The sequence below is a fragment of the Phocoena phocoena genome, chromosome 18 (genome assembly GCF_963924675.1).
Source record: "Phocoena phocoena chromosome 18, mPhoPho1.1, whole genome shotgun sequence".
NCBI classification, from domain to species: Eukaryota; Metazoa; Chordata; class Mammalia; order Artiodactyla; family Phocoenidae; genus Phocoena; species Phocoena phocoena.
In genome coordinates, this window is record NC_089236.1 from 19,279,560 (window position 1) to 19,351,648 (window position 72,089).

At 38.4% G+C, this 72,089-nt stretch overlaps 1 protein-coding gene across 1 annotated transcript; it reads left to right on the forward strand.

Moving 5' to 3' along the window:
* The first annotated feature begins 11,856 nt into the window (after positions 1–11,856).
* On the forward strand, positions 11,857–60,090 carry SUCLA2 (succinate-CoA ligase ADP-forming subunit beta). Its single transcript, XM_065895859.1, has 11 exons — positions 11,857–11,976; positions 18,752–18,932; positions 28,282–28,381; positions 28,575–28,737; positions 39,180–39,308; positions 42,221–42,359; positions 48,707–48,868; positions 48,963–49,105; positions 53,770–53,890; positions 54,605–54,693; positions 59,302–60,090. The coding sequence occupies exons 1-11, from the start codon at positions 11,887–11,889 to the stop codon at positions 59,374–59,376; spliced, it is 1,392 nt and encodes a 463-aa protein (XP_065751931.1). The 5' UTR covers positions 11,857–11,886; the 3' UTR covers positions 59,377–60,090.
* The last annotated feature ends 11,999 nt before the right edge of the window (positions 60,091–72,089 follow it).

Sequence of the window (72,089 nt, forward strand, 5' to 3'; positions counted from 1 at the left end):
AGCAGTGTTATTAATGGAAGGATTGAGAAGTGGTTGGGTTCTAGATATATTTCAAAGGTGGAGGCAACAGAATTTGCTGATGGTTTGGATATGCAAGAAAGTATGGGATGTGAGCAACTGGAAAAGTATACTTGATATTAAGTTTCAAGAGGAGCAGGCTTGGGAAGGAAACTCAGGAGTTAAGTTTTGGACACGGTAAGTGTGAAATGTCTGTTGTACACAGAAGTGGAGATGCTGAATGGGTGCTGAATAGGTGCTGAATATATGAGTTTAGACTCTGGGGCAAGAAAGAGCTGGCTTGGAGAGGGAGATGTGGGCATCATGATCATATTGATTATATTTAAAACTAAGAGGCGGAATGAGATCACCAAGGGCATGAAGGCAAAGGGAATGGTACAAAACCTGAGTTTTGGTCAGAGAGATATGGAGAAACCAACAAAGGAAACTAAGGAGATGCCAGAGAAATGGGAGGGAAACCAGTGGAACATAGTATTCCAGAGACCTAGGGTACAGTGTTTCAAAGAGATTGATCAAATACTGCTGATAACCTGGTAAAGAGACTGAGAAGTGACCCTTTGATTTAGCGATGTGGAGGTCAGAGGTGATCGTGATAAATGCAGTTTCAATGAAATGTAGAGGTGTGGGGAGGATCACCTTTGTGGGTACTAAAATCATGAAGAATTATCATTGGATGAGAGTGGGGAGGGGAACAGTGAACCAGGAACTAAAATCTTGAAGAAATAAGAGTGCATTAATCAGGGTAAAACACGGCTGTTATAACGGTGAAGGGGCTCAAACAATAAAAAAGTTTGTTATTCTCATTTAATAGTCCCGATGTGAAACATCTAGGCTGGTGGGGTACCTCTGATGTCTGGGGGGTCATCTAGGGATACAGGTTGCTTACAAGCAGTTGCTCTGTCAGGTTCTAGAGCATCGTCATGGTCAAAGAGAAGAGCATTGAGTGGTCTGCTGAGATGTCTTCTGTTTACCATTTACCATCTTCATGGAGGCAATTTCTGTGATGTATCAATATTTTATTCCCTTTGGAGAAAATCTCCCAAACTTCAAGCCCACTCACGGGCCAGTTTCTGCAGTTCCTGATCCTGTCTAATTTGTGAAGATTCCTGTTAAATTCAGTACGAGGCGTGGATTGGGGATGTGGATCAACAGAGGACAGGCTACAGACATAGTAAGGAGGAAAAAGAGAAGCAGATCTTTGTTCCAGGGTAGAGCAGAGAGGAAATGTGGTATTGTGGGAAAAACTCTGCACTTGGAGTCAGAAAGTCTAGATCTGAATGCTAACTCCATCACTTACTAGCTAAGATGACAAGTTGTCATTTCTGTTAACTCAAAGGATGCTTCCCTATGTGTGTGAAAAACAATACCAGCTTCACCTAACACCTCAAGAGGGCCTTGTGAAGGTCAAATGAGGTAAGGCATGAGAAATTATGTTGTAAGCTCCTACATAAACACAAATTCTTATTTTGTCATTATCATTTATGGCTTGACTAGTTTATTTCCTTCTGCAGCCGTTAAGTCTAACAGATCCATGAGGCCAAAACTATTTTCATAATAATACAAAGATTTGTTTGGTTTGTTTTTACCTTGTGCTGATATCTGCAGTGTTGACCAAAAGCTATGGTGGTTAAAACTTTTAGAACTTAGTAAGAATCAAGGTTTTGGCACAAAACCATAACGATAGTCATTAGTCTTTTAATTCTTCACCATGACACACATGTTATTATTAAAAAAAGAAAGCACAAGCCTTGAGAACATCCTTGATGAAGCAGTAAAAACTATTAATTTCATTAAAACTCAACCCACGAGTACATGTCTTTTTAATATTCTGTGTGATGAAATGGGATGTGTTCATGAAGTGCTTTTTGCTGCAGCGGGAGAATGATTGTTGTTTTGAGGAAAAGCAATTGTGGGAATGGGGCTGTGAGCTGAACTAGCAGCTTCTTTTTGTGGCTCATCAGTTTTACTTCAAGGAAGGAGTGATAGACAAACAGCGATTTTCAGATTTGGGTATTTAGTACATATTGTCTCAAAAATGAATGAAGTGAACCTGTCACTTCAAGGTAAACAACTGATACTCTTTTGTTGTTAAAATCCTACAATTCAAGCTTTCAAATTAGAATTTTGGAAAACTTCTTATCTGCCACCCTGAGCTGGACAGCTTCCCAATATTTAAAAGCTTTTCTGATGAAATAAGTGGTGATATTAACAAATGTCATTGTAAAAATATTTCATAATGAATACGTCAATATTTGCAAATGCTATATAGCTCAGTGAACAAATACTTTTTCAAATGATCAATACATACTGGTACAAAGTCATGCATGGGTAAAGATTCATTCAACATTTACAATAGATCAGTGGATTTCAAAATGACAGGCTGAAAAGTTTGTTGATATAGTTTCAGATTGTACATTGCAGCACATCTTTGAGAAACTACCACTTGTTGAGTTTCAGTACAGTGTCAAAGACAAGTATCCATAATTATCTGAAAAAGCTAGTAAAATACTCCCCTCTTACCCAACTACATATCTGTACATATTTTCTTCATACACTTCAACCAAAACACATATTGCAGCGGACGGAATGCAGAAACAGATATGAGAATCTTGCTGTTTCATGTCTTCTATTAAGCCAGCCATTAAAGAGATTTGCAAAAAATGTAAATGCCACTCTTCTCACTAATGTTTTTTGTTTTGGAAATAGTTATTTTTCACAAAAAAGTACACTATTTATGTTAACATGCAATAGGTCATTATAGTTATTTTTAAAGTAAATCTAAATTTTCTCAGTTAAATTAAAATTAAGATGGTAAACATTGATAGATATAACCACATCAACAAAGACTCTTTGGGATCCTCAACAACTTTAAGGGTGTAAAAGCATTCTGAGACCAAAAAGTTTGAGAATTGCTGGTTTAGTCTGCTTTGCATAGCTAGCCTGGATTCTTATAATGATTGTAAACTTACCTCCTTTGGAATTCTTGATCCTTATCAGGACCGGAGCCAAGGAGTTATGACTCACACCAGCTGGCACTGTTACTATTCATAGAAGATGGAGTGGACATTGGAGGCTTTCCCTTCACTTCTGTATCCTTCACTTAGGGTGCAATGGGCCGAAGAGTACAACAGCCCTTGACCATGGCCAGTAGCCAAGGGGAAGCCATTCTTCATGTTAATGAGATGGATTTCACATTTTAAAACCAGCTGGAACTGTCTTATGGAGCGATTTTAGATAAGCTTTCCTAAACAAAGAAATAATTTCAAGGCTCATTTAGAATAGGATTCAGGTACAATTTTGATACCCCACACTCCAGTGAGAATTATTTCAAGGCTCATTTAGAATAGGATTCAGGTACAATTTTGATACCCCCACACTCCAGTGAGGATTAAGTAAGCCTCTTCTGTCCGTTTTTCAATGGGGTTGTTTGTCTTCTTTTTCCTTTTAGTGCACTAATTATACAAATGTGTTAGAGTTCTACAGGTCAATCTACAATAATTAAAATTAAATTTAAGGTCTGAATGAATTTATTTTCAAATGCCTGCTCACATCAACTGATGAGTATTATTTCATTTATCAGAGTTAGATACAACCTCAGAAAGGTAACACAGAAGATGCAACAATTAATTCAGGTATATACTAGCTTCTATAGATTTGTCATAGAAATGATACTTCTGTTTCATTTGATGCATAAATTCTATGAACAATTCCTGACCAATAGATAGGATGGCTGCAAACCATTTCTTAACAATTTTTCCCAGTGCTTGGATCACACTTTGAAACACTTTGGTTATAATGCACTTACCCAAGGCCTTGCAATGCCATGATGAAATGTTCTACTATTTATCAGAGTAAGCTTTATAAAATTCTTGCTCAGATAATAAAAAGACAAGAAATTAAAATGACAAGTTTCCTTTACCAGTTAATTTCAAGATAAAATTCTTAAACTCAAAATTGATATTTACATTCAAATCAACAATCTGAAAATTATCCATGTGCCTGGCTAACCTGCTGTCTAATTTTAGATTAATTTCATTAATTAGGTCATTGACTTATTCAGTGAACATTTATTGAGTGTCCAAAATATGTAATTTACTCATAAACATCCTATGGTAATGAAAAAGACAAAACCCTCCTGCTTATGTTCTATATTCTAAGCGTAATCATGTAATTCCTAAGTGGTTTATTTATTTGGAAACTTAGGACCTACAAATAAGAGTAATGATAACAGGGATTTCCCTGGTGGTCCAGTGGTTAAGACTCCGAGCTCCCACTGCAGGGGGCATGGGTTCGATCCCTGGTGAGGGAATTAAGATCCTGCATACTGCACGGTGTGGCCAAAAATAATAATAATGACAACAATAATAAGTAATATATTTTGAGAGCTGTGTGCCAAGCACTGTTATAAATGCTAAATATTTATGAATTTATTTGGCCCTCATGACAATCCTCTGAAGTAGGTACTCAGCAGTCATCCTCAGCTTGTCAATGAGGACATTGAGGCACAGAGAAGTTAATGTCCAGCATCACATGGATTTTTTTTTTAACATCTTAATTGGCATCACATGGATTTTAATGGTAGAGCTGAAATTGTAGCCCAGACTACTACAATTGTAGTCTGGCTTTGTAGTCCATGCTCTTCACTATGACATTGCTCTGCTTGGATGGGCACTAAATGAATGAATAAATGAATGAATGAGTATCTAGTTTAGCCCTGGTACATAGCCAAGAATTGCATACCTAAACCTGGCCGGCAATCTTGCAAATGCATACCTCAACTAATAAGGACCTCAGGCCTGTCATAGCGACTAGCATCACGGCCAGAGGATGGACAGTATGCTCTACTTTCAGTTGACACTGTCATGTTTGCAACAGGAAAGAGAGCTCATTTTCTATATTCAATACCTATCTCCACCTAGGTGTGCCATTCTCCTTGGACAATGTCAGGAGTGGGGCATTGTTTTCTCTGCCACATCACAGGGCAGGCTGGTCAGGAAAAAGAATGATCATTTGTAACATGTAATACTTTGGTGTAGCTTTTCCGAATTTGTTAAAGAAACAAAGGAGAGCTAGCAGGGGTTTGGAAAGCCTTGGATTTGAGGAAACAACTTTAGTTTGTCCTGTGTTGGTTGTTGGGGGAATAAGGGATAATTTATGGTGGTTTACAGAATGGGAGCACTAGTACCGGAAGGGAACCCAGAGGATACCTAGTCCATTCTCTCATGTTACACATAAGAATCTGAAGCGTGAGGTGGTTACTTGACTGCCTCAAGGTTACATTGCTAGGTAATGGGAAAATTCTGTTACCATTGCCAGATCCTCCCCTCCCCTGCATCTTAAAAAATTACTTTTTGCTCTTTGGAGTCCTAGGACAACTTAACAGAAGACAAAGATCACTATGGCAGATACTCCCTTGGAAGATTTTATTTTCCTACACTCAAAGAACCACAGGAGAAACAGCCATTCTAGTGAGCTAAGCTGGTTTCAAACGTGTACTTTTTTTTTTTTTTTTTTTTTTTGGTACGCGGGCCTCTCACTGTTGTGGCCTCTCCCGTTGCGGAGCACAGGTTCCGGACGCACAGGCTCAGCGGCCACGGCTCACGGGCCCAGCTGCTCCGCGGCATGTGGGATCTTCCCGGACCGGGGCACGAACCCGTGTCCCCTGCATCGGCAGGCGGACTCTCAACCACTGCGCCACCAGGGAAGCCCTCAAAAGTGTACATTTTTGACAGACATTCAGCTCACAAGGAAATTCTTCTCCCAAAACATCACTGCACACTGTTCTAGTTTCAGCCTCTTCGTAACATCACACCCTCATTGTATCAGGGTGGGGGATGGAGGAAAGACAAATACTCTTCTTGCTGTGACTTCTGCCATTTACCCTGTATGTATATGTGTGTGTGGGGGGGGCAGGGGCTGGAGAGGAGGGAAACTGGATTCCCTTTTTATCTTCTTGGGCATTTTCATATTGTATGCTCTTTCCTACTAACTCACATTTCTGGTTTTACTAGTCATCTTGCTCCTTGGGTTTCTCTATTAGGTGAAACCTCAAGTTAACTTGCTCTTAATACTGCCTAGGGGAAGGGCAAAGAGCACTGAAGACAATGGGAGTAGAGTTATTTATAACAGGCGGCTCTACTTAATAACTAAACACAGAGAAACATAGCATTGTTTAATCTTGTAGTACCCTGGTACCACTCTTCTCCTATTTGGGGGGAGAAAATAAAATATAATCCATTTATCAATAGAGACCATCCTACCAGAAATAGATCTGGATTCCAGAACTATTAACTTTGTATTTTTTTCATGTTCCTTCACAATTTGGGCTAACATTTGTTGAGCACTTACTCCAGCCACTATTTCAAGTACTTTTACCCAGTTTAACTCATTTCATTTACATGATGACTTTAGGGCTGGTATTGATGTACATTTATTTTTTTTCACTATTGTGTGTGTGTGTGTGTGTGTGTGTGTGTGTGTGTGTGTGTATTTTTGGACACAAGGCATGTGGGATCTTAGTTCCCAGACCAGGGATTGAAACTGCGCCCCCTGCATTGGAAATGTGGAGTCTTAACCACTGGACCGCCGGAGTAGTCCCTGTACATCTATTTTAAAGGTAGAGAAACTGAGGCATGAAAATTTGAAGAAACTTTCCCAAAGTCATAAAGTGGTAAAGCCAGGATTTGTGTCCAGGCAGTCTAGCTCTATATTCCACACTATTATCCACATGCTAGATGCATGCATAATTGTGTCCTTTTCATTGTATCACATGTGTGTGATTAGTGCACTCACAAAAGGTGCATGTTCTGATGACAAATTGAAATTATCATGGAGTAATCACAGTTCAGGTAGACAAAAATGGAGTCGGGCGGCCATTGAGAATCTGGTCTCAGATACATCTCTGCATCACGGAAAACCTGAACTTTCTTTGAACTGTACCAGACCTAAGGACACCACCAGCTGTATTCAGAATAACACCTGCCAGCTGCAAACTTATGGTCTCGAGGTCTTCCCTTGTAACTATGCCACTATTTTGGACCCCAACCAATTGTTACTTAACAAGCACCCTTACTTCTTGCCATCTCCAATTATAACTGTTGATACACAATTCATGTAACTATCATTTATAGATTAAACTAGGATTTTGAGATGAGGAGATCATTCTGGATTATGGTTGGCCCTAAATGTACATGTATCCTGATAAGAGAAAAGCAGAAGGAGATTTGACACAGATAGAAGAGAAGGAGGCAGAGGTTGAAGTAACGTGGCTACAGGCTAAGAAGTGCCAGTATCCACCAGAAGCTGGAAAAGTCAAGGAACAGATTTTCCCCTAAATCTTCCAGACGGAGCATGTCCCTGCTGACACCTTCAATTTGGCCCAATGATAAGGATTTTGGACTTCTGGTTTCAGAACTGAGGATAAATGTCTGTTGTTTTAAAGCCACCAAGTTTGTGGCAATTTGTTACAGCAGCTATTGGAAATGAATACACCCACATTTACAAATGTAGAACCTGAAACTCAGAGAGAGTAAAAATCTTGTTTAAGACCATACTGCTAGCAGGTGGCCAATTCAAATCCAGGTCTCTTGACTTTAAATCCAATGCTCATCCACGGCTGCCTCCTCCCTTACTGAGCTTCTTCCCTCGGTGAGACAGAGAGGATCATAGAAAGAGCAAGACAGAAGTGGTTGTCACCTTTGGGTGCTTATCAGAAACATTAGGGGAACTTTTACAAAATACCACTCTAGGACCCACCCTGGACAACTGAATTAGACTCTTTGGTGGTGGGGCCCAAGTAAAGGTATTTTTAAAAGCTCTCCACGTGACGCTAGGGGCAGCCAAGGTTGAGAACCAGCGGTGCAGTGATTCCAAGTTCATTCCATATATTCATGTTTATGAAAATATTTGTATATTTTTCTACATTTGAATTTGAATTCTATTATTAACTGTTATTGCATCAAGTGCCAGAAACTTACCCTTTGTTAAATTAGGATCTCTCTCTCTCCCTCCTCTTCAGATCCAGGAGATACATGCAGGACAGATCAGCAGGGAACATCTAGTCCTTGGCATGTACTTAACTAAGCTGGCATACACTGATACACCCTCTTCTTGTATGCTCTGGGTCATTTCTCCTTACAGGTCTATCCTTTCTTGTTCTGGCCTGCTGGCTCTCCATGCTTGTCGACATAACTCTCAAGGGTTCAGAAAGCCCTTGTAGACTTTCGCAAATCCTAAGAATATTATTCAGCTCCATCTGCAGGGGTGCACCAGCCTGCCAGAGGTTTCCACCCCTGTGCCATCCCTGTACTCAAGGGATTTTGAATCTCCCTCCAGTGCTCCTTGTTTTAGATTCCTGAATCTCTTTGGGGGTAGAATTGCCTTTTGTCCTGGAGACAATGGCATTGGCAAGTACACAGCAAGGGGACCTTCCTCAAGGAACCACCAGACAGTGTCTTGCTTCCCTTCTACTCTCCTGCCCATTGTCTCGAGGGGCAAGGTAATTCCAATTCTATTTCTGAGGCATAAACCTTCCTTGAGTCCTACTGGACTTTGACTTAAAGTTCAGTCTCTTGCAATTCAAGGCTCTTGAACTTGCAATTCAAAACCTGTCCTCTGCTGGTCTGCACTATCATTTTTTTCTTTAGGTGATGAATACTTTTATCTAAATGGTGTGAAAGGTAAAGGATTAAAGAAGAAGATTTGAATCTCAGTTGTTATCTCAAATTCTCATTCTGCCACCCAGAATTGGGTTCAAATATTGTGCTGCGACAGCCAAGTAAAAGCTGTGACACTGTTTCGGAGCCTCAGTTTTCCTTTATGTAAAATGCAGGATTTGTTGTGAGGATTAATATGCAAATGTATGTTTCTCTCTCTGTTGCCACTGCCATTCAAGGGTGGGCTAGATGAGGTTTCTCCTACCATTTCTGAGGCTTCAAGAGAACTAAGAGAAATCTTGTGTAAACATCCAGCTGTCCCATGTTGTGTTACTGATCTTCCTTCACCCCCAAACTTTAGTTCAGGTATATATCTGGTTAGTTTCTTTCTCTTGCAGAGGTTGGATGTGTTAAATGGAGTAAGATGAAAACCAGAGAATTCTGAAAATGTCTCACGGCAAAATAAAGGATAGGGGAAAAAAAGAAAAAAGAAAGAAAATGGATGTAAGAATCTGGCACTAAAAACTAAGTGTTCAGTAGATGGCTATTATTCATCTTAGCCCTCAGAAGTTTGGGGTAAGCAGATATGTTGCAAGTTGTTTCTACAGCACTTTGTAATTGTATTAATTCTATAGTTAACAATAGGACAGTTTAGCTAAGGCTTTGCTCTGGGCATTGAAATGTAGAGGGTGTAAACCTTTAATGTTTTTAAAAAACTGTGAAAATTTTAATTTAAAAATTAAAATTAAATTTCCCTCAGGAAATTTCTTTTGCCTTTCTTCCTGCATACCATCCTACCATTAATCACCTAGTAAAAGGAAGAGACAGACAAAGTGGGAGACTGAAGGTTAAGGATAGGAATGCCATTGTACCCGAAGAACAAATCTTCCTTTCCCCTCTTCCTCAAGGATTCTCCCTCCTACCTCTCCCAACTTAAAAAAAAAAAAGCAAACCAAGACCTCAGCGTCTATTTTCCTTAATCACACTCTGCTATCCTTTACTGCTCATTACTGTTTTCTAAGATCCTTGTAGATAAGGACTGCACAAGTTTTTGCTGTGCAAAAAGTAGTTTCTTGATAAAGTGATTTCATTTTTTAAGGCTCGTTGTGTAGTGGTGAAGCACTTAGCAGGTATGACGCCCGTCATCATTTTACCTACCTATCTAGAGGTACAGAGCTCTGAGCACAGCCAAGAAGTTCTGTGGGATGAGTTTGTTCCCACCTCCTTGCCTACGCTTCCAAAGGAGCTGGGGCCCATGGGACCTGCATGTGCTCTCTCTCACTCCTGCTCCTATTCCCTACTTCTGCTGTTGCTGTTCTCGTTTTTGAGCTAGTATTGCAGAGGGCACGGCAGTGGAGATGTTTTCTTTAATGAATCACCTGTGACTGACTTGAAGCTTGTGAAGCCACGTTAACCCAGTCAGGATCCTAGCCGGGCTATAGCATTACATCTTATTTTAGTATGCTGACTTATTCTGGGTTTACCCACGTGCCCTTTAAATAGCTGGCCTTGGACTCGGATGGTTGGTGGTACTTGGTAGCTCAACTACTGTGTCTACTGTCAATTAAAAAGAGCTGGCTTGAAAATAAGTATAAGCTCTATTCGTATCTGATGGGATAGCTGTTCCTAACAGACACTGGTAGGTCTCAATGCTGGGTTTTGGGACATTATCCAGATTTTATTTGATTGGTTAGATTGGGCAGTAGAAAGGTGGGGCAAGAGACATATGAACTGCTAATGTCTGTTTCCCCTCTTCCTGTTTCAAACTGCACAAAATATCAATTAGCGATGAAAGGAGCCTTGAGGTCAGTCCCTGCATGAGTGTCAATGAAACAATAAAGTTTTTAAGAAAGTCCTACCTTTAAGAACTTAAGAGATTTGGGTGGGGGGGGGGATGCAAAAAGCTCCTTTCCATTCCCTAATTCAATAGGCTGCTTGTTTTAGATTCACTTTTTCTTTGCACAGTGCTGTTCTGTGGATCGGGTGACTGTGCATCAGAGGTAGGTGCCAGAGCCTGGCTAATGCCTGTCAGCAACGCCCACTTACTCTTAGGTTAAGATCTTGCCCACAGAAATCGCTTTGACACATTTTAAAGCTCACTGTTGAGAGCAGAATAGGCACCCAGTCATTTGTCCAGTGGTCAACTCTTTGGTGGGGCACATGTCATCTCAGGGTTTTCCACGCACGATGTGTGTATGTGATTCACCTGCGGAACTCTAAGAACTACAGATGCCCTGACTCCACGCCTTAGATGGGTTCTGGTGAAAGTACTTTTTAAAAAAGCTTCCCAGGTGATTCTGATACATCCTCTGGGTTGGTAGTGTGGATAGCGAATGTTGCCCCCCATTCCACTTAAGGATCAAGCCATCCTCGGCCACCGGAGCCCCAGACACACACACCTCCTCTCCTGGGTGTGCCCCGAGGGGAATTCAGGATGGAGAAAAACAGGAAGACTTCTGTGCTCTGGATACTGGTCCTGGTTAGTTAAGATGCATTTCTGAGGAATAATTTCAACGAACCCAGATCCTTGCATCTTCCCATACCTAGAAAGGCACTAAAATCATTAACTTGAGATGTCTGCTCTTTGTGATTAGCAGTGATCCTTTTATGTTCGACTACATGTTTTTTTTTTTCCCCACCAAAAAACTCCTGTACAACCTGGCTCCTCCCTTACATTTTTGGAGCAGTTCCTCAGAGCTGAGAGGTGTCTCCCGGCAACAGTTCTCAGTAACCAGTGGCTGAGCATCTTCTCTTAGAGGGCAGAACCGCTCTGTTTTACTCACTGCTGTATCCCAAAGCTCAACTGCAGTGTTTGGCACAAAACCGACATGCAGTTCTTATTTTCTGAATCTTAAAGAGATGAGGCACCTGAGGCTCAGAGAACTTAAGATCACACAGGTGGTGGCGCTGGTCGTCTCCCTATTACATTTCGCTAGGAAAACTTCAGGTTGCTGAGCAATGGCCGAAGGTCGTTTATTGAGGCTGCGGTGAACAGTTACAAAGGTCAAAGTTTGCTCTACGCCCGCCAAGCCCAGCTCCTCAGGAGCAATACCTGCTTTGCCTGACTGGGGCGAGCCGCCGCAGCAGTCAACCCTAGACTCCGCCCCATGGGCGGGGCCAGGGGCGGTCCGCGTGTCGGGAGCCGCCGCGTCGACAGCCGCCTAGAGCTTCTGCGCCTGCGCGCGGCGCCCAGGAGCCTGGGTCGGACTCAGAAATGGCGGCCTCCATGTTCTACAGGCGGCTCTTGGCTGCCGCCACCCTTAGGAGCCACCGGTCCCGGACGGCGCTGCGGGCCGCTGCCCAGGTATTGCGGCCCAGCCCGCCCTCGCTTTGAGGGTCGGCAGGAGAAAGGGCGAGGTGGGGGACTGGCTCCTGTGGGCGAGGTGTGAGGGGATCCGGGGCCCGGCTCGGGGTCACTCCGCAGTCAGTGACATTGGGTATCAGGGGGTGCCCCGTCGGGCCGGCGGGCGGCTTGCCCGGGAGTGCTGCCCGCCAGGACTGTGAGCGGGCTCTTGTTTGCACTTTCCTGTTCCAGGCTTAAGTTTGCGAGGAGCTCCAGCATTCTGGTGAGGGCTGCTCACCCAGTTATTGAGGGGGCGGCGGGGAGCCAGGGTGGGCTCCGTGTGGAGAGGTGGCGGCCGGACGCTTTCTCCTGCTGCTCCGGCGTCCGGCGCGGTGGGCCGAGGTTTCCGCGGCCCCTCTTTGGGGAGGGGGAAAATGCCCTTCAGATGTACTTTTGTGTCTCTTGGAAGCTGTCACACGTAGGAGTGGCTTCACGGAACCAGCCGTGCTTGCTGACTGGCCTTTTCTGGGACGAGGCCGGGAAGTTTCCCATCTCCGCCAAGTAGTGGTGTACTGTTCTGTTTAATAGCGGTAATGACATGATGTTTACCAGCTTACCAACTGGGGAAATAAGATAGTCTTTTGGATCACTTCATTTTTGCATGGAATATAGTGTAATAGACGCAGGGTGTGTGCGTGTGTGTGTGTATAATAGATGCAGGATATGTGTGTGTGTGTTTATGATAGACGCAGGGTGTGTGTGTGTGTAAGTGTGTAAGTAACGGAGCAAGGGCTTGTGTGCCCGTGGCACAGAAAACCAAACTGTCAGGGGTTGTTTGCAGCAAAGTAAGCGTTTATTTGCAGCGCGCCAAGCAAGGGAGTGTGAGACAAGACACAAATCCACTACAACTTGGTCTTTGAGTTAGGAGTTGTTTTTAAAGGGGAAGAACAAAGAAGCTGGGATTAATCATTGGCTTGTGTAACTTCTGTGACATTTCTTAATTCTAGTTTCAGAGGGTCAGGTTGTCTCCTGTTTATGGTTCTCTGGCCAAATGGTCCGTGGCTTGGGGGCCTATTAGCTCATCTTGCCCTGGAGAAACAACCTGAGTTTGTACTTTAATGATGGTATCTGCAATAGCAATTTTAGTTTATTAATGATGTTATCAACACAGCAGTTTTAGTCATCTGATTCTGGTTGATTAGTGTTCAGTTAGCACAGGATTGAAGTTGGAGGGGACAAGAAAGGGAATAAGCTTTTGGGTAGAGGGATTAATCATAAGTTCAGTAAGGGAACTTGGTTGTAGGAAGGCTCAGTTGGAGCATTTATTGTAGGCCAGGGACTGTGCCAAGCATTTTACATGTAATCTCTCAGTAGGCTTTTCAGCAACACTGTAAGTCAGTCATTAATTTCCACATCATTGATGGAGAAACCTTGGCTAAAAGAACGAGTAATTTGGTCTAGGTCACCAAGCAGGTGAGGTCATAGCTGAGGCTTAATTCCAGAAATGTCTGGCTCTAAAACCTGTGTGCTTGAATCTGCTCTACGGTTTTTCCTAGAGCATAAGAATTAATTCTTTCCAACATTGACACTGATAAACTTGTGGAAGGGCATGATTAGCTTCCTAAGTCAATTCCAGAATTTTAGGTTGTGTTCTGAAGTAACCTCAGACATGTCATAAATGAATTGATTTAGACTTTTTTTTTTCTTTTTAAAGCTATTCATACTTTCAACCTAGTGAATTCTGCGAGTTTGCTTCCTAATAGGAGAAGTGATACTTTTTTGGCCTTGAACTTCCCTCTTATGGGTCTTAAAGGGGGCTGTCTAGTTTTTAGAAAATGAGACTTTGGTGAACAAATATGTTTCCATTCTTAACATTGTTTTTATACTTTTGGAAGTTTACCTTTAAAAGTCTTTATCTCTCCATATAGAGATGCCTAATATATTGCCTTAAACACCTTCTCTTCCACCCTCACATTAAGTAATATGGCTTTAGAGTTTGGAATCACCTTAGTCTAACCCCTTGCTTTTTTTTTTAATTTAATTTTTGTCTTATATTGGAGTATAGTTAATTTACAGTGTTGTGTTAGATTCAGGTGTACAGCTAAGTGATTCAGTTATACATATATCCATTCTTTTTCAAAATCTTCCCATACAAGTTATTACAGAATATTGAGTAGAGTTCCCTGTGCTATACAGTAGGTCCTTATTGATTATCTATTTTATATATAGTAGTGTGTATATGTCAATCCCAATCTCCTAATTTATCACTCCACCTCCCCCCCCCCCCCCAACGTTTCGCCTTTGGTAACCATAAGTTTGTTTTCTGTGTCTGTGAGTCTGTTTCTATTTTGTAAATAAGTTCATTTGTATCAATTTTTTTTTTTTTAGATTCCGCATGTAAGTGATATGATATGGTATTTGTCTCTCTCTGTCTGACAGACTTCACTTAGTATGATAATCTTTAGGTCCATCCATGTTGCTGAAAATGGCATTATTTCATTCTTTTTTATGGCTGAGTAGTATTTCATTGTATATGTGTACCACATCTTCTTTATCCATTCGTCTTTCGATGGACATTTAGGTTGCTTCCACGTCTTGGCTATTGTAAATGGTGCTGCAGTGAAAATTGGGTCTAACCTCTTGCTTTTGTACATGGGGACATAGAGGTGCAGGGCCTAAGGAATCTTGTTCAAGGTCACCCACTGAGTTTAGCAAATTCTCTTAAACATTTTGTTTAGTTCTCTGACCCTTTTCTAGTTTCTCTGTATCTTTTGTCCAGTGTATATTTGGTAAAAATAGTTCAGGTTAAATAATTTAAGGTATCGTCTTGTTTGTTGTGAATCATACTCCCCAGTAACTACATTTTTCCAATTTTGACTAAGTATTATTTAAACTAGGTATGTGATTGGTTAGGTGGTGGGGTAGGAATTTGGCCAGGAATTTGTGGCCTTTTGGCAGTAGGAGTCTTCTAAGTGATAATATCAGGAAAGAAAAATCTTTGTGATTATGCAGTGATTTGTATTACCAACATAATTCACAGCTGATGATATTTCAAGTTACAACTTCTAGTGGTGCAAGGAAGGGATTATCAAAATATTTCAGATAATTTAAAAAAACTTTAAAGTGGTATAGAAAGCTATCAGCAATTCCTTATGAGTACTACTAATTCTTTGTAAATCAAGATATTTGAAAATACATATAGATATCTGAAAGAAACCATAAAAATATACTTAGAGTTTTTTCTTTTTTTTTTTTTTTTTTTTTTGCGGTACCCGGGCCTCTCACTGTCGTGGCCTCTCCCGTTGTGGAGCACAGGCTCCGGACGCGCAGGCTCAGCGGCCATGGCTCACGGGCCCAGCCGCTCTGCGGCATGTGGGATCTTCCCGGACCGGGGCACGAACCCGTGTCCCCTGCATCGGCAGGCGGACTCTCAACCACTGCACCACCTGGGAAGCCCTATACTTAGAGTTTGCATCATGGATTTATCCTCAGCCTTTTTTGGAAAAATTTCAAACTGATAGGTATATTCCAGCCAGTACATTGAACACCCATATTGCCTTCACCTACATTTAACTTTATGCCACATTTGCTTTATCTTTAAAAAAATTATATGATATGCAGTCATATAATTTATATACATACGTATGTATGTATAAATTATATTCATTTATTTTTGCTGAACCGTTTGAAAGTAAGTTGCAGGTATCATGGCACTTCTTCACCCTTAGATGTTTCAGTGTATGTCTCTTAAGAATAAGGACATTCTCCTAAATAACCACAGTATAGTTATTGTACTTAGGAAATTTAAAATTGCTGAAATACTTATATCTAGTGTATAAGTCAGATTCACATTTCCCCAGTTGTCCCCAAAGTGTCCTCTATAAATGTTAGATTTTTTTTTTTTTTAACTAGGATCGGGCCTCTATGGTATTTTTTTCTGGTCTGTCCAGCTAATTAGGTGCCACTTAGTGACTGTGATTGCTCTTATATGTGTTGCAGCTGTTTATACATCTGTGAACTCTGGTTGGCCTCATTCTTTATGTGTTCCTGGTAGTGTCTGGTATATAGGCATTCAAAAATGTTTCAGTGTATGACTATTTTCGTCAAGCTTATGCTAGGTACTCCCCCTTTCCCCCTTATTTTTATTATTTTGAGGTATAGTTTATGTACAGCAAAGTGCATAATTTATGTACAACTTCAGTGGATAGCTAGATTAATTTTTATGTAGGTGTCCATGTACATAATGGTGTAGCCACCATTCAGATCAAGATATACATACAGTGTTTTTAGCCCTCAGAAGGCACTCTCTTTACCAATACTCACCAACAGAAGGTAACCACTTATTCTGACTTCCATCACTGTATGTTAATTCTGACTGGGTCCGAACTATATAAAAAGAAATCATATAAGTATGTATTCTTGTGTCTGTCTTCTTTCCCTTAAAATTATATTTGTGAGATTAATCCATTGTTTTGTGAGCAGTAGGTTTTTTCTTTTTTGCTCTGTAGTATTCTATTATATTAATATACTACAATTTACCCATTCTTCTATTGATGGGCAATTGAGTCATTTCCATTTTTTTGTCTATATGAATAAGCCTGCTATGAGCATTCTTATATATGCCTTTTGGTAGACTAAGCACTCATTTCTGTTGAGTATATACCCAGGAATGAGATTTCACAAGGTAGATGTATACTGAAGTTTGGGAAGTTGTTGGTTTTTAATGTTAAAGTGGAACTAAATCAGGGAATTGAGCTACCCAAGAGAAATGTTATCCAGGATTTTAGCTTACCAGATGAATCAGAAATAGCTTGCTATTCTATGTGATTGATTTGTTAGACTAGTGGTTCTCAAACTGTAGCGTGCTTAAGAATCAACTGAATAACTGTTTACAAGTGCAGATTTCTTGTGGCCCAGTCCAGAGGCTCTGATTTTGTAGATGAAAGGGGGACCCTGGAATCTGCATTTTTAGAGGCATTCCCAGGTAATTTTGATGCAGACTTTTCTCTTTAAGAATCAGACTGTTTTGTATAAGATTTCTTTGAATTCAGTTTTTATGATACTGTTTCGTATGTACAACGTTTCAGTACTGTGTGGAGATAATGGGAATGTATGGGTGGATAACACTTAAATGTGTGATTCCAGTGCAGTTTTCCAAGGCTTTCATAGCACTTAATTTGTTCTACATATTGCCATATAAAGTTGATAGGATTGAGGAGTTTGAAAAAAGGGAGGGAGGTGTTTCTGTGTGTTGTTAATGATGGGCTAAGACTAGGCTCTGACTTAGTGGAGCTTTGGGACCATAGATGCTAGAGATCTTCCTGATTGCATCCTTCCTTCAATAGTTCTCATTGTTGTGGCCTTGCCACCGGTGGCTGACAGCTCTCATACTCATTTGTCTTTCATCAGTGACTTATTCAGCTGGTAGAGGGATACCTTATTTGTTTCCTACTTAATTCTTTCTGAAAAAATAATTCTTACTCAGCTCTACTGAGGGATATTTTAGTGGAGAAAACTCCTCCAGCTGTATGAAATAGCACTTCTTATTTTTTTATTTTCTGTCTCCTTACTCTTATTACTACTGTTTGATGTATTTTGTTTATTGTCTGTGCCTCCTCCTCCCCCCGACACACAAATACACACTAGACTGTAAGCTTTAGGTGCAAGGGTTTTGTTGGGTTCACCTCACTATTTCCAGTGTCTAGGTGCTCAGTAAGTTTTTGAATGAATGAATGTTCTACGTAGATTGAAAAAGGGAAGTTTGTAGGGCATTTCTTTCTTGGAAGCTTTGGCAGTCCAGTTGTGAAGGACATACACCTGAACTGGGTTTGTAAAGGAGACACCAGTTAAAGGAATCATTTAGAAGGAATGCATTAAAGATGATGTTGCAGATTGGTTCTCTGAGCTGTAATTTGCAGACTATTAGATGGAGAGTTTCATGGAGGAAGTTTACTAGAAAGTGATCTCTGGATCAACAACTGCGGGAGAGTGAAGGAAGGAGGACTGAATAGAGGGAGTCATAGAACTGTGGTGCAGTGCATTGGGGACCTCTGCTCTTCCTATGGAAGGTCTGCAGCTAGGATGGTCCTGAATTGTCCCAAATTGGGGTGAGGTGCCAGGTCTTTACATCCTTCCCTTAACCCTCATTGGCCAGTCATTGGCTGCAGACTGACAGTGGGAAAGGAGGTATGACTTAAGGCAGGGAGGCTCCAGTGAGGGGACTCAGCTGAGACCTGTCAGCTGCCAACACTCCCAGCAGCTGGGCTATGAATGCCTTGGTCCCAAGGGAGGATCTGGGCAGCACACCACAATGTGCACTACAGATGAAGTAGGGGTTTGAGCTTTGAATGCACGAAAGCTTAATGCTACCAAATCATTCAGTTATCTCTAGTGTCAGACAATTTGTTAGGTGCCGGAGGAATGGTGGAGAGAAGAAAGATGGGAAGGATTTTTGATTTGGTGGAAATAGGAGATTGGTTTTAGATCTGCGAAATTTGGCATTGAGGTAGAAATGCTCTGTAGATCATTAGAGATACGGTAGTAAAGCTCAAATAAAAGATAAGGACTAGAGGTGATGAGGAAATAAAACTACAAGGGTAACATTTGATATTAGCTAGTAGATTAGCTCTTAGTTTTGTGTTGTAATTTACTCTGAATATTATATTTTGATGTCTTAATATAACAATTTTGTTATAGTTTTGAAGAACGGAGTACTCTAAAGTATTTTGAGAAGGTGTTTTTAACAAGAACTACTGCTAAATCACTCTCTGTATAAATATGTCCCCAATTTCTCTAGGTTCTGGGAAGTTCTGGATTGTTTAACAACCATGGACTCCAAATACAGCAGCAACAGCAAAGGAATCTCTCACTACATGAATACATGAGTATGGAATTGTTGCAAGAAGCTGGCGTCTCCATTCCCAAAGGACACGTGGCTAAGTCACCAGATGAGGCTTATGCAATTGCCAAAAAATTAGGTACTAAATTAAGAAAAACTTATGCCATCTCGACATGGGATCTTTGATAAGATGTGAACTTTACTTTTGGTTTAATAACAACTTTTGGCTTTTATTTTATATTTAAAAAATAAGTTTTATTAACGTAAAAGAGAAGGTGGAACTTATGATTTTTGGCATCCTAAAATTATTATGAGATTATTCTGCGCCCCGTAGTGCTGATAACTTAAGAAAGCTTCAGGAAGCTGAAGTCCTGGGTTTTTTTTTACATCTTTATTGGAGTATAATTGCTTTACAATGGTGTGTTAGTTTCTGCTTTATAACAAAGTGAATCAGTTATACATATACATATGTTCCCATATCTCTTCCCTCTTGTGTCTCCCTCCCTCCCACCCTCCCTATCCCACCCCTCCAGGCGGTCACAAAGCACCGAGCTGATCTCCGCTATGCGGCTGCTTCCCACTAGCTATCTACCTTACGTTTGGTAGTGCATATATGTCCATGCCTCTCTCTCGCTTTGTCACAGCTTACCCTTCCCCCTCCCCATATCCTCAAGTCCATTTTCTAGTAGGTCTGTGTCTTTATTCCTGTCTTACCCCTAGGTTCTTCATGACATTTTTTTTTTCTTAAATTCCATATATGTGTGTTAGCATACAGTATTTGTCTTTCTCTTTCTGACTTATGAAGTCCTGTTTTTAGTTACAACTATGGGGAAGAAAATTCTGGCTGTGATGATTCTTCAGGGAAATGGTGACAGAAAATCTTACCTGTTTATGCGATTGTAAAGAGAGGTCCAGTATTTCTCCCATCTTTTTTTTTTGGACATGAAAAATAGAGAGCCAGAAGGGCGAAAAAAGAAGTTGAGCATTAGAATGTAAGCTCTATAAGAGGAGGGTTTCTTTGTCTTATTTTGTTCACTGATATATCCCAACCTCTTAGAAGAGGGCCTGACACTTAGGTAATCAATAAATGTTAATATCGTTAAATGAATTAAATAGTTGCCTATGTTTATTAGATTATTGATAACAGAAACAATAGGTTTTGTTAATTTGAATTTATATTAATCTTTTAATTATATAAATTTTGAGTTTGGAAAGTATGCTTCACTTTATATTTTTAAGGGTTTAATAAGAGAACATGATAATGAGTAATGTAATAGCTATACACTGCATTTTCTTCGTAGTAGTATTTAAAATCCCACCAATTTTATGTAGATTACCAAAATTAATCTCTTCTGTATGTACATTTGATTAATATGGTTTTAAATGTGCTTTGGTGGAGACTTTTATTAGTTTTTCAAGAAAGATGTGGAACATTTTAAACTGTTTAAAATTGTAAAAGTCTTCATCTCTATTTGTACTTATTTGTTTCTAGAATGGGTTTTTCTTTCAAAAGTGAGAGCATGTAGAAGATCAGAAAGTTGTCATATATTATATGATATGTTTTTGAATGAGGTAGCCTTGATTTCCTTGACTTGGAAGCATGATTTTTTTTTTAAACATCTTTATTGGAGTATAATTGCTTTACAATGTTGTGTTAGTTTCTGCTGTATAACAAAGTGAATCAGCTGCTATATGTATACATATATCCCCATATCCCCTCCCTCTTGCGTCTCCCTCCCACCCTCCCTATCCCACCACTCTAGGTGGTCACAAAGCACTGAGCTGTTCTCCCTGTGTGATGCAGCTGCTTCCCACTAGCTATCTGTTTTACATTTGGTAGTGTAAATATGTCAAGGAAGCATGATTTTTAATTTACAGTTTTGTTTATTGTTAATCAGAGAAACAATTTTTTTTTTTTAAGGACTGATGGTTTTATTTATTTAGTACAGAATCCCAGGAGTGAAACTGCTGGCTTGAAGGGCACATACATACTTACTTACTTACTTAATTTATTTATTTAACATCTTTATTGGAGTATAATTACTTTACGATGGTATGTTAGTTTCTCCTTTATAACAAAGTGAATCAGCTATACATATACATATATCCCCATATCTCCTCCCTCTTGTGTCTCCCTCCCATTCTCCCTATCCCACCCCTGTAGGTGGTCACAAAGCACCGAGCTGATCCCCCTGTGCTATATGGCCACTTCCCACTACCTATCTATTTTACATTTGGTAGTGTATATATGTCCATGCCACTATCTCACTTCGTCCCAGCTTACCCTTCCCCCTCCCCGTGTCCTCAAGTCCATTCTCTATGTCTGTATCTTTATTCCTGTCCTGCCCCTAGGTTCTTCAGAACCATTTTTTTTAAGATTCCATATATATGTGTTAGCATATGGGATTTGTTTTTCTCTTTCTGACGTAATTCACTCTGTATGACAGTCTCTAGGTCCATCCACCTCACTACAAATAACTCAGTTTCGTTTCTTTTTATGGCTGAGTAGTATTCCATTGTATATATGTGCTACATCTTCTTTATCCATTCATCTGTCGATGGACACTTAGGTTGCTTCCATGTCCTGGCTGTTTAAGTAGTACTGCAATGAACATTGTGGTACATGACTCTTTTTGAATTATGGTTTTCTCAGGGTATATGCCCAGTAGTGGGATTGCTGGGTCGTATGGTAGTTCTGTTTTTACTTTTCTAAGGAACCTCCATACTGTTTTCCATAGTGGCTGTATCAATTTACATTCCCACCAACAGTGCAAGAGGGTTCCATTTTCTCCACACCCTCTCCGGCATTTATTGTTTGTAGATTTTTTGATGATGACCATTCTGACCGGTGTGAGGTGATACCTCATTGTAGTTTTGATTTGCATTTCTCTAGTGATTAGTGATGTTGAGCATCCTTTCATGTGTTTGTTGGCAATCTGTATATCTTCTTTGGAGAAATGTCTATTTAGGTCTTCTGCCCATTTTTAGATTGGGTTGTTTGTTTTTTTGATATTGAGCTGCATGAGCTTCTTGTAACTTTTGGAGATTAATCCTTTGTCAGTTGATTCATTTGCAAATATTTTCTCCCATTTTGAGGGTTGTCTTTTCATCTTGTTTATGTTTTCCTTTGCTGTGTAAAAGCTTTTAAGTTTCATTAGGTCCCATTTGTTTATTTTTGTTTTCATTTCCATTACTCTAGGAGGTGGGTCAAAATGATCTTGCTGTGATTTATGTCATAGAGTGTTCTGCCTATGTTTTCCTCAAAGAGTTTTATAGTATCTGGCCTTACATTTAGGTCTTTAATCCATTTTGAGTTTATTTTTGTGTATGGTGTTAGGGAGTGTTCTAATTTCATTCTTTTACTCGTAGCTGTCCAGTTTTCCCAGCACCACTTATTGAAGAGGTTGTCTTTTCTCCATTTTATATTCTTGCCTCCTTTATCAAAGATAAGGTGACCGTGTGTGTGTGTGTGTGTGTGTGTGTGTGTGTGTGTGTGTGTTTATCTCTGGGCTTTCTATCCTGTTCCATTGATCTATATTTCTGTTTTTGTGCCAGTACCATACTGTCTTGATTACTGTAGCTTTGTAGTATAGTCTGAAGTCTGGGAGCCTGATTTCTCCAGCTCTGTTTTTCTTTTTCAAGATTGCTTTGGCTATTCGGGGTCTTTTGTGTTTCCATACAAATTGTGAAATTTTTTGTTCTAGTTCAGTGAAAAATGCCATTGGTAGTTTGATAGGGATTGCATTGAATCTGTAGATTGCTTGGGTAGTATAGTCATTTTCACAATGTTGATTCTTCCAGTCCAAGAACATGGTATATCTCTCCATCTATTTGTATCATCTTTAATTTCTTTCATCAGTGTCTTATAGTTCTCTGCATACAGGTCTTTTGTCTCCTTAGGTAGGTTTATTCCTTGGTATTTTATTCTTTTTGTTGCAGTGGTAAATGGGAGTGTTCCTTAATTTCATTTTCACATTATTCATCATTAGTGTATAGGAATGCAAGAGATTTCTGGGCATTAACTTTGTATCCTGCTGCTTTACCAAATTCATTGATTAGCTCTAGTAGTTTTCTGGTAGCATCTTTAGGATTCTCTATGTATGGTACCATGTCATCTGCACACAGTGACAGCTTTACTTCTCCTTTTCCGATTTGGATTCCTTTTATTTCTTTTTCTTCTCTGACTGCTGTGGCTAAAACTTCCAAAGCTATGTTGAACAATAGTTGTGGGAGTGGACAACCTTGTCTTGTTCCTGATCTTAGAGAAAATGGTTTCAGTTTTTCACCATTGAGAATGATGTTGGCTGTGGGTTTGTCATATATGGCCTTTCCTATGTTGAGGTAAGTTCCCTCTATGCCTACTTTCTGGAGGGTTTTTTTCATAAATGGGTGTTGAATTTTGTCGAAAGCTTAGAAAAACAATTCTTTTTATTCAGATTACAAGCAAGCTTCTTTTTATTCAGCAAAAGCCTTATGTAAATTCATACTACTTTTGCTGAAATTTTTGTTAATTAATGGTGTCTTGTAGTTTGAACCTGTCCATGGTAAAAGATGTACCTCATTTTAACCTTTAAAATTCTATGTATGTTAGAGGCTCTTAAGGGTCAAGACTTTAAGAAAACTCATGATTGTATTTCTGTAGTATTTCTTGCAAAGGCACTTTATTAACTACCTTCTTGAGATTCCGTCTTATATATATGCCCTAAATGTTAATTTCTAAAGAAGACCCAGCTAAATAAGAAGGAAAATTTGGAAATGTAATTGAGAAAGTATAAGGTTTTCTTATCCTACCCTTCTATCCTTAAGGATGAATTTCAGACCCTTGACTTTGTTCTTTTATTTTGTTAGTTTAATCTCTTGAGTGATGCATATTTTGTTTACCAGTTCTTTCCTTCTTAATAATGCTGAAGGCATAAACTGTTTTTCATACCACTGATTAAAGGGCCTGATTTAATGAAGTCAGTGAAAGCTAGTATTTCTTTTTTTATTTCCAAATTATTATAATTGGTTTTCTTAATTAGTTTTCCATGTTTTCTCATTTAGTCAAATTTCACTATTTTGTCAGAAAAAAATAATTTGTGTACAAACTTTTTCATAAAACGAGTAGGATTTATTCAGATGCCAGTTTCTTGATTTCTTTACTCATTGTAAAAATCTTTAATGATTTTTAGCTGTAGAAAAAGGAATAGTTAATATATATAGGATATACTGTAACTGTGAGTATTTCTGGCAAGTCCTCTGGAACCAGGACTTACAAGTAGTAAGGAGCAGGTAGGCAGCTCTGATTTTCAGCTCCTTGGAACAGAATGTATCTTGTTTATCTAGAAAGTGTGTCTTTGTCAAAGAAGGCTGCAAATGATGATTGTAGTATGGGAGTGGGATTAGTGACTAATCAGGACCTTTAAATCTAGAGGGGCAGAAATACTACTTTTTAAAAGATGTATTTCCTAGCTACTTTGAGGATGTTGAGACAGTTGTGTTTTTTTTTTTTTGTGGTGAGTCATTAATATCAGAAGATATTGATTATGGGATATAATTGCACAGGGTGTGATATGAGGTGCCCTAGAAATATACCTGTTTTTTTCCATCTAGCTAGCAATTCCCAGTGCTGACTTTGGCTAATTTTTGCTTCTCAGTTACTGCAAAATTCATAAAATGTTAATTCCCATTTATTTAAAAAGTCTTATCAAGCAATATACTAGGGCATAAATGCATTACAGGTGTGACAAACTATTGCTTGTCGTTGTGGGTGGCAAGAGAAGCTGAGTTAACATGGAGACTGGGGCCACTGAACCCTATAGCTGGTAATTCCTCCCAAAATAGCTCTGACCTCTTTCCCCAGTATTCCCTACAAATTCTGTCATTTTCTGTGTGTGTCATAATGTGACAAAAGTTGGAAAACACTGTCCTGGAGGCAAGTTTTACCTGTTGTGAATAACTGAAGTTAGGGATGGAAGAATGGTTAGAAAGAAATCTAATTCCAATATTTTAAAAGACTATATGAGTCCACAAATGAAGGTTGATGAGCTGGAAGATCATGGAGAAGTTTCTGGAATGGATTATCAAAGGGATGGTTGTTAAGCACAGAGAAATGAAGTAGTTATAATTTGGGGTCAGTTCTAAGAGCAGATTCCCACCTCCTTCTTGTAGTTACAAGAAAATATGATTTCAGTAAGGCATTTGGCAGAGTTCTTATGATTTCCCTATTGACTGTGGAAATATAGTTTGGATTCTAGCACAGTTAACATAGAATTTCTCTCTGGGTGAATAAACATGCAGAGGGTGTCAATTAATGAATGTCAGCCCAGAGGGAGATTTCTAATGGCATACAGTAGGACTTTGCCTTCTTTTTCCTTTTTCCAGTGTTTTATTAGATGACTGTAAATGAGGAATACTTAAAACATTTGTGAATGACTAAAGCTAGGAGGGATGGTGAATATATTTTAAAGACAATCTTGGGATCCATAAATGATCTTGTGTGGCTGGAGCAAAGGGCGAAATCTAGCAAGACTGATTTGCTCATCGTTGTATCTACAACTCCAGTGCAGTGTCTGGTATGTAGATGTAACTGTTGACTGAATTAATGGAATTGAATAAAATCTTTGTTTTAGTCAGTTGTCCTCAGATTTATCTTCTAATTCTTCTCCCTGTCTTGATAGTTGATGAGATTGTATGTCATTACTTTTTTTTGTTTTTCTTTTGTTGTGAAGGTCTTTTTTATTTTATTTTAAAAAAATTTATTTATTTATTTAGGCTGTGTCAGGTCTTAGTTGAAGCACACGGACTTCTTAGTTATGGCATGTGAACTCTTAGTTGCGGCATGCATGCGGGATCTGGTTCCCTGGCCAGGGTGGACCACCAGGGAAGTCCCCGTGAAGGGCTTTTTTAGAAGGAATTTTTGAAGAATCATCTGTGCGCTTACGGAGTTTATTTTCTTAAAAAAAGAAAATTGACGCTTTAGGGAAGAGCCTTCTTCTTATAAAATGTTTTTGAAAAAATAGAGCTTCATTACTCTTACTTAATAGCTCAGTATGTTAAGTTCCTAGCTTAATTAATAGGAATGTTTGAATTTAGCCCAGCAGAGCACCAGTTTAACTGTTGTCCATTTTTACATTACATTTACACTGTTTGGATTATAGGTATCCTTTTTGGAGATAAATGAATATTGCTGAAGTACTAGAAACCTGACTTGACAAGTAACCAGAAACAGGTAGAATGACTAGTGGCTGCTCCTTTTAGTTCGGGCATGAACTCTCTAATTTGCCATAGTCCCTGAGACTACCTGTTGTCTTCTCAGTAAGAAAATTATTGTTACTTTTAAGGACATTTCTAAACTTTCTCTAATCTTCATCTGATATTAGTTGTGGCACTTGGGAATGGTGGGGACTGTGGCAAATTGAAATGATGTCTTGTGTAAACAAGGCACTTGTGGTCAGTTCCAGTTGCAGGGCCCAGGATTTCCAGTTCTGTGTTTCTCAAGAGCAGTGGAAGATCTAGATTCATAAGAATTCTCTTGATTTCTAAATGTTCTTTTATTTATCATTCAGAAAATATTATGTGCTAGGAACCCTCCCAGGACCTTGCAAACATCAATGAACATAACAAAGATTCTGCCCTCCTGGAGTCTATATTTTAGTGGGGGAGCAAAACAAAAATGATAAACATGGGAAGATTATATGTTATGATTCGAAGGTGATGACTTCTATGGAAAAAAATGAGCGGGCTAAGGGGGATTGGTCATGGGTGGGCAGTTGGTAGTGTTAAGTAGGGTGATCAGGGTAAGTCTCATGGACAATTTAGACTTAAAGAAAAACTGGAAGGGAATGAGGACCTTTCCCAAACAGATACCTGGATGAAGAGTATTCAGGGAGAGAGGGAGCATCAGTGTCAAGTCCTAAAGGAAGGGAGGGATATGCCCAGGAACAGGAAGATTAGAGTTGCTGGTGTGGGGTGAACAATGAAGAGGTCATGATACAAAGGGCAAGGGTGCTGGGGGATTACACAGGGCCTTGAGGCCATTGTAGGGACTGTGGCTTTAACTCTGAGTGAAGTGGGCATTCAGTGCAAGGTTTTAAGTAGAGGAGTTATATGCGCACTTTGGCTGCTGCTTTGAGAATATACTTTTGGGGACAAGGATAATCTAGGTGAGATGTAATGGTGGCTGGGACCAGGGCCTAAAATGGAGATGATGAAGAGTGGTCAAGATTCTAGATACATTTTGAAGGTGGAACCACTATGATTTCCTGACTGAATGGATGTGGAGTATGAGAAAGAGTGTTTTTTTTTTAAAAGAAACTGCCTGGAGTGATTCATAGGGCTATCTTCTGACTTAAGTGTACACTTCCAGTGTGGACACATTTATATCATTAATTTTCTAAACGTTTTGTAGTAATTGTTTGTTAACTTTGGGTCATTTCTTATTTGTTTGATCACAAGCTATTTGTTACCTCCTTGATCAGCTCTCGTTCAGCTTGGTATATGTGCATTAGAGAGTGGCCTTTCCCCAGTAGTAGAATTCCCATCTTTAGCCTATTCAGATACACATTTATGGAGTGGTGGTTATATCCCAGGAACTGCTTTGTGCTAGAGATACAACGAATAAGACAATGTCCTTAACCCTGACCTCAAAGGTTAATTGTTTTTCATAATGTAATATTGGTGTTACACTGCTAGTATGGGCAAAATACCATGAGAAGCGACATGAGGAGGCTTTGAAATTCTGCCTGTCTCGGGAGACAGAATGCCCCTCTAAGATGTATTGCTCTGGGTCATGAAGAGTAGTACCTAGGCTTAAACAGCTAGTTTGGTAATTTTCTTCAGCATGTTAGAAAGGGGAAGAAAAGAGACAGACCAGTTACCTGTTAAAGAAGAAAAATTCAGAGTATTTCTTAAAAAATGTTTTAAAGACTTAGAAGTGTAACATTCTAGAATCTTTTGATAAACATACCTTAACTCCTGATAGTCCTCTCACAACAGTACAGCTCAAGAATGTATATTAACAGGACTTTCTGTTAGTGGGACAATGTGAATTGGTATCAATAGTGGCACTTTCCCTGAAAGTCATGGTACATTTCTACTCAAAGCAGCATTTATAACTCAAATTGTCGTAGTGTAGTAAGTTTACATATCAATAGAGGGAAGAAATTGTTAGGAAGACATTTGACCCTCAATTTTGTACTTTTAGTACCTTGCAAAGTACTAGATATTTAAAGTATCAGGGAAAGGTAAAATTATTTTCAGTATGCTTTAAGAAATGGCTTAATATGAGTGGCTCATTCTTTTAAGTTTGTGGGTCTTTAGGTGGTGAATGTTTTAGTGTTGTAATCTAGAAAATATATATACATGGAATGCCTCCTTTTGTGACATTGTGGGTAAATGAGACTTTACTACATTTAATAACACTGCTTAATATGTATTTTTAATAACAAAATATTGTGTTTTGCATGCTGCTCCATGCTTTGTATCTAATAGAAGTGTTTTTCTTCTAGGTTCAAAAGATGTTGTGATAAAGGCACAAGTTTTAGCTGGTGGTAGAGGAAAAGGAACATTTGAAAGTGGCCTCAAAGGGGGAGTGAAGATAGTTTTCTCGTAAGTTATGTTTTACACATACAGACACCATTATTAAAGAAAACAATGTAAATTTGTAAAAGATGCCCCTTATTATTGAATTGATAAAAATACTGAGATTTAAATATTAGATGAGGTAAGATTTTGCCTGTCATGTGCTTTTATTTTTCTCAGTTGGAGGAGAAAAGAGTTTGAGTTCTTTTTCTTATTTTAGTCCAGAAGAAGCAAAAGCTGTTTCCTCACAGATGATTGGGAGAAAGTTGTTTACCAAGCAAACAGGAGAAAAGGGCAGAATATGCAATCAAGTATTGGTTTGTGAGCGAAGATATCCCAGGAGAGAATACTACTTTGCTATTACAATGGAAAGGTCATTTCAAGTGAGTAATTGTAGACATGATACATTTAGGATGATCTTATTACATTCAAGTTCAAAAGTTGATTATTATTTCTATTTGTATAGGAAGGGTTAAAAAGGTATGGTCCATAATCTATTTGTATATGTCATGGGAACAATATTTTTATGTCATTTTTAAAAACCAACATGATTAATGCCATCAGACTTAATACTATAATATTGTGGTAATAAAAACTGTAGGCAAAACCATGCTGAAATAAAATCCACAGAATTTCCAAATTGTTAATTTGCTAAGAGCAGCTTAAATCATTTCTGATTCACCTTCAGATTCCATAGACTGAGAAAATAATTTCTAGCACAGTAAGATGTTCTAACCAAAGAGAAAGTCTCTGGAACCACTAAGAGAATGTGTATCCCTGGCTTCATCGTTTTCTTTTTCAACCTCTTTGTATTTTTGATAGTTTGCGGTTTGTTTCACAAGAGGATTTGATACTTGGTAAGTTCAAGGATGACATTCAATAGGAAACAGGATGCTTCTAAGGAGGATAACCTTATTCTGCTCTGCTCTCTTTATGGAACTTAGAATGCTAGCAATGAACTTAAGGCATCACATGAAGAGAAAATTCCTTCATAGACCTAGGGCTTGGAAAGGGCATTGACAGTGATTTTATGGTGTAATTATCTGGCTTTTTGAGTGCATTGGTTAACTTTTATGAGCTGAATCTGTGTAGTAACTAGCTTGTCTTTTGAAGCAGGCTGGGTACATATTTGGTAGCCCTAGTCAGGATTTGATGTAGAACATCACTAATTACGTAATTAGTAATGTAACAAAAATTTTAGGGGGTCATGAAAATGTTTTCTTATATAAAACAGCTCTTTTAAAAATAGCTATTTTCCATATTGTGATTTTTTTTTTTACAGTTCATTAAGTTTTCTTGTAATGTTTGAGTGATATTATAAAATATCTTTTGTAACTTTGAATTTTTATAAGAAAGTATTTTTTAGGGTATAACACTAGATGATAGTAAAAACCCACTCAGAATATAAGATTAAAGAACATTGTTTCGTTTGTAAGTGATGTCTTTACATCTGTAGGTTTCTTTATGTGATAGAATTTAGTTTTGTAAGTTACTTTAGAAATCCCATGACAATAACCTTATATATTACAAATATTTGCAAAAATTATGTTTTTACAAATTCATTTATTTTCACTACATTTTCTTTTCCTTTTCATTGATGTTATATATCAACATCTATCATTTTGTTATTAATGTTTTTACTTTCTGTTGTAGCCAGGAACAAGGTGTATGTGCCTGGACAGTTTGAGATATGAGTCCTGTAATATTGCACAGAGTAGCTCATCTTGATTAGAATAAATGTAGCAAACTGAATATGTGTTATTAAAGATATGAATATAACACAGTGAATATATTGTATTAAAGATATGTTAAAGCATTAGGAAAAATGATCAAATTTGAATTCATTTCAAGAACTTGAATTTTTGGAGAGCTCTGAGTCTTATTAAGGAAAAATGTTTTTATTTCATTTGTACAAGTAATATATAGTTGTAATAATTCATGCTAAAAATTCAGTAGTACTAGTTGAACTATCTGGCCAAAGACATTATAATGTGCTTTGATGCTATCATATTAGGCCAATGTGGAGTTGGTTGGTGTTACTTCTGGGGTAAAAAGAACTATTTTGGGATTCCCTCTGGACAGGTTCCTATTAAACGACAAAAAATAAGTCAGCTATTTAAAAAGAAAAGCCCATTTTGATTGAATTAAAGTCATATGCTTAGGACTTAACTGATCTTTTTTTTTTTTAATATGTGGGCTTAAAAAAAAACTTTATTTATTTATTTTTGGCTGCGTTGGGTCTTGGTTGCTGTGTGCAGGCTTTCTCTAGTTGCAGTGAGCGGGGGCTACTCTTTGTTGCCGTGTGTGGGCTTCTCATTGCGGTGGCTTCTCTTGTTGAAGAGCATGTATGGTACGTGGGCTCAGTAGTTGTGGCGCACGGGCTTAGTTGCTCTGTGGCATGTGGGATCTTCCCGGACCAGGGCTCGAACCCGTGTCCCCTGAATTGGCAGGCGGATTCTTAACAACTGCGCCACCAGGGAAGTTGAGGACTTAACTGATCTTTAAAAATTGCTTTTGTTGCTTATCTGTTTTCAGAAGATGAATCATAAACTCTACTGGTATTCTTTGTATGTATTGCATCAGGAAGCCTGGGCAGATATGTACCATGGGGTTGACATGCCAAAAAAAAAAAATCAATTTAAATTCCTATTCTGTGTTTTGGTACTTTTTAAAAATCAGATTTCTTAACATTTTCCCAGTGCCTGGTGGGAACTTCTGGACTGAGACAAATCTGATTTAACAAATCACATTTGCTGCTTTATTTTCCTAGTAAAACATTGCAATCTGCTGTAAATGAATGGTACGTTTAACTGTGTCAGTTTTTTACTTTGCTTGGATTAAATATAAAATGTGCTGTGAGAATTCCAAATTTTACTTTCCATACTTTTCTTAAAAAGAGATACTTATTATTATTATTATTTTTTTTTTTGCGGTATGCGGGCCTCTCACTGCCGCGGCCTCTCACGCTGCGGAGCACAGGCTCCGGACGCGTAGGCTCAGCGGCCATGGCTCACGGGCCCAGCCACTCCGCGGCATGTGGGATCCTCCCGTACCGGGGCACGAACCCGCGTCCCCTGCATCGGCAGGCGGACTCTCAACCACTGCGCCACCAGGGAAGCCCGAGATACTTATTTTAAGTGGCCTCTTTGTCATATGATTTTAAATTCAAATCCATTTTAAGGCAAAACCTTTTGTAAGACCAACAAGAAAAGAGGAATTTAGGTTAAGAAGGTGAAAATAGCATTATTAATTTATTTGAAATTACAGTTCTTTGCTAGAACTTAAATTGTTCTGAAGGCTTATTACTAAGATTTAAAAGTTAAAACCAAATCATTTAAACAGAAGCACCAGTTCATTCAGCAGTCATGATATGCAAAACTACAGTCATTGTTTTAACTGATCTCTATTTTATTTACCTATGTAAGCTTTCTTCTAATTGGCTATAAATTTTGGGGTTTCTTTCTAGTTGGTCAGGGAATTGGTACAAAGAGAATTTGTTCACTTTCTTTTATATATTTATTATTTCATATGTATTTTTTTTTAGACTTTTCTCTAACTTATAGCGAACTCTTGGAGATCTAATCATTACTTTAGTGAGAAACGTTTTTCCCCCAGTAGTGCTGCCTTTTATGTGGCTCTTCACTTCTCTTATCAGTAGATATGAAAAGAAGAGGACAGTAAAACTAGAATAAAATGTTCAAATACTTTAAAAGTTTGTTGATTCTACCTTTTCAGTTGAATAAAATTGTATTTGGGGGTTATCTGTAGATTAATTTACTTATATTTTACTTCAATAGCATGACAGTAGATTCATTTATCTATATTTTACTTTAATAGCATGATAGTAGTTGATAGATTCCTCTTAAATCTGAGTTTTTTCTTCTCTCTTTAGATCTCTTTAAAAGCTTATAATTTTGAATTGCCGTTCTAGGGGAAAATGATGAATACCTTTTCATTTGAAGTTTATAGAGAAAGTAAAAAATTAGACTTTAATTTCAAACATTTCCCTTGATTTAAGCTTGCCATTGTTCTCTTCTTTAGTCTCAGAAACGCACAATGAATTCTTCTATTAAATATTTTTTGTGTTTGTTGCAGTGAGCTCTGACACCAAGTAACCAGAATTGAGCCAGACTTCACAGGTTAAGGGCACAGTCCTCCACATGACTGCCCTCACTTCAGACATCAGCCTCAAGCTTGGGGGTCCCCAGGTCACCCTCACTTCTGACGAGCTGGCAACAAGTTTGGGAACTCCTAGTACCCCTCAGGTTTCATAATTTGCTAGAATGACTCACAGAACTTAGGAAAATACTACACTTGTGATTACAGTTTCACTATTGCCAAAGGATACAAATCAGAACCAGCAAAATGGACAGATGATGCATAGGGCAAGGTCTGGGAGAGTCCCAAGCATAAAGTTTCCATTTGCTTCAGGGATGTGTCACCCTCCTGACATATTGATATGTGACAATACACAGAATATTGGCAACCACAAAAGCCCACTGAGTTTCTAGTCGAGTTGTTTTTATTTTTTAAATTGTGGTCAAAACATAGAATATGAAATTTACTATCTTTAACAGCTTTTATGTGTACAGTACAATAATGTTAACTTTGTGCATATTGTTGTACAACAGATCAAGGACATTTTCCATCTTGTGAAACTGAAACTCTGTATCCATTGAAAAACACCTTCCCCTTTATCCCTTCCTTCAACTCCTGGCAACCACCATTCTTTTTGTAAGATTTTGATTACTTTAGATACCTCATATCAGTGGAATCATGCAGTATTTGTCTTTTTGTGATTGGTTTATTTTGGTTATCATAATGTCCTCAAGGTTCATCTATATTGTAGCATATGTCAAGATTTCTTTACTTTTAAAGAATGAATAATATTCCACTGTATGTATGTACATTATTTTCTTTATCTTTCATCTGTTGGTGGACATCCAGGTTTCTTCTGCCTCTTGGCTATTATGAATAATATTGCAGTTTAACATGGGCATGGAAGTATCTATTTGAGGTTCTGTTTTCAGTTTTTTTGGATATATACCCAGAAGTAGGATTGCTGGATCGTGTATTGAAGTTTTTGAGGAACCTCCATACTGTTCTCTACAGTGAGTCCACTATTTTACATTTCTGCCAACAGGGTACAAGAGTTCCATTTTCTCCACTTTCTCACAAACACTATTATTATTATTGACAGAAATTATCCTGTTGGGTATGAGGTTATATTGTTGTTTTGATATGCATTTCCCCAATGATTAATAATATTGAGTACCCTTTCACATGCTTGTTGGCCATTTGTATGTTGTTATGGACTGATTGTTTATGTCTCCCCCAAAATTCATATATTGAAGCCCTAACTGCCAATGTCATGGAACTGTGTAACTGGAAGAGTTTTGAGGTACATGCTAGAAAAAGCTGCGATTGCCATGAAAGGACTTTTAAAGTTGATTCTGGTGAGGACTCAGAAAGAAAAAAGTAGAGATACAGAGAAAGCTTCCATCTTCTTACAGATTATATAAATAATCATGAACAGAATGTTGGTAGAAGTATGGATGGTAAAGACCATTCTGGTGAGGTCTCAGAAATGAAGAACATGTCTTCAGATGATGCAAAAAAGATGATCCTTGTTGTAAAGTGGCAAAGAATTTGACTGAATTGTATTCATGTTCCAGTGTTTTGTGGAAGGTAGAACTTGGGAGTGATGATATTAAATATTTAGCTGAGGAGATTTTTTAAACAAATTTATTAATTAAAAAATTTTTGGCTGCTTTCGGTCTTCATTGCTGTGCATGGGCTTTCTCTAGTTGCGGCGAGTGGGGGCTACTCTTCATTGCGGTGCACAGGCTTCTCATTGCGGTGGCTCCTCTTGTTGCAGAGCACTGGCTCTAGGGGCGCAGGCTTCAGTAGTTGTGGTGTGCAGGCTCAGTAGTTGTGGCTCGCGGGGTCTGGAGTGTGGGCTTAGTTGCGCCGCGGCACGTGGGATCTTCCCGGACCAGGGCTCGAACCCATATCCCCTGCATTGGCAGGTGGATTCTTAACCACTGTGCCACAAGGGAAGTCCCAGCTGAGGAGATTTCTAAGCAAAGTATTGAAGGGGTGGCTTCATTTCTCCTTACTGCTTATAGTAAAACTTGAGAAGAGAGAAATGAATTGAAGAAGGAATTATTAAGCAAAAAGTAATCAGAATTTAAACGTTTGGAAAATTCTCACCCTGCCTATATTGCAAAAAACTAGGAAGCTATTTGGAAGATAGTTATGAAGGGTGTGGCTGAAGAACCATTTGATAAGGAGATTAGTATGGGTGTGAACCATGAATTGTGAGAAATAAATGTCTGTTGTTTAAGCCACCCAGTCTGGTATTTTGTTATAGCATCCTAAGCTAAGATGTGTATTTCCTTTGGAGAAATGTCTATTCAAGTCTTTTGCCGATTTTTAAATTGGGTTGTTTGGTTTTCTGGTTGAGTTGTAGTTCTTTATATATTCTGAATATTAATCTCTCACATACAGTTTGCATATATTTTCTCCCACTCTCTAGGTTGCCTTTTTGTTGATTGTTTCTTCTGCTGTGTAGAAGTTTTTAAGTTTGATATAGTCCCATTTGTATAGTTTGCTTTTGTTGCCTGTGATTTTCTCTTATTCAAGAAATTATTGCCAAATCCCATGTCATGAATCTTTCCCCCGTGTTTTCCAATTTTACAGTTTCAGGTCTTACATTTAGGTCTTTCATCCATTTTGAGATAATTTTTGTATATGTATAAGGTAAGGGTCTAACTTGATTATTATGCATGTGGTATCTAGTTTCCCTAATACCATTTGTTGAAGAGCCTGTCCTTTCCCCATTATGTAGCCTTGTTACCTTTGGAAGACCATTTGACCATATATATGAGGATTTATTTCTGGGTTCTCTATTCTTTTCCATTGAGGTCTGTCTTTATGTCAGAACCATACTGTTTTGATTACTATAGCTTTGTAATATGTTTTGAAATCAGGACGTAAGAGGCCTCCAGCTTTGTTTTTCTTTCTCAAGATATTTTGGTTATTCAGGGTCCTATGAGATTTCATGTGAATTTTAGGATTTTTTTCCCCTATTTTTGCAAAAAAATGGACAGTGGAAAAAAGATTGTATTGGGGAAAAAATACCATTAGGATTTTAATAGGGATTGCATGGAATCTGTAGATTGCTTTGCGTAGTATTGGACATTCTAATAATATTAAGTCTTCCAATCCATGAACACAGGATGTTTACTTATTTGTGTCTTCTTCAGTTTCATTCAGCGTTGTTTTGTAGTTTTTAGTGTACAAGTCTTTTGTCTCCTTGGTTAAGTTTATTCCTAACTATTTTATTCTTTTTGACTCTATTATATCAATAAATTGGATCATTGTCTTAATTTCCTTTTTAGATTGTTCATTGTCAGTGTATAGGGATGCAAGGCATATTTGTGTGTTGATTTTGTGCTGTAACTTTGCTGAACTCATTTATTCTTAGCCAGTTTTGGGGGGGATTCTTGAGAGTTTTGTATATGCATGATCATATCATCTGTGAACAGAGGTAATTTTATTTCTTCCTTTCCTATTTGGGTGCTTTCTGTTTCTTTCTCTTGTCTGGTTGCTCTAGCTAGGACTTCCAATACTATATTGGATAAAATGGTAAGAATGGGCATCCTTGCCTTTTTCCTAATCTTAAAAGGCAAGCTTTTAGTTGTTCACCAAATATGATGTTGGTTGTAGGCTTTTCATCTGTGGCCTTTATTATGTTGATGTAGTGTTGTTGAGTGTTTTTATGAAAGGGTGTTGAAGTTTTTCAAATGCTTTTTCTGCAGCAATTGAGATGGTCATGTGGTTTTTTTGACCTTGATTCTATTAATGTGGTGTGGTACACTGATAGATTTTCCTGTGTTGAACCATCCTTGCATTCCAGGAATAAACCCCCTTTGATCATGATATATAATCCTTTTAACGTGTTATTGAATTTGGTAGGCTAGTATTTTGTTAAGAGTTTTTGCATCAATATTCATCAGGGGTATTGGTCAGTAGTTTTCCTGTAGTATCTTTGTCTGATGTTGTAACAGGGTAATGCTAGCCTCATGGAATGAGTTTGGCAGTGTTCCCTCCTCTTCAGTTTTCTTTTTTTTTTTTGGAATAGTTTGAGAAAGATTCGTGGAATTCTTCAGTGAAGCCATCTCGTCCTGGGCTTTTCTTTGTTGGGAGGTTTTCGATTACTCGTTCAGTCTCCTTGTTATAGCTCTGTTCAGATTTTTTATTTCTCCATGGCTCAGTCTTGCTAGATTGTATGTTTCTAGGGATTTATTTCTTCTAGGTTACCCAATTTGTTGGTGTTTGATTGTTCATAGTAGTCTCTTATGGTCCTTTTCACTTCTGTGGCATCAGTTGTAATGTCTCCTCTTTCACTACTGATTTTTGTTATTTGAATCTTTTCTATTTTTCTTAGTCTAGCTAATTGTTAGTCAATTTTGTTGATCTTTTTAACAAACCAACTCTTAGTTTTGCTAATTTTTTTCTGTTTTTTAAAAAAATTTCTATTTCATATGTTTCTGCTTTAATCTTTATTATTTCCTTCCTTTTGCTAACATTGGGTTCAGTTTGTTCTTCTTTTTCTACTTCCTTGAGTTGTTAAAAAGAAAGCCATGAATTGGGTACTTTTCTCCAACTTTGGTGAGCTGTGTTGGCTTCTATCTATAGTATGACAAGTTCTCTGGTGCTGTCACAAGCTGCTGAGCTTTATTTTGTTCTCAGTGCCTCTCCCCCACAAGACATTCAGAGTTTGCAGGTTCCCTGTTAGCCCTCCAAGTCAGGTGAGACAGAAACCAGTTCCTTGGACAGACCCCTGAAAAGCAGAAATGTTAGATGCACATTTCACTCTTCTCTTTCCCTCCCAAGGGGGAAGCCCCACATTGGGCTATTTCTCGGATATTGAGCTGTGTTGGCTTGGGGGAGGGGCTCACTTAGATGAAATAAAATGACTTTTCTTACCCATTTCCTTGCAGTTGAACTTGCTTGGAGTACTGCAACTTCTTAACTGTTTTCTGGTTTTCTCTAATAGGCATTGGCGTTATATATTGTTGTTGTTAAGTTAGTGTTTCTGTGGGAGAGCAAAATCTGGGGCTTTCTTTTCCACCATCTTGCTGACCCTGATGTCCAGAGTATTTTTGGGTAGTGGCAGTGGGTTTGTGCAGGGGTTATGAAGTAGGAATGATTGACTGAATCATTGCCCACTAAGTTAAACTTAATCTCCAGGCCTCCTTCCCTCTTGGAAGTGTAGGCTGATATCATGTGGCTCAAAGCTCCAACCTTCTAATCACATCATTAGTCTTTCTGACCTGGTCAGTGCCCACCTGAGTCATCTCCTTTGTATTATCTAGGGGTCCATTGTGAGTCACCTCATTAACATAAACTCTCAGATGTAGGGGAGGGTTTAGAAGTTGCCTCCCATGCACTGGGGACAAAGGCCAGCCAAATTCTTTATTACACATGTATATTGAAATCTAGTCAGGCAGTATAAAATTTAAAAGGTACAAAGATGTACAGGGAAATACAAATCTTCCACCCATCCTTGTTCCTCAACCACCCAGTTTTTCTCCTGGAGGGCTGATACTTAAATCTTTTTTTGCCTAAATAACAGTTAACTCTCTTTAAAAAATAATAAATTCCACCACCACCACCACCACCACCACCACCACCACCCTGCCTTCCCCACCCTGGTCCCTTCGGCTGTTGCCATATTTTGAGGATTTGAAAGACTGTATTGTTCTCCAAACAGTAATGAATATAATATTATTCCTTTACATTATACCTTGAAATGAATTTGTTACTGAAACACTTAGGTACTGGGATAGAAAAGTGAAATTAGTCTTTTGAGGTTTTTTTTTCTGGATTAAGAATAATATATTCACTGTAGAAATTTTTTTTAAAATAGTGACACATAAAATAACAAAAGTCTTATCATTTAATGTTTTATTTCTTATCTTTTTTCTGCTTGTGTGAATAGTGGGAGGGTGCATATTTAAGCACACTTTATGTTAAAAAAAACACAGTTGAGAATAGAATCTAAGGTTTTGTATTATTTTTTCCCAGATTACACTGCTGAGATCATTTTCCTTTCCAGATGCATTAAATAATCTTCAGTAGCATGGTTCTACCATTTCCTTGTTTTTGCATGTTAAGAGTATTTCTGGTTTTGTGCATGTATTAGCAAATCTATTAGATAATTTTACTTTGTTTTTTCTTGATTGATTTTAGAAGACTTAAAAGTTAACTTAATTGTTTGGTATTTATCATCTTACCTTCTTATATTGCTCATGATAATAGCCAGAGCTATTCTTTCAAGGTAGGTAGCTTTCTTTTTTACTGACTTCTAGTAGGGCTAGAGCTTATAAAATCAGGACCTTTTGTTCATTAGGCTTTCCCTATTAAATATCAGTAAACTGTTTTAAGATTTTTTTAATGTTCTTTAAACAATACTTGAATGTCCCTTCAGTTCTTGTGAAAAATGCATAGGTTATATTTCACATATGTATATGATTATATTAAGTTGTTTGGTATACGTTTGTATCTGTTTTTAATCTTTTTCCCTCACAGATGAGCCATTGTCTTCCTCTTCCTTTTCACTTCTTTTCCATTATTTCAATTGAACACTTAGGGGGGGCACTGTGCAGGTGATGCAAGGATAAATTCTCAAGGGAATTTAAAAATAGTGGGGAGTGATAGATGTATAAGTCTGATAGTGTACACAAATAGATTTTAAGATTTTATTGACGGTTCCAAAATAAAATCTAGATATTTTGTCTGTTTCCCCTCCTGCTAGGGTCCTGTATTGATAGGAAGTTCTCAAGGTGGTGTCAACATTGAAGATGTTGCTGCTGAGACTCCTGAGGCCATAGTTAAAGAACCTATTGATATTGTAGAAGGCATCAAAAAGGAACAAGCTGTTCGGGTATGTTGTACTCCGAAACATTTCTAGCTTTTGATTGGATAATTGCAACCCTTAAAGAGAATTAACTGTGTAAGTGAAGTGATTGACAAAACTTCTTAAAAATTTTTTTTGAGTGTCAAGGCATGTTAATATGTAGTTTGAAATTGCAACTTTTTAGAAGTATCTAAAGCGTTTTTCTTCATATCCTTCATAAATATTTTACTATGTATCTTTAAAAGATAAAGATTCTTTTAAAATAGCCACTATACCATTCCATCCCTAGTAAAACTAACAATAACTTCTTAATATCATCACTTACCCAGCCATTCAAATTCCCTAAGTGTCTCAATTTTTTTTTTTCTTTTACAGTTTGAGTTGGGATCCACATAAGTTCTTTCATTGTGGTTGGTTAATAGGTCTCGTGGGTCTTCTTCTAGTTTATAGGTTTCCTTTCCCTCACTTTCTTCATCCATTTTCTTTCATTTTGTTGAAGAACCTGGGTTAATTATACTTTATTGTTTTTCATAGTCTGGATTTTACATCCCCATGGTGGCATTTAACATGTCCTGTCCCCCCTTTATTTCCTGTAAGTTGTATGGAATGGTAGGGACACTGTCTCATATATCCCTACGATAGATCAGTGATTTTATTTTTGGGGGGTTTTATGGATGCTTTTAAGAATCTGTTTAAAGCTGTGGACTTTCTCTCAGTGTATGTACATACTTGGTAAATTTTGCCTACAGTTTCACTAGTTTTCTGTACCATCCTTCTTGTGTGCCTCTTCTTCCCATTCGATTCCCACCCCACCCAAAAAAAGCCCCCCAAAAGAAAAACTTAACCATGAAGTTCAGTATTATGGCCTGTGAGAGTTGCTTGTTAATGTTTGTAATACTGCTATTAAATTGTTTAGCTTATATATAAAAAATGAGTGACCCATCTTAAAAAGAAGTTTGAATATTAAAGTTTGAATGAAATTAACATCTCTTATTAGGAAACTGTCAAAAGAAGCTTATGGTATTGAAGTACAGTAGAGCAGGAACTTTGATACAGAGATTTCCCTGCTAAAGCATGAAGAAAGTCATTTAGGCAAGTGAATGGTATAAATGTTTAAAGGGGACAGAGATTTGATTCATTAGGTAGTTATGTGAGAGTGATGACTGGAGACTTAAATTTAAATGAGAAAGAAAACACTTGATTTACAAGAATACTTGAAGGAATAATCTACTAAGATTGTACCTTTTTGAGTGATGGATGAACAGAAATAGTTCCCAGCACAGTGCTAGACAAACTAACTTCATACTGGGCTGATCAGAATTCTTTTGTAATTCTCAGGTGTTTACATTTAAAACAGTAGATTGTAACCTAGTGAAAATCTTTCTAAATGAAATGGTACTTTATTTCTCATTATTCTTTTTTTTGAAATGTTTTAACCCAAAATTACATTTCTTAGTTTGATCATCCACTTTATTTTCATTTGATTATTTGCATTTGTCTTCTTGCAAGAATCACATTCACTTTCAAAGAATTTAATATTTTCTGTTATTGAAAGTCAGATGTATTGTAGCCTTAGATAGCAATTGGAAGAGAGGAAAAAACTACTCCATAGGTTTCCTGATCAGCTGCAACAGTTAGGATAAAAAAAGAGACATGTGGCTTCTATACCAGTGGTTCAGAATTGCTTATACAACTTAAAAATATTATGGAGTTTTGGTCCACTATAGAACTTGTGAACCACAACTTCTGGGTTGAGACCTTGGTGTATGCATTTTAAAAAAAGCTCTTCAGGGCTTCCCTGAAGAGCACAGTGGATGAGAATCTGCCTGCCAATGCAGGGGATACAGTTTCGATCCCTGGCCCGGGAAGATCCCACGTGCCACAGAACAACTAAGCCCATGCGCCACAACTACTGAAGCCCGCGTGCCTAGAGCCCGTGCTCCGCAACAAGAGAAGCCACCGCAATGAGAAGCCCGTGCACCACAACGAAGAGTAGCCCCCGCTCGCCACAACTAGAGAAAGCCCATGTGCAGCAACGGAGACCCAATGCAGCCAAAAATAAATAAATAAATAAATAAAAATTGAAAGGAAAAAAAAAGCTCTTCAGGTATATTTAGGGAGGAATCTCTGCTCAAGACTGTAAACTTTTCTACTAGATTAGAAGCTTAAGTACCTGTATGTCTTTTGAATCTAGCATATATTAGGTGTTCAGTAGATTTTTGAATGAATGGGATAATACTTGTTTGACTGGATATGTCTTCATTGCTTGGTAGACACTCTTCATAAATTGCCTAAAGGGTAAAATAGGGTGAGTTAATATTTTGGCCATTGGACCATTTGGATTATCAGTCTGCCTTTTATATGTAGTTTTAATAAAATATAAGTCTCTATTTTCAGTTTAGGTTGGCTATAAGGCTTAGTGGTAGTATGGAGGCTATGGAATAACACAGGAACAGGAATTGAGGCGAATGACAAGTCATTTGACCTCTCTGAATCTCTTTCTTTTTTTTTTTTGCGGTACGCGGGCCTCTCACTGTTGTGGCTCCTCCCATTGTGGAGCAAAGGCTCCTGACGCGCAGGCTCAGCGACCATGGCTCATGGGCCCAGCCGCTCTGCTGCATGTGGGATCTTCCCGGACTGGGGCACGAACCCGTGTCCCCTGCATCGGCAGGCAGACTCTCAGCCACTGCGCCACCAGGGAAGCCCTGAATCTCTTTCTTTGTAAAATGGGCATACTACCTGCTTTGTGAGGATTTTGAATAAAAACTTTTGTTTAACCATTTAGTGATAGTAGATGCTATTTTAGTGATTAATGTTTGACCATAAATGAGTCATGTTTATTATTTAAATGATAAACTACAAGGTTTTTTATTTGTAATAATTTAATGTTGACTGGATGTATACAGCATTCCTATAATAAAGAGACAAATTAATTTCAGCTTGCACAGAAGATGGGATTTCCAGCCAATATTGTGGATTCTGCAGCAGAAAACATGATCAAGCTTTACAACCTTTTTCTGAAATATGATGCAACCATGGTAGAAATAAATCCAATGGTAGAGGATTCAGACGGAGCTGGTAAAGTATCTTTTATCAAACATTGATTGTCTGTTTATCCACTTATCATATTCTTCACTGAGGAAGTTGAACTCATAAGGAAGTGAACTCATTTCTATGTAGAAGCTTATTTTATAATGAAAAGAGTGAATGTGAACAAATATTAAAGAGACCCTTTAAAACAAACACCTTAAATATATATTTATGTACACACAGAGGGGTTAAAGCTGCACTGTATGGCAGCTACCAGTCACATGTGGCAGTTAAAATTAATTGAAATGATATAAGATTAAAATATTTCTCAGTTGCACTAGTTACATTTCAAGTGCTCTGTAGCCCCATGTATTGGACAGCTCTGTATTGGACAGCACACATAAAGAACAATTTCATCATTGCAGAAATTTCTGTTGGGCAGTGATGGATTAGAGTATCCACTACAGTAGTGAATAAATAGTTGTAGTTTGGGGGAATTAGCCATTTTAGTCTCCCCAGGTTTCAAACTTTAGAGACACCATGATTGTTATTGTACTAAGTGTGTATTCTGATGCTAGAGTCATTTAATATTAGGGAAGTAAGATTAGCTTGTCACTTTGACAGCTTTTCTTTTACGTATGTTTAAAAGGTAAATCAGGTTTTGAATTATCATGCCTTCCATGTATAGTTTTTCTAAAAATATAAGTTGCTTTATTGTAGCCTAAATTTTTCTTGATATTTTACATTAATTGCTTCTGTTGCTGTAATTTGTTTGATTTTGTTTCAAGTCTCTTTGGACATTTCTAATCTTCTTAAGCATTTGTAGATCTCTTTCACTTTTATACTTCTAATTAGTTATAGTCATTATTATAGAAGTCAATTTTTAGCTGGTCATTTATATGGTTGTATAAAGAAAAATGAGTAAATTTTCTTGTGATTGTAGAGGTAGTTTATAAAACTAAAAATAATTAAATTTTTTTAAAGAGTGAGGGCTGATGCACATTTTAAAAATGCAGTGTCCAGTGAAGGAGAATTATCTGTATGAAACCGATATTTTTTTTTAAGGGAGGCAGTTCTTACCTGTTTATTCTTTTAGATTGGCATTACTTAATCCTTTGTGGGTCAAGGACAAATTTTAAGAAATGCAGTGAAAATTGCATGAAAGCGAGTAAGCCTCACCAAGGAGTCTGCACCAGTGTTCCCATGTGTGCATGTGCATATGCACTGTTTTTCATGCAGTTTAGGGGTTCTCAAACTCCTTGAAGCCTTTGGTCCTGCATTTGGTACTTGGATGTCAAATTACTAACTCCTATTGCTAGGCAACCTTTAGAATCCTTTTGTCAGGTTTCAAAACCGATCATTCTGGAATTTTTTTTTTTTTTTGCTGTACACAGCGCGGGCCTCTCACTGTTGTGGCCTCTCCCGTTACGGAGCACAGGCTCCGGACGCGCAGGCTCAGCGGCCATGGCTCACAGGCCCAGCCGCTCCGCAGCATGTGGGATCTTCCCAGACCCGGGCACGAACCCGTGTCCCCTGCATCGGCAGGCGGACTCTCAACCACTGCGCCACCAGGGAAGCCCCATACTGAAATTTTATTGGAATTGTATTCATCCTATAAATTGTTGGGGAAAAATTAACATCTTCCTAGTAATCAGTTTTTCCAACTAGAAATACCTATTTTTCCATTTATGTAAGTCTTGATTTATACTTTTTTAAATAAGACTTATTTTCTTTGGGTAGGTATTATATTTCTTTTTAGATTTATTTGTAGAAGTATATTTTTGTTGCTATTATGATTGGGATCTTTTCTGCCATTGTATTTTCTTACTGTTTATTGCGGTATACAGAGACTGTTGATTTTGTTCTTCATTTGAAGATTTTAATTCTATTGTTGTATTTGTTTTCTAAGTATTCTAAGTATACTTTGGTTTCCTATAGTAAAGTTTATTTAAAAAAATATGTTCCCTCTATTTAACAAAAACATAGCAAATACTATATGCTAGGCACTATTGTAAGAACTTTTCAGATATGGACCCCTATAGTTCATTAAATGTTTATAACAGTTCTGTGAGGTAGATACTATTACTATCCTTATTTTATAGGTTAGGAGACTGAGTTACCAAGAGGTTAAGTGACTTGCCCAGGGACACATGGCTAGTGGTAGAACTGGGCAGTGAATCTAAACAGTCAACTGCAGAATTTGTGCTCTTACATATGACACAGTTGTATGACAGGGATATTTTGGGTAGAGAGTAGTATATCAGCATTATTGGAGTAGGAAGAGATTAGCAATAAGGTATATCTTTTAGGTTAGGAAGCTGTAGCAGTAGTCCAAGCAGGAGGTAACAAAGGCAGTGGGAATGGAAAAGAGAAGGCTTTATTTTACAGATGAGTTCAAGCTCAGGCTCTGTTAGCAGATCTACATTTCTCACAGTACTTTCTTTATATATTTTGAATGGAGGCTTTAGACCAATGCAGACTATGTAGTTATAAACATATGCAGATTGATATGTTTTATTTATAAGGTTCATACTGAGTTGCAAAAGTAATATTTTTAAAAATAGAAAATATAGATATTTGTCTCCTTTTGGTACCAAGTTACCATATGACAAGATAGAATATACATTTGGGAAAATTATCATAGTATTCCTTAAAATAGTAGTTTAAGGATATTTTGAATGACTAAATTTGGAGTTATTTCCTTTGTGCACAGTTTTTTTGGAACATATATGCTGCATAGAATGAAGTATACCTCTTAATTTGTACCGGTTTACTTGTTTGAATAATTGTAAGAAGAAAGCTTATAGACTCTAGACTTATTTTCCTAGTAATGCTCTGAAAACATAGAGTAATATAAAAAAAATATATATATATATTTGAATACAATTGCTTAAATAGCTTATCATACCATTGCCATCATTGGGGTTTCTGAGAGATCTTCCAGTGATTACTGATCTTCCCTGACAGAGTTCTAACTAAAATGGATCCGACAACTAAATTACACCATTAGGCAGACTTAATAAATCTATTCAAATATGAGGCTTTAACAGGGCAGGCCTTTCAGGGATAGACTATGCCTTGGGAATAGCAGTTGGAAATGGTTGCTCGCTGTGGGAAGCTTACTCCCAAGAGGAAGAAGGACTGAGCAGAATTATGCATGCCTAGTTTTATAATATCTAGATTAACTAGACAGATAATTTGCGTCATTTCCTCTGGGAAGAATTAAGTAGAGACAGTGAGAGACAGATCTTATACTAAGTGAATGTGAAAGGAAGCATCAGGAGTGGGGAAGATTTGATCCCGCCGCCTCCCCCCCAAACATTCCTTAGTATTTTCTTTACCCACTGAGCTCAACCATCAAGCCTGTGATCTATCAGGGTGGATGTGGAGCTCTTGAGGGAGGAGAGGTTAGCTGTCTGTTTGGGTAATCTTGTTCTGACTTTGAGGCTGCCTTTCCAATCCCAGCCATTGTTCCTTTGGCTATCATATGGGAGCATCTATAGGTAGTTTGGATTTTTACCCCCAGAAATTTCTAAAATGGGTCAAAATAGTACACCAGTATCAGCTTTAAGAAAGTGTTATGCTCAATTCTGAAAATTTATTCTTTTCTGTTTCTGACACCACATTATGTTCAGTCAGGTTGTCTATCGGAATTTCAAAAGTTCATCAGTGAGATTAGATTATGGCATTAAAATACTCTGAAATACTCTAATAGTAGATTACATAAAGACACAGCTGGATTTAAAGTCCAAATGTGATGAAAGTCCAGAGGACCTAGAGAACTGAAGTCCCAAGTCACATTCTCTTATCTGAGTTAGAAGTTCAAAGAAATGAATGTTCTTTCTAATTTTGTAAATATTTTGATTGAATGAGAGGTTATGAATTCTAGATAGTTTTAAAATTCTTTTAGCCATGGCAGTTTGGACTGTCTGTCACAGGAATGGGTAGAGTTTCTTTGTGATCTCAGAAGTTATATTATTTGAATTTCAGATCTCTTATGTGCCTGAATTCTAAAAGTGTACAAAAGGTTAATAATACATATAAGTTTATCACAGCTTTGACCCTCAATTACCAAATTTGGAGAAACCCCTCCCCCCAAACTCAAGCCATTCCCACTGCCAGGGACAGTGATCTCAGGCACAATAATATTCTCAGAACCATGTACTTCGTTTTATCAAGGGTCATGGCAGAAACTCAGTGAAAGCTGAATGAAAGAGAATGGACTGATATTAGTCTCCCCAGGATGCCAGTTGTCTTGATTATCTTACCTATGGACCTGAAATCAGTTGAGAGAAATCTCCAAGTAAGGAATTAATTTTGGCCTGGTGCATTTGTGACTTCTAGGGGGGAAGAAACCCAAAATGTACATTTCTTAAAAGTTTTTCCTCTTTTGAACACTATGAATTGAGTATGGGCTCTGTTTACTGATATTACACATACCCTTGCTGTTAGCAGAGTTGTCAGTGGCTGGTTCTACTGACTGTTGCAGAGCTCAGGTCCAGGAAATATGCTTCCTAGGTATTTCACCCCAAGTATGTTTTTATTGGAGAATCACCATCACCTGAGTGAACCTGTCTTTATCTTCTTGAGTCTATATACTTTAGAGGCCTACTAAGGATTAATGCCTTTACTATGTGTTCCTCATTGTTTTTTGAATGGCATGTTAATTTTATTAATTTAATAGATATACGGTTGACTCTTGAACAGCACTAATTTGAACCATGAGGGTCCACTTATAAGCAGATTTTTTTTTCAATAAGTATGTATTACAGTACTACATAATCTGTGGTTGGTTGACTCTTTGGATGCAAAACTGCAGGTGTGGAGGGCCAACTGTAAAGTTATATGCAGATTTTTTTGCTAACATATCTTGAGCACTTTTTGCATTTACTAAAGCATTCTTCTAAAACACTTATTTTAATATTTGTAAAATTTGTCATATATAGATATGCCACAATTTATAACTATAAATTTATAAATGATTATCAAAATACAAGGGATCTGAAGGATCACAATCCAAGAAACATACATATTATCATTCACCAGTGATTTCAGATATTGTACTTTTTAGTTCCAAATTTTCAATATGGTTCCTTTCATAGTTTTATTTTCTGCTGAGATTACTTATGTGGTGCTTTATTATGACCATATTTTCCCTTAAATCATTAAACATGTTTAAAATAGCTATTTCACAGTCCTCTGATACTTTAAAATTTGAGTCATCTTGAGTTTGGTTTCGTTTGACTGCTTTGTCTCTTTACTTTTGGTTACATTTTCCTGTTTCTTCACAGATCTAGTAATTTCTAGTTGTATACTAGACATTTTGGGAGACTGAATTCTGTCAGCTTCCTCTGAAAGAATGTTGGTTTTTGTTGTTAATAGTTAATTTGGCTGACTCTAAACTTTGTCTCTTGTTTTGTGCAACAGCTGAAACTGCTCAGTTCTTTTAGCCTCTATCTGTTCAGGAATAAGGAGAAAGTTGTAGTTACATTGGAGCAAGGAAGGGATAGAATACATATTGAAAGCTAAAGTCAGAGAATTAACCTTCATAAGGGCCATTTTGGTAGAGTGCTGGAGGTAAAAGCCTGATTAGAGTGGATTTAAGAGAGAATGGCAGGAGAAAAACTTGTACTGGTATATGGAGTTTTTTAAGCAGGGCTTGGCAGATGTAGTCTCAGTTACTGCTATTTCTCTACTTGTTCTTCTCCTTCTTCCTTTACCCTTTCTTTCTTCTTTCTTCTTCATAACATGTTAAAAATATAAAACCCTTTGTAGGCTCACAGGCCATAAAAAACCCAGCACAGGCTGAATCTGGCCCATAGGCCATAGTTTGCTGACCCCAGGTTTAAAGAGACAACTCTTTCCGTGAGTTATGTTGCATAGAAAGAGGAGAGTAAGGGGGTAGGGGGAGGTAGGGAGTAAAGAGTTTTTTCTTTCTTTTTATTGAGGTGGGGGAAAGAACAGCATTTTTACAAGTCAGTTTGATTTAGCCAATAGAAAAGTGGGGTGGGGTGGAATTTACAGTGCAAGAAAGACAGAATTAGCAGAACAATCCCCTTGAGCTGAGACCCTGGGCCCAAGCAAAGGAGTTAGCTAGGAGCATGGACAGTTAATTCTTGGTAATTAAAAAGAAAATTAAATGCTTTTGAGGGTTTTTTTTCCCCTTCTTTATCTGTTGCTTAGGATAGGTGTAGAACCAGTAACTTTGATGGGGCAGTTTTAATTTTCACGTATTCCTTTTCAAGAAACAGTTTGAATTAATTGTGAAGATAAATTGAAATACTTTCAGTAAGTAACAAAGTGTGTTTTTCTTCTGAAGTCAAAAATATTTGATTACTGTATAGTTTATTGTGTCTATCTTGAAATTAACATCACTTAATTTTTTTCCTTCAAAGTGCTATGTATGGATGCAAAGATCAATTTTGATTCTAATTCAGCTTATCGCCAGAAGAAAATCTTTGACCTACAGGACTGGACCCAGGAAGATGAAAGGGACAAAGATGCAGCTAAGGCAGATCTCAACTACATTGGCCTAGATGGAAATATAGGCTGTCTAGGTACCACCTGTTTTTATGTTAAGAGTTGGATTGGCTAAGCTTAATTTATTTTCTTTGTTTGTTGCTTATACAAATCATTTTCCCTTCTTGATAGTAAATGGTGCTGGTTTGGCAATGGCCACAATGGATATAATAAAGCTTCATGGAGGGACTCCAGCCAACTTTCTTGATGTTGGTGGTGGTGCCACAGTCCATCAAGTAACAGAAGCATTTAAACTTATCACTTCAGATAAAAAGGTAGGGGCAGAACTGTTTTAGAATTTGAATGGAGAGAAGTAACTTGATTAATTAGTAAATGTGGTCATTATAGTAGTTGAGTGTTAAAGTTCAAAAGTCCTCAATAGTTTGGAAAAATTTGCTGAAATCAATAAAATAAAAGTTAGCAAGAAAGAAAGATAAACTTTCCCATTGTGATTTAGAAAACAAGGTGAAGAAATACTGGATGGTATTAGATAATACTATAAACGGTAATGATTTGGCATGAGAACCCATTACTATAGAAAAAATTTTGGAGCTGTTAGTTGACTAAAAAAGCCAGAAATCTGGAAAGTCTGTAAAGCTAAAAAGAAAATAAAAATCATCTTTAATTCTATCCAGACATAGCTTTTGTTACTATTAATTTGATTTATTTTCTTTAAGACTTGTTAATGCTTATGTATTTCACACATGCACTCATGCACATTGCATATGTATCATTCTAGAAACAGCTTTATTAAGACATAATTCATGGGGCTTCCCTGGTGGCGCAGTGAAGAATCTGCCTGCCAATGCAGGGGGCACGGGTTCAAGCCCTTATCCGGGAAGATCCCATGTGCTATGGAGCAACCAAGCCCATGTGCCACAACTACTGAGCCTGCGCTCTAGAGCCCGCACGCCACAACTACTGAGCCCATGTGCCACAACTACTGAAGCCTGTGCACCTAGAGCCCATGCTCTGCAACAAGAGAAGCCACCGCAAGGAGAAGCCTGTGCACCACAAGGAAGAGTAGCCCCCGCTCATCGCAACTAGAGAAAGCCCACATGCAGCAACGAAGACCCAGTGCAGCCAAAAATAAATGAGTAAAATAAATAAAACCAAAAAAACCCCCAAAAACCTGGCTTCCAAAAAAAAAAAAAGATATAATTCATATGCCATATATTTCACCCATTCATATATATATCTCTCAATACACACATTTTGAGTCTTTTTTTGCTAACATCTCTTGAGCACTTTTTGTGTAAAGTATTATTCTAAAACACTCATTGTAATGTTTGCATGATCTGTCATATTATAGATATGCCATAATTTATAATTACGAATTTATAAATGATTATCAGAATACAAGAGATGTGAAGCATTGTGATCCAAGAAACAGACATATTATCATTCATCAGATATTTTTTTTAAGGAATAGATCTACTGTGTGACCAATGTGGGTTGTTTTTTGTTTTTTGTTTTTTTTTTTTGCGGTACGTGGGCCTCTCACTGCTGTGGCCCCTCCCGCCACGGAGCACAGGCTCCGGACACGCAGGCCCAGCGGCCATGGCCCACAGGCCCAGCCACTCCACGGCATGTGGGATCCTCCCAGACTGGGACACGAACCTGCGTCCCCTGCATCGGCAGGTGGACCCTCAACCACTGCGCCACCAGGGAAGCCCCAATGTGGGTTTTTTAAGGCTTATGGAAATAAGATAATGGCCTTCATGTAACTAGTCTTACTGAATTTAGACTGAGAATTTGTCATTGGTAGGGATCAAGATACCTTGAACTGTGTTGAGAATTGAATGAGTTGGGCAAGGGGAAGGAAATGTGCAGAGGCATGGGGTCCAGAGAGGGCCACTGTGTTCATGGATTGGTAAGATGCTTATGCATAAAGATATAGCATTATTGGGGTGAATGATAAGAAGTAATGTTGGCAAATTGAGACCCAAGTTGTGAAGATCCCTGTATCTATAGCTAAGGAGTTTTGAATATAATACTTCTACCCCAGCACATTTACAAATACATATATCAACTCCTTACCTTTTTGTTTTTTTATTTTTAAAAAAGAAGGTAATTCTGCTAGTAAAGGGTGAAATGGGGAATAGGGAGACACTGGCAGGAGAGATCAATTTGGTTATTATACCTGCTTGTTGGGAAGGATGAAGAGGTCCATAACAAAGGCAGTGTCAGTAAGAATAAAGCAATGAAACCTACACTGCTGAGATAGAATCCTTAAGTTCATTTTTTTCCTTTTTGGGCGTGGCATGGTGAGGGATTGGTTAGGACTTCTGCAGAGAATCATTGGTTGGTGATATCTTTTGTGCTGTCAGAGGCAAAGTAAAGAAATTTGGTATTTTTGAATGAATGTGTTAAGTTTGCCCTGTGGTAATTATACCTGGTAGATAGTTGTAAAGATATTCTTCCTATAATGGTCAGATGTGTATTTGAGAGTCCTCAGTATATTGAGAAAAGTTGAAGTGTTAGTGATATGACTCATGCAAGTGATTTGAGGAAACCAAGAATGGAACCTGGCTCCTCCCACCCAGTGCTGAAGGATTGAATAAGGAAGGAAGACCCAATAAAAGAGGGAGAGAACAAACTGACAGAGATGGTTGCAGATCAGGAGAGAGTGGTGACATCAAAGGCCAGGGTGAAGAGTTCTGGGAAGTAAGGGAATGGGCAGTAGTGTTAGATGCTGAAAGAGAGGAGAGGGGGACAGAGGCCAGGCTGCAGTGGGTTGAGTTGTGATTGGGAATTGAGGGTGTGGAGTCATACAGGAGAGTTACTCTTTCGGCGGTGGGGTCTGAGGAGGCACAGAAGGACGTAGTGCTCTCAGTTGAGTGGAGGTCGGCTTGAGAAGAGCTGTGCAGTGTATGCGTGTTTGTGTAGAAGACCAAGAAGATGGGTTGTTTCTAGCTGGAGAAGAGATTTGAAGATAAAGAAGAGAGTAAATATAGCTAAAGGAGTGGAGACCTGGAGGAGACACAGTACAGTAATTAGTGATGAGGTTAGTTTTGGAGAGGAGGTTACTCCTTAAGGTATTACTGGAAAAGGAAGATCATATGCTAGAAGTTAGAGAGTTTGAAGTGGGATAGGAGGCTCATGAAGAAAGTTGAAAGGAATGAGTCAAACTATTGCTGATGAATCATTATTATACTGCTCTTCAGGTTATGCTCATGTTTCACAGGTTTGGTGTTTGGTTTTGTTTTTTCCCACTCTTTTGCTTTTCTTGAAGTTGGAATGGATAAACTAATAGGCTGGAATCATGCATTATTTGAATGGGGACGCAGGTAGACTGGGTATGAGAGAGGAGTGGCTATGAGGAAGCTGAGTGTGCCCACGACAGTGTCATTGATTTGCTCAGCTGTGGCTTCTAGGCTCTATAGTGAAGCACGCCAGATTGGGGGAGAGCTGATAGACTGGTTGATTAGGAAGGGGTTGAGGGACTAGAGACTTTAAAAGATTGGATTTGGTAGAGTTAGAGATGAAAGGCGTTAAGTGGAAGGAGAGGAGGTTGAGCAAGAGTGGGATTTAGACATTTGATATTGTAGAGACATTCATTCTGGTCAGGTCAAGGATTTGTCCTTGGTAGTAATCAGTTGATATGGACTGGAGGTAAAAGTGACATGGTAGAGCTCCAGTCACTTTGAGGCTCAAGTGCTAGATGATGCCTGTGGCGCGTACTGTAGCTATCCCAAATGCGGCGGGAGGGGGTGAGATGGGAGGGTGCCAGAGTCCACTGTGAATTCTATTCTATTATGAATTCTAGACCTTTATTTCTTGAAGTATAGAAATAATAGTGGTAAAGATAAGGAATGCTTAGTATAACTCAGTGTGTCTCAACTTTTTTCCTGTCATGGCATTCACAGAAAGTAACATTTCAGTGGGGCATGGGAGGTACATGGGGAAGGTTGCTTGTTGTCAGAGGCCACTGGCTCAAGGTGCTAGCCGTCCCAGCACCTTCCTAATTGCTCTAAGGCAGCGGTCCCCAATCTTTTTGGCACCAGGGACCAGTTTCGTGGAAGACCGTTCTTCCATGGACGGGGTGGGGTGGGGGATGGTTCAGGCGGTAATGCGAGCAATGGGGAGTGGTGGGAAGCGATGGGGAGCGATGGGGAGCGGTGGGGGAGCAATGGGGAGCGGCAGATGAAGCTTCGCTCCCTCACCCGCCGCTCACCTCTTGCTGTGCGGCCCAGTTCCTAAGAGGCCATGGACCGCTACCGGTCCGTGGCCCGGGGGGGCTTGGGGACCCCTGCTCTAAGGGGTGAGGGGAACAATATCTTGGTGTGTCTATAACCCATTTCTATCTCACTGGTTGAGAAGTTCTAGTGTAGCTGAATAAACTAAGCCTCTTTTTAAAAAACAAATAAGGTTTTTTCTAAAGGATAGAAGAACAGCGATTCAGACTATCGGTGTGATGATGAAAGAATGCCAACCCAAATAGGCCCTGAGGTTTGGATGTGATGTGTAGCCAGGAGTGTCCATACAGATGTTGAGTAATTTTGAGGGCCTGGTTTGTGTGAAAAGTTGGTAGAGTTGATGGGGAAAAATGAAGAGATGATAGTTAATGAGGACTAAATTGGAGATCTTGCATATGATGTTGTCTTACAACATGGTCTGGGTTAGTAATGTTGGTAATGACTATGCTTAATAGGAGACAAGTAAATGGAATCAGGAGGTCTTGTTAATATGTGACAGGAGAGAAGAGACTGTGAGCCAGGTGTTGAAATTACCCAAGGAGGGGAAATAAGTTTTGCTGGGTGGTGGACTGCACACACTTCAGTGATGAGAGCTGCATGCAGAGAGTATGGCTGTTTGGTCTGAAAATGTTCCCATGAAATTAACTTTTATCATAAGGCACAGATACTAGTGTTTTCTTGGGAAGGAAGGAAAAGCAGTCATTCCTTTAATATTTTAATCTAAAACATTTTATTGGCAGGTACTGTCTATTCTGGTCAACATCTTCGGAGGAATCATGCGGTGTGATGTTATTGCACAGGGTATAGTCATGGCAGTAAAGGATTTGGAAATTAAAATACCTATTGTGGTACGGTTACAAGGTAAGTGTAAAAGGATCTTGCAGTTGTTCTGTGAACTCTCATTGCTTAAAAGTTCATAATTCCAAGGGGTTTGGTTCATTTAGTTTTAAATAGCTGTATTTTTTTTTAACATCTTTATTGGAGTATAACTGCTTTACGACGGTGTGCCAGTTTCTGCTCTATCACGAAGTGAATCATCTATACAAATACATATATCCCCATATCCCCTCCTTCTTGCATCTCCCTCCCACCCTCCCTATCCCACCCCTCTAGGTGGTCACAAAGCACCGAGCTGATCTCCCTGTGCTATGTGGCTGCTTCCCACTAGCTATCTTTTATACATTTGGTAATGTATATATGTCCATGCCACCCTCTCACTTTGTCCCAATAGCTATATTTTTAAAATGAGAGTACAGTAGGGAATTTTTAAAACGTGGGTTAAAAAATTCTAACATTGGAGCAAAATTGTTCATAGTTTTGCTTGCTATAAGTTGATACATTATTTATTTGTTGTATGTATCTTGAATTCTGACTTGTCTGAATTACCATTAATGTGATAAGGCAAAGTATTTCACAAGGTAACTCCAGGTTTTTATAGTATTTGGTTTAGAAGCATTTGTATTAAATGACCAAGTTAGTTGAAATTTCATATTTGTAAATGTATATTGTGACAAACATTTTAAATGATTTTGTGTAGGTATTTAAAATGTCTATATTTGCATAAATCTTTTCCAGGTACACGAGTTGATGATGCTAAGGCACTGATAGCGGACAGTGGACTTAAAATTCTTGCTTGTGATGACTTGGATGAAGCTGCTAAAATGGTAAACAGGTTATGTTGATCTGAGGATAAATTTGCAGTGTATGAAAGATTTATAAACATTTAGACTCTAAAATGAACCAGCTAATATTGCTAATAATGAGTGTTTCAGCTAAACACTAGGAGTATTGAACCCCATATACCTATCACCCATCTTAAACAATTACCAGTTCATGCTCAGTCTTGTCTCATCTTATTCTTACCTACTTCCTTTCCCTGCCCGTGATTATTTTGAAGCAAATCCCAGACATTATATTATTTCATACTTATCATCATGTATCTGTAAAAGATAAAGGTATTGATGATATAAAGGGATTATTATTGCTTGTTTCAGATGGGATAGTGGTATTATGTTTATGTTTTATAAAAAAAGAATTGAGTCAGTGTTGAAATTTCCCTGATTCTCTTAAATATTTTTTGCCTAGGTTCTTTGTTAGAATTAGGATCAAAATAAGTCTATGCTTGCAGTTGGTTAATATATCACTAAATTTCTTTTTGTAGATTCTCCCTTGCCTCTCTTTTTATTCTTAACTTTATTTGTTGAAAAAACCAGGCTGATGGTCTTGTAGTGTTTCCTGTAGTCTGGATTTTAATTATTGTATTCATGGGGTGTCATTTAACATGTTCCTCTGCTCCTGTATTTCCTGTAAACTGGTAGTTCAATCTATAGGTTTGATCATATATGTATTTGATTTTGAGGAGTGGGGAGCAAGAATATTTTATGGTTGATTTTGTGTAATTCCATAAGGAGGTATATAAATGTCAGATAACTTCTCTTTTTGTAATACTAGCAGTCATTGACATTCATAACTTAGATCCAATATTTTGTTTATGCAAAGTGGTGATTTTCTAACTCTGTGATTATTTATTATATGGCATACTTATAAAAAGCGAAACTTTCTTGTATCAACTATTTGTTGGCGTGAAGTACATTTTTCATAGAAAAAGCAGGATACTTACTTAATTCTTTGGTTTTATTGATCAGTTTTCAAAATAATGGGTTTGTTCCATTATGGCCTACTAAAGTGACCCAGGCTTTTTTGTTTCTTAGTTTTTGTTTTTAGGCGTGTGTGTTGTGTGTTGCATGCATGCATGTATGCACATGCTATTTTGAACTCATGGATTTAAATATATTTGATGTGGTTCAGTCCATTTTAGTTATTTTTATTGATGCATAGATTGTCTCATCTTTGGTCAGTGGGAACCTTTTCAAGTTGACTCCTGAGTCCTTCCTACATGCCCTGTGATATGCTTTCTGATATGATGAGATTTTTCAGGCTCATCTTTACATTTCTTGCTGCAGACCTGGAATCAGCCAGATGGTGTTTAGACAGCACAATTTAAGCTTTAAGGGTGCTTACAACTATTGGGTTGTTCATTGTTTCTAGATATTTTTAAGTGGCAAATCTAGGAAAATATGTATTTTTTAAAGAGATAAATACATGAGTACATAACTTCCAATATTTCCAATGCAAATCCAAGGTACAGTTTTTTTTTCTTATCTGATATCTGTTTCTCTTTTTTCCCATTCTGTAGTAACATAAATATTCCTTTGCTTTGTCCCTCAATACAGACATGTTAGTTTTAGAATAATAATACCAACAATATGACTACTGAAAGTAGTTCAAGACTTGTATGTGCAGTTCTTTTTGTCCTTTGAAGTATTTCCCATAATTTGCTGGATTTTAAAATTCACATGAAACGGTTCTCTGTTTTATCCCACCTTTGATGCATGGTTAGCTTCATTTATTTATTTTAAAGGAATTGCTTAAAATTTTTTTTGTTATAATATTTCCAAAGTCAAACTGTAAAACAAGGTATTCTTAGAGAATCTAGCCTTTATACCTATTCCTGTTTGTTCCTTCCCCATAGGTAACCAGTTTTTTGGTTTTCTTAGGATTTTTTTGTTCGTCTTTTCACTTTTTTAAAAACACAAGCAAATAATGTATGTGTATACATTTAGATGTATGTATACATATATCTCTCCACTTTCCCACATTATATGATGGTAACATGTATTTTACCTCATTTCTTTTACCTTACACTATATCTTGGTGCACACTCCTTAGTAGATAAAGAGATGTTTTTAAATGAGAACTTCTGATTCTTTCCCACCTATGTTTATAGACATTTCACAGAATACTCTTTGGGGCTATATGGTTTAATCAGTAACTAGGCTTTTGAGATTTGCTTTGTTAATGTGATATCTTTTCATAAGCATAATAAAGGTCTTATTTCCTTCTTTAGGACATACTTTGGGAAAAAACTTAGCTAGTAAATAAAATTCAACTGCACTTTAGAGACAGAGGAATTTACACTCAGTCTTGAGTTTAAATTAAGATTTTGAGCAAGGGAATGAGAAAGTGTTTCAGAAAGCCTGTTTTGACTTTGAGATGTGGAGTCAATTGTTGAAGGGAAGAGTGAGGGACAGTAGGAGTCTGGCTAGTGTAATAATTAGATGTGAGGTGAAGGTAATGGATAGGTTAGAACTTTTCTCTGAAAATATGCTTGTTTGCAATGAGAGCCTGAATTAAGAAAAGCTTTGTGGACATGGAGAGAAGGGAGAAGAATCAATAGGAGCTTGATCAAATAGACCATGAAAGATAAAAGTGAACAGTTGATTTTCGTTGTGTCTGTAGTCCTTTTCTAATGAGTAGGAGGTTATGGAAGTCATGACAATATTAATAATATGAATATTAGCAACTGCTACCATTTATAATTTATTGTGCATGCAATGCTAAGCCTTTTTTTTTCTTCACGTATTATCTTATTTAATGCAAGTTTGGTGAAATAATCTCCATTTTTATAGATGAAGAAACAGAGGCTAGAGAAATTAACTTATTCAGGATCATGAACAGGATCAGGATCATAAACATCAGAGTGGGATCTGAACTCAAGGTGTCTAACTTTAAAACCTTCTCTTAACTACCCTGCTGGGGAGGAGAGAAGCTAAATCTGTTGTTTGGTTTTAGATATGTTTAATTTGTATATGTTGTATGGTACCAGCTGTATATCCTCAGACAGATTATAGAGAGAGCATTGGAATTCAGCTTGATAATTGTTAACTTACTGACAGAAAGTAAAATACTAACTCCTAAACCCAAGCTCCTATCCCAACATTGTAAGTTAAGATTATTTACATTTCTTAAAAGATTTATTTATTTATTTATGGCCGTACTGTGAGGCTTGCGGGATTTTAGTTCCCCAACTGGAGATTAAACTGGGGCCCGGCAGTGAAAGCGCCGAGTCCTAACCACTGGACCACTAGGGAATCGCTTTTATTTAGACGTGCTTTGCGTTCTGTAGTATCCAGCTAAGACAGTCACTGTTTCTACCTTTAAAGATAAAGGCAGAAGATCTAAATAGACATTTCTCCAAAGAAGACATACAGATGGCCAACAGGCACATGAAAAAATGCTGAACATCACTAATTATTAGAGAAATGCAAATAAAAACTACAGTGAGTTATCACCTTACACTGGTCAGAATGGCCAGTCTGTATTTTAGTCTACAAATAACAAATGCTGGAGAGGGTGTGAAGAGAAGGGAACCCTCCTACACTGTTGGTGGGAATGTAAATTGGTGCAGCCACTATGGAGAACAGTATGGGGGTTCCTCAAAAAACTAAAAACAGAACTACCATATGATCCAGCAATCCCACTCCTGGGCATATATCTGGAGAAAACCATAATTGGAAAAGATACATGCACCCCTATGGTCATAGCAGCATTATTTACAATAGCCAAGACATGGAAGCAGCCTAAATGTCTATCAACAGATGAGTGGATAAAGAAGATGTAGTATATATATGCAATTGAATACTACTCAGCCATAAAAAAGAATGAAATAATGCCATTTGCAACAACATGGATGGACTTAGAGATCATCATTCTAAGTGAAGTAAGTCAGAAAGAGAAAGACAAATACCATATGATAGCACTTATATGTGGAATCTAAAATATGACACAAATGAACTTATTTACAAAACAGAAACAGACTCACAGACGTAGAAAACAAACTTAGGGTTACCAAAGGGGAAAGGGAGTTGGGGAGGGATAAATTAGGAGTTTGGGATTAACAGATACAAACTACTATATATAAAAAAATAACCAACAAGGACCTACTGTATAGCACAGGGAACTATATTCAATATCTATAAGGGAAAAGAATCTATATATAAAAGTGAATATATATATATATATATATATATATATAAATAAAATACAGAATCACTTTGCTGTACACCTGAAACTAACACAACTTGTAAATCAACTATAATTTTAAAAAAAGGAAAAAAATATAGATAAAATTTAGGCAATGATGAAGAGATATATACATATATCAGATATGTATCAATTTAATACCTCTGATATTATATATATGAATAAAATCCAGTGTGGGTTATGGTGTGGGTTGTGAACAGTGTTAGATTTGACTATCCTTCAAGAGTGGCAAATGCTTATAAGACTGTGAAGTGATTTATAACAATGTCAGAATAGCCCAGATATTTTAAATGAAAAAGACTGAACATGCAATTAATTTTACATTGACCAATCATTCTGATTCTGTGTTTTTATGAAAATAGAGACAAAGCTTTTTTTTTTCCTTTCAGGTTGTAAAGCTCTCTGAGATAGTGACCTTAGCCAAGCAAGCCCAGGTGGATGTGAAATTTCAGTTGCCAATCTGATTTGAGAACCCAGTGGTTGGCTGAAGATGTTAAATGTGTTATAATTGTTAAAAATACTGAGTTCTGTATTATTATTGTTCCTTTTCTCTTTAGTGTGTGAAGATTGTAATTACCGTCTAGGCACAAAAACTTCTAAAAGCATTTGGTCTGCATTTAATCCTGTACAGAATGGGCTGTTTGTATAAAGTATGTGTAATGCAGTTATCTAGTTTGTTTTGTTGCAGCTTTCTTTCTCAGTTTTACAGAATGTCACTTGCAATATGCCAGTTTATTATTGCTGGGTACAGCATTCTTCATTGATAAGAGTCTTATGAATGAAATAAATATGAAGACAAAGCTTTATTCTTTAGTGTCAGAAATGTATTATATCTAATAACTAGTTTCATTAGTAGAGCAGTGTATTAAAACAATGTTTATATAAGAAGTGTCTATCTTCAACACCAAATACCTAACTAAATATATCAGTCACTATTTATAAACAGACCTTTCAAACACTCCCCAGAATATTCTTTTTAAGTATTTCAGGAAAGTAACTTGTGAATTATTTGAGCATTGTTTTAATCATTACAGAACATTGATATCTGCAAGTCCTCATGATCTTGTGGTATTGAGAAGAACCTGTAGGTTTGTATCATGTAAGGATATATTTACTAAGGACTTGGCAGACAAAATTAACAATGTCAATTTAAATTAATAAAAAATCTCCCAATGTGATTTGCATTAATGTTTTTTTTTCTTTCTTAAGTAACACAGTGAAGGTGATGTGTTTATCATTGCACTAAACACCTCTCAGGAACTGATTTGTAGATCATGTACTGGGGCATGATATTACATATTATAAAGTGATCTACAGATATTTCAGTTGAATTCTGCTGTTTACGTGTGTGCCATCTGGTACCTTCTCGAAAAAGTCCACATTGTCTTTTGTGTCCCAATTTGTGTATGTGTGTGTGTATGTATATATGTACATGTCCATCTTTTCTTCATTGCATAAAACAGTTGATATTTAACTATTAACAATGTTCAGACCATGTGATAATAACAGTGTAAGTACCATGGAAGGAAATACCAGCCAAGCAGTAGACTATGTATGTAAACATACTGGTGAATTTGAGAACTTATACCTATTTCTTAAAACGTGATCTCTCTCTCTCTCCCGCTCTCTCCCGCTCTCTCTCTCTCTCTCTCTCTCTCTCAACACACACACACACACACAATGAGAGGCCGCATAGCATAATTGATTATGAGCGCAGAATTTGAAAGTGAATCTGGTTTGAATCTTGGCTCCACTACTTACTAACTATATAAGTTGGGCAAGTTTCTAAATTTCACTGTACCTCAGTTTCCTCAAGCTCCTTTCTCATCTTCACTAGAATTATTTAGAGGGGAGAGGGAGACAGAGGCAAAGAGAGAGAGGGAGGGAAATTATATAGAGAACACATGAAATATATATATATTGAAACCAACTATATGTATATCATATGATTATATATTTGTCTGTCTTCCCTGCCTATACATTAAAAGACTAAATCAGAGCCATTAAACCATTTAAAATTGTCATAAAGTTATAATTAAAAGTCCAAGTCTTTACCTTTTACTTAAAAAAAAAAAATCATTCCAAAGAATGCCAGCCAGTGATTAGCTCAGAAGATATTGGCATTTGTATTGGTTGGGTCTAGTCAGGAATTAAAGACAATGCTTGGTATTTCAGAGAGGATGTAATGCCAGTGTTCTAGTTATCCGTGCATAATACATTATCCCCAAATTTAGTGATTTTCAAACAACAAAATTTTAATCTCATCATTTCTGTGTATCAAAAAAATGGAAGCAGTTCAGCTGGGTGGTAGTTCTGGTGATGCAGTTATTTGCAGGTTTGAGTACTACTCCCAAGATGGCCCCACACATCGCTGTTAACCTCAGTTTCTCCCTGTGTCTGCCTATCCTCAGGGCTGATTGAGTGTCCTTGTGATAGGGCAGTTGGCTCACTCCAGAGCAAGTGATCCAAGGGAAACAAGAAGGAAGCTACAATTCCTTCTGTGTTCTAATCTCAGATACTTGTGTTCTCCTCTCGTTCTCATTTCTGTCACACTCTATTAGAAATGAATCACTAAGTCCAGGCCCCAAGAAGAGGGGAATTCAGCTCCATTCTTTTTTTTTTAATATCTTTATTGGAATATAATTGCTTTACAATGGTGTGTTAGTTTCTGCTTTATAACAGGGTGAATCAGCTATACATATACATATATCCCCATATGTCTTCCCTCATGGGTCTCCCTCCCGTCCACCCGCCCTATCCCACCCCTCTAGGTGGTCACAAAGCACCGAGTTGATCTCCCTGTGCTATGCGGATGCTTCCCGCTAGCTATCGCTTTTACATTTGGTAGTGTATATATGTCCATGCCACTCTCTCACTTTGTCCCAGCTTACCCTACCCCCTCCCCTTGTCCTCAAGTCCATTCTATAGTAGATCTGTGTCTTTCTTCCCATCCTGTCTCTAGGTTCTTCATGACCATTTTTCTTTTTTTTTTAGATTCCATATATATGTGTTAGCATACGGTATTTGTTTTTCTCTTTCTGACTTACTTCACTCTGTATGACAGACTCTACGTCCATCCACCTCACTACAAATAACTCAATTACGTTTCTTTTTATGGCTGTGTAATATTCCATTGTATATATTTGCCACATCTTCTTTATCCATTCATCTGTCGATGGACACTTAGGTTGCTTCCATGTCCTAGCTATTGTAAATAGAGCTGCAGTGAACATTGCGGTACATGACTCTTTCTGAATTATGGTTTTCTCAGGGTATATGCCCAGTATATATTTTTAAGGAACCTCCATACTGTTCTCCATAGTGGCTGTATCAATTTACATACCCAGCAACAGTGCAAGAGGGTTCCCTTTTCTTTACACCCTCTCCAGCATTTATTATTTGTAGATTTTTTGATGATGGCCATTCTGAATAGTGTGAGGTGATATTGTAGATTTGATTTGCATTTCTCTAATGATAGTGATGTTGAGCATCCTTTCATGTGTGTGTTGGCAGTCTATCTATATCTTCTTTGGAGAAATGTCTATTTAGGTCTTCTGCCCATTTTTGGATCGGGTTGTTTATTTTTTTTTGATATTGAGCTACATGAGCTGCTTGTAACTTTTGGAGATTAATCCTTTGTCAGTTGCTTCATTTGCAAATATTATCTCCCATTCTGAGGGTTGTCTTTTTATCTTGTTTATGTTTTCCTTTGCTGTGCAAAAACGTTTAAGTTTCATTAGGTCCCATTTGTTTATTTTTGTTTTCATTTCCATTTCTCTAGGAGGTGGGTCAAAAAGGATCTTGCTGTGATTTATGTCATGGACTGTTCTGCCTATGTTTTCCTCTAAGCGTTTTATAGTGTCTGGCGTTACATTTAGGTCTTTAATCCATTTTGAGTTTATTTCTGTGTATGGTATTATGGAGTGTTCTAATTTCATTCTTTTAAATGTAGCTATCCAGTTTTCCCAGCAACATTTATTAAAGAGGCTGTCTTTTCTCCATTGTACATTCTTGCCTCCTTTATCAAAGATAAGGTGACCATATATGCATGGGTTTATCTCTGGGCTTTCTGTCCTGTTCCATTGATCTATATTTCTGTTTCTGTGCCAGTACTGTCTTGTTACTGTAGCTTTGTAGTATAGTCTGAAGTCAGGGAGCCTGATTCCTCCAGCTCCGTTTTTCTTTCTCAAGATTGCTTTGGCTATTCGGGGTCTTCTGTGTTTCCATACAAATTGTAAAATTTTTTGTTTTAGTTCTGTGAAAAATGCCATTGGTAATTTGATAGAGATTGCATTGAATCTGTAGATTGCTTGGGTAGTATAGTCATTTTCACAATGTTGATTCTTCTAATCCAAGAACATGGTGTATCCCTCCATCTATTTGTATCACCTTTAATTTCTTTCATCAGTGTCTTATAGTTCTCTGCATACAGGTCTTTTGTCTCCTTAGGTAGGTTTATTCCTAGGTATTTTTTTATTTTTCTTGCAATGGTAAATGGGAGGGTTTCCTTAATTTCACTTTCACATTATTCATTGTTAGTGTATAGGAATGCAAGAGATTTCTGTGCATTAATGTTGTGTTCTGCTGCTTTACCAAATTCATTGATTAGCTCTAGTAGTTTTCTGGTAGCATCTTTAGGATTCTCTATGTATAGTATCATGTCATCTGCAAACAGTGACAGCTTTACTTCTTCTTTTCCGATTTGGATTCCTTTTATTTCTTTTTCTTCTCTGATCGCTGTGGCTAAAACTTCCAAAACAGTGTTTAATAATAGTGGTGAGAGTGGGCAACCTTGTCTTGTTCCTGATCTTAGAGGAAGTGGTTTCAGTTTTTCACCATTGAGGACGATGTTGGCTGTGGGTTTGTCGTATATGGCCTTTATTATGTTGAGATAAGTTCCCTCTACGCCTACTTTCTGGAGGGTTTTGTATCATAAATGGGTGTTGAATTTTGTCGAAAGCTTTTTCTGCATCTATTGAGATCATATGGTTTTTATTCTTCATTTTGTTAATATGGTGTATCACATTGATTGATTTGCGTATATTGAAGAATCCTTGCATTCCTGGGATAAACCCCACTTGATCATGGTGTATGATCCTTTTAATGTGCTGTTGGATTCTGTTTGCTAGTATTCTGTTGAGGATTTTTGCATCTATGTTCATCAGTGATCTTGGCCTGTAGTTTTCTTTCTTTGTGACATCTTAGTCTGGTTTTGGCCTCAGGGTGATGGTGGCCTCGTAGAATGAGTTTGGGAGTGTTCCTCCCTCTGCTGTATTTTGGAAGAGTTTGAGAAGAATCGGTGTTAGCTCTTCTCTAAATGTTTGATAGAACTCACCTGTGGAGCCATCTGGTCCTGGACTTTTGTTTGTTGGAAGTTTTTAAATCACAGTGTCAATTCAGTGCTTGTGATTGGTCTGTTTATATTTTCTGTTTCTTCCTGGTTCAGTTTTGGAAGGTTGTACTTTTCTAAGAATGTGTCCATTTCTTCCAGGTTGTCCATTTTATTGGCATATAGTTGCTTGTAGTAATCTCTCATGATCCTTTGTATTTCTGCAGTGTCAATTGTTACTTCTCCGTTTTCATTTCTAATTCTATTGATTTGAGTCTTCTCCCTATTTTTCTTGATGAGTCTAGCTAATGGTTTATCAATTTTGTTTATCTTCTCAAAGAACCAGCTTTTAGTTTTATTGATCTTTGCTATGGTTTCCTTCATTTCTTTTTCGTTTATTTCTGATGTGATCTTTATGATTTCTTTCCTTCTGCTAACTTTGGGTTTTTTTTGTTCTTCTTTCTCTAATTGCTTTAAGTGTAAGGTTAGATTGTTTATTTGAGATGTTTCTTGTTTCTTAAGGTAGGATTTTATTGCTGTAAACTTCCCTCTTAGAACTGCTCTTGCTGCATCCCATAGGTTTTTGGTCATCGTGTTTTCATTGTCATTTGTTTCTAGGTATTTTTTGATTTCCTCTTTGATTTCTTCAGTGATCTCTTGGTTATTAAGTAGTGTATTGTTTAGCTTCCATGTGTTTGTAGTTTTTACAGACGTTTTCCTGTAATTGAAGTATAGTCTCATAGCGCTGTGGTCGGAAAAGATACTTGATACGATTTCAGTTTTCTTAAATGTATCCATGCTTGATTTGTGACCCAAGATATGGTCTATCCTGGAGAATGTTCCATGAGCTCTTGAGAAGAAAGTGTATTCTGCTGTTTTGGGATGGAATGTCCTATAAATATCAATTAAGTCTATCTTGTTTAATGTATTATTTAAAGCTTGTGTTTCCTTATTTATTTTCATTTTGGATGATCTGTCCGTTGGTGAAAGTGGGGTGTTAAAGTCCCCTAGTATTATTGTGTTACTGTCGATTTCCCCTTTTATGGCTGTTAGCATTTGCCTTATGTATTGAGGTGCTCTTATGTTGGGTGCATAAATATTTACAATTGTTATATCTTCTTCTTGGATTGATCCCTTGATCATTATGTAGTGTCCTTCTTTGTCTCTTGTAATAGTCTTTGTTTTAAAGTCTGTTTTGTCTCTGATATGAGAATTGCTACTCCAGCTTTCTTTTGATTTCCATTTGCATGGAATATCTTTTTCTATCCCCTCACTTTCAGTCTGTATGTGTCCCTATGTCTCATGTGGATCTCTTGTAGACAGCATATGTACGGGTCATTTTTTTGTATCCATTCAGCCAGTGTGTGTCTTTTGGTTAAAGTATTTAATACATTTATATTTAAGGTAATTATCGATATGGATGTTCCTGTTACAATTTTCTTAATTGTTTTGGGTTTGTTATTGTAGGTGTTTCCCTTCTCTTGTGTTTCCTGCTAGAGGAGTTACTTTAGCATTTGTTGTAAAGCTGGTTTGGTGGTGCTGAATTCTCTTAGCTTTTGCTTGTCTGTAAAGGTTTTAATTTCTCCATCGAATCTGAATGAGATCATTGCTGGGTAATCTTTTTTTTTTTTTTTTGCGGTACGCGGGCCTCTCACTGTTGTGGCCTTTCCCGTTGTGGAGCACAGGCTCCAGATGCGCAGGCTCAGTGGCCATGTCTCACGGGCCCAGCCGCTCTGCGACATGTGGGATCTTCCCGGACCGGGGCACGAACCCATGTCCCCTGCATCGGCAGGCGGACTCTCAACCACTGTGCCACCAGGGAAGCCCAGGTAGAGTAATCTTGGTTGTAGGTTTTTCCATTTCATCACTTTAAATATGTCCTGCCACTCACTTCTGGCTTGCAGAGTTTCTGTTGAAAGATCAGCTGTTAACCTTATGGGGATTCCCTTGTATGTTATTTGTTGTTTTTTCCTTGATGCTTGTAATATTTTTTCTCTGTATTTAATTTTTGATAGTTTGATTAATATGTGTCTTGGCGTGTTTCTCCTTGGATTTATCCCATATGGGACTCTGCACTTCCTGGAGTTGATTGACTGTTTCCTTTCCCATATTAGGGAAGTTTTCAACTATAATCTCTTCATGTATTTTCTCAGTCTCTTTCTTTGCCTCTTCTTCATCTGGGACCCCTATAATTCGCATGTTGGTGCGTTTAATGTTGTCCCAGTGGTCTCTGAGACTGTCAAGTCTTTTCATTGTTGTTTCTTTATTCTGCTCTGTGGTAGATACTTCCACTACTTTAACTTCCAGGTCACTTCTCCATTCCTCTGCCTCAGTTATTCTGCTATTGAATCCTCCTACAGAATTTTTCATTTATTGTGTTGTTTATCATTGTTTGTTTTCTCTCTAGTTCTTCTAAGTCCTTGTTAAACGTTTCTTGTATTTTCTCTGTTCTATTTCCAAGACTTTGGATCATCTTTACTATCTTATTCTGAATTCTTTTTCAGGTAGACTGCCTATTTCCTCTTCATTTGTTTGATCTTGTGGGTGTTTACCTTGCTCCTTCATCTGCTGTGTGTTTCTCTGTCTTCTCGTTTTGCTTAACTTACTGTGTTTGTGGTCTGCTTTGTGCAGGCTGCAGGTTCGTAGTTCCTGTTGTTTTTGGTGTCTGCCCCCAATGACTAAGATTGGTTCAGTGGGTTGTGTAGGCTTCCTGGTGGAGGGGACTAGTGCCTTTGTTCTGGTGGATGAAGCTGGATCTTGTCTTTCTGGTGGGTAGGACCGCGTCTGGTGGTGTGTTTTGGGGTGTCCGTGACCTTACTATGATTTTAGGCAGCCTCTCTGCCAATGGGTGGGGTTGTGTTCCTGTCTTGCTAGTTGTTTGGCATAGGGTGTCCAGCACTGTAGCTTGCTGCTTGTTGAGTGGAGCTGGGTCTTGGCGTTGAGATGGAGATCTCTGGGAGAGTTTCGCTGTTTGTTATTACGTGGAGCTGCGAGCTTTCTGGTGGACCAGTGTCCTGAACTTGGCTCTCCCACCTCAGAGGCCAGGCCTGATGCCTGGCTGGAGCACCAAGACCCTGTCATCCACACGGCTCAGAATAAAAGGGAGAAAAAATAAAAAATAAATAATAATTATTAAGGAAAAAAAATTTAAAAAGTAATAAAAAAAGAAAGAAGAGAGCAACCACACCTAAAAAGAAATCCACCAATGATAACAAGGGCTAAAAATATACTAAGAGAAAGAAAAAAAATAGAAGCCTAGGAAAATGGTAAAAGCAAAGCTATACAGACAAATCCCACACAGAAGCATACACATACACACAAAAAGAGAAAAAGGGAAATATATATGTATATCGTTGCTCCTAAGGTCCACCTCCTCAATTTGGGATGATTTGTTGTCTATTCAGGTGTTCCACAGATGCAGGGTACATCCAGTTGATTGTGGAGATTTAATCCGCTGCTCCTGAGGCTTCTGGGAGAGATTTCCCTTTCTCTTCTTTGTTCGCAGAGCTCCCGGGGTTCAGCTTTGGATTTGGCCCCGCCTCTGCGTGTAGGTCGACGGCGGGCGTCTGTTCTTCGCTCAGACAGGACAGGGTTAAAGGAGCCGCTGATTCGTGGGCTCTGGCTCACTCAGGCCGCGGGGGAGGGAGGGGCACGGAGTGCGGGGCGGGCCTGCGTCGGCAGAGGCTGTCGTGACGTTGCACCAGCCTGAGGCGCGCCGTACGTTCTACCGGAGGAGTTGAACCTGGATCCCGGGACCCTGGCGGTGGCGGGCTGCACAGGCTTCCCGGAAAGGAGGTGTGGATAGTGACCTGTGCTCGCACACAGGCTTCTTGGTGGCGGCGGCAGCAGCCTTAGCATCTCATGCCGGTCTCTGGTGTCCGCGCTGATAGCCGCAGCTTGCGCCTGTCTCTGGAGCTCCTTCAAGCGGCGCTCTTAATCCGCTCTCCTCACGCACCAGGAAACAAAGAGGGAAGAAAAGGTCTCTTGCCTCTTCGGCAGCTCGACCTTTTCCTGGACATCCTCCCGGCTAGCTGTGGCGCATTAGCCCCCTTCAGGCTGTGTTCACGCCGCCAACCCCAGTCCTCTCCCTGCGCTCCGACCGAAGCCCTCCGCTCCCAGCCCCGCCCGCCCCGGCGGGTGAGCAGACAAGCCTCTTGGGCTGGTGAGTGCCGGTCGGCCCTGATCCTCTGTGCGGAAATCTCTCCACTTTGCCCCCCGCACCCCTGTGGCTGTGCTCTCCTCTGCGGCTCCGAAGCTTTCTCCCTCCGCCAGCCACAGTCCCCGCCCGCGAAGGGGCTTCCTAGTGTGTGGAAACCTTTCCTCCTCCACAGCTCCCTCCCACTGGTGCACGTCCCGTCCTTATTCTTTTGTCTCTGTTTTTTCTTTTTTCTTTTGCCCTACCCAGGTACGTGGGGAGTTTCTTGCCTTTTGGGAGGTCTGAGGTCTTCTGCCAGTGTTCAGTAGGTGTTCTGTAGGGGTTGTTCCACATGTAGATGTATTTCTGATGTATTTATGGGGAGGAAGGTCATCTCCACGTCTTATTCTTCCGCCATCTTGAAGCTCCTCCCAGCTCCATTCTTGAAGGGGGAAGTATCAGGGCGTTTATTGACATATTTTAGAACCATCGCAACTCCTGCTGGGTGCTGAAAGCAAACAGTGCATGATGAGTTCACGCAGAGATTAGTAGCTGCTAGGACTGAGGTAGTAATGAGAATCGAGGAGCTTGGGAGAGTTCTGAGGCTTAGACCACTGAGAGGGAGAGAGCCGTGGCTGCTGATGTTCAAACCCTGCTTTAACTGGTGGACCCGGAGCGATTGATAGTATCAATTACTGCTGAGAAGTCAGGTAACGGGACAAAAACTATCTAGTGGAATTGAAACAGGCTACAACTAATCTTGGTAAGAATGATTATAATGTAATGGTGGGGGAGGAAGTCTGTTCTGTGGAGAAGGAAGAGTTGAAACAACTGGCTGGTGGCTACTTATACACCCTTCTACCTCATCCCCCCAAGCACGCATAGAGACACACCTCAGCCATATCGTGGGTTTGGTTCTAGAAGACTGCAATAAAGCAAATATCCAATAAAGGGAGTCACAAACGTTTTGGTTTCCCAGTGCGTATAAAAGTTATGCTCATACTATACTGTCGTCTATTAAGTGTGCAATGGCATTGTATCTAAAAGAATAACATACATACCTTCGTTAAAATGTCTTTATTGCTAAAAAATGCAAACCATCTTCTGAGCCTTCAGTGAGTCATATTAGTGACATCAAAGATCACTGATCACAACAGATCACCATAACAAATCAAATAAAAATGAAGAAGTTTGAAATATTGCAAGAATTCCAAAATGTGACAGAGACACTAAGTTAGCAAATGCTGTTGGAAAAATGGCACCGATAGGCAGGGATGCCACAAACTTTCAACTTGTAAAAAACAGCATCTGTGAAGCACAATAAAGTCAAGTGTAGTAAAACGCAGTGTGCCTGTACACCCATGAATATTCTTTATACCGTCTACCTGCTTCATGGGGAGAAACCTACTTCAACACTTAAATTCTCTAAGTTACAATTGAGTAGATACATATAAACGTCTCCAGTTTCTACGTAGAATATAACCAACTTTGACTATTATATCAACTTTATAGCTACAGAACCTAGGACAGTAAGCCCAATAGATACTGGTGCTTTGTAGCAGATGGGATTAAAAAACCGACACATGTTAAGGGAGAAAACAAGCAAAAACCAAAAAAGAGAAACGACACTCACAACCCCACCAGGACATTGAAGCTATTTACATTTTACTGAGTTGTTTCTGCCTGGCAAAGAATTCTATTTAGAGAAGTTAAAAGATCGCGGGCGTAAATGTTAGCAGGCTGTGGGTCAGGTGTGCAGGGCTGTAATTAGAATCATGCTCTTTGGTCATGTTGAAACGTAAAGGGTGAGAAAAACCTGTGGAAAAATCAATTTTCAGATTTATGTAATTTATCGTGTGGTGATAACCTGAAATGAGATTTAGAGATTTGCAATCTAAAATGAAAGATAAGAGGTTGGTAAATCAATTTTTGTTTAAAGTTTGATTTAAAATGAAGCGGTGAACGTGAAGGGATAAAATAATAATGATGTGAAAGTTGGTGTCTAAGCGACAGCCTGGTGAGGAGAAAACTGAGCAATGAAGGCCTGTCTGTGATGATGCAGAAGAGACTGGAGATAGGGCTGACTGTCCTTGAGCGCCAGGATTTGACCTACTGTCTGAATGTTCTCGGATCGAGGCTTTGGCAGTCTTTGTTCTTTTCAGAAAGCTGGCTTTGTCAGCATCTTTTTCTGCTCTGAAGAAATTGAAGGGCTTTGTTATTCATAACTTTGCCTCATAAGGAGGTAAGATCGTGGACAACGTTTTTTTCTTCACACATAACCAGCTTCTTTCCATTTCTCGTTTCTTTCAATTGTGTGTGTACTTTGCTGTGTTCCTGTGTATTGCCTCCCCTTCAGCTTTAGTCAGGGGGAGCCACCGCCACTTGTCTTCCTTCACTTGAGAATCCCACTGATGGTGCAGTCAGCAGCGAACTCTACTCAGTAAGCAGCCATCCTGGAAAAATGAGACTGGAAGGGCCTACCTTACCAGGGTCAGGTCGATCAGCTTCCTGTGGGAGTTTGATGTGTCCTCCATGGTCACTTCCACTGTTTGTCATTCCATCATTATTGTTCATTCCTTTCATTTAGCCTTTAGGTTCCCCACCAGAAGAACAAGTATGTGAGGACTCCTGGACTTCACCTTGCCCTGTCTGTGGTTGGCAGAATAACGCCCTCTTCACAGATGTCCACATCCTGTGGTTCCAATCCCTGCAACCTGTGCCTATGTTACATTACATGGCAAAGGACTTTGCAGGTGTGATTAAGGCTGTGGCCCTTAAAATAGGAAGATTATCCTGAATTATCACTGTAGACCAATTTTTTTTAGTCTGTTTGGGCTTCTATAACAAAATACCATAGACTGGGTGGTTTATAAACAACAGAAATGTGTTTCTCACAGCTCTGGAGGCTGGGAAGTCTAAGATCAGGATATTGGTAGATTCATTGTCTGGTGAGAGCCCGCTTCCTGGTTCACAGATGACGCCTTCTCACTGTGTCCTCACGTGGTAGAAAGGGTGAGGGAGCTCTCTGGGGTCCCTATTATAAGAGCAGTAATTCCGTTCATGGGGGCTCCCCACTCATAATCTGAGCACCTCCCAAAGGCCCCACTTCCTAATACTATCACATTGGGCATTAAGTTTCAACATGAATTTTGGGGGACACAGATAGTCTGTAGCAAGGCCCAATCTAAATCACACGAGCCCTTAAAAGCAGAATATAGTCACCAGCTGGAAGCAAGAGTGATGCGGCTGAAGGGGAAGTTGAGAGATTCCAAGCATGAGAATTCAGTGCATCATTGCTGCTTCTGACAAGGAGGATCCACGTGCAAGGACCAGAGAGAGGCCTTTAGCTGAAGGTGGCCCTCAGCTGACAGCCAGCAAGGGAAGGGTGACCTCAGTCCCACAGCTGAAAGGAATTGGATTTTGCTAACAGTTGGAATTCTTCCCAGAGCCTCCTGATGAAAGTGTAGCTGGCTGACACCTTGACTTCGGTTCTGTGAGACTGAGCAGAGAAACCAGACAAGCCCACCGGGACTTCTGACCCACAGAAGCGGGAGCTAATAAATTTGTGTTGTTTTAAGATGCTAAAATTAGTGGTAATTTGTTACGACAGCAATGGGAAACTTAATATGCTAACATATCCATACTGCTGGAAATTAGTTTCACCCCTGAAACTGAGGTGAAGGGGCTTTCTTGAAAAGTTAGCAATTTAAACA

Coding starts and splice junctions, on each gene's coding strand:
- SUCLA2 (XM_065895859.1), top strand. CDS start 11,887: ATGGCGGCCTCCATGTTCTACAGGCGGCTCTTGGCTGCCGCCACCCTT. Junction 49,106..53,769: donor TTATCACTTCAGATAAAAAG/GTAGGGGCAGAA, acceptor TTTTATTGGCAG/GTACTGTCTATTCTGGTCAA. Junction 53,891..54,604: donor TATTGTGGTACGGTTACAAG/GTAAGTGTAAAA, acceptor AATCTTTTCCAG/GTACACGAGTTGATGATGCT.